This window comes from Petromyzon marinus, chromosome 27, assembly GCF_048934315.1.
Source record: "Petromyzon marinus isolate PM22_M1 ecotype Great Lakes invasive population chromosome 27, UKy_Petmar_22M1.pri1.0, whole genome shotgun sequence".
Lineage (NCBI taxonomy): Eukaryota > Metazoa > Chordata > Hyperoartia > Petromyzontiformes > Petromyzontidae > Petromyzon > Petromyzon marinus.
In genome coordinates, this window is record NC_133693.1 from 21,122 (window position 1) to 91,112 (window position 69,991).

Sequence of the window (69,991 nt, forward strand, 5' to 3'; positions counted from 1 at the left end):
TGGAAAATTCTCGCAGAAGAGCGCGCAATTTAATTCACTGCGAATGAGACAGATCACCCGTGTCTGTGCAGAGCGCATCCAACCATCTCTCATCCAATTTGGAAGGAGGTGGGACCTGCGGCGTGTCACGCACGTGTCCCGCGACTCCGGTCCCCAGCGGCACCGGGGTTGCGTGAGCGAGCACAGTTCCTTGCGGAATGACGGTTGTGGACAATCCGACATTCAAAACCTGCAAGAACGGCTCCCTGTCGGCTGCTACGAGGGTCTGTGCAGCCACCAAATCTAATCCCTTAGCAGCTGCGTTTGAAGGCCCCAGCAAAATGCCATGTGCCGAGGCCTCCGGGGCTAGCGGTTTTTTAAGTTGCAAGGGCACGAGCATTTGTGTCCCTGGCGGAATGCGGACTGTGCTCGCGACAAACGCCTGCACCGAGGCTTTAGCCATGCGCGGATGTGATGGTGTGGGCAAGAACGCCATCCGTTGACCCGACGGGAGTTCGATGCAGCCTTGATCTACAAGGATCTTAATAGGCATTTTCGCGAGAAAATCAGTGCCTAACAAACACGGCACGGCGAGGGAAGAAGAGACCAAAATAGGACCTGCCAATTTAATGTCTCCAATCGAAATTTGCGCCTGAATTTGCCCGATAATGTCCAGCAAACTGCCTTTAGCGGCGAAACATGGGATAGAAACCTGTTCCAAGGGGCGGCATCGTACGGGCAGTATATTGTAAATCAAATCCGAAATGATCATAGCCAACGCACCAGTATCGACCAACACGCGAAATTCCACACCCTCGATTGATCCGACAACCACAGACAAACCTGCCGTCGCCGCGACTACCCTATGGGCCAACTCAGACCACTGCCCAGGTCCGAGTGGCCGCGAACAAACGCCAGAATACCCCCCATCACACGCCGAATCGCGAGCCCTTCTTATTGTGCGTTGCGGTGTGTATGGTGTGAATGAGGGCCGAGCGTGAGAGGCGTCGCGACTTGCCTGATTTTGCCGCAATGCCGTGGATGTCCTGTAGTCCTGGCCCCAGGATGCGGAGGGGCGTCGTCGAGGCACACGGCAGTCGGAGGAGATGTGGCCTCGTCGGCCACAGTTGAAACACGTTATGTCGCCGCGTGGAGGAGGCCGTCCCCGCTGCTGGTCGTTACGGCGACCAGCGTGGTCGGACGATCGCCGGCCCATTGACCTGGTCGCCATGAAGGCCCGGTCGGGGGAGAACTCGGCGTCCCTGCTGGCAGGCTCCGACGTCGAAACCGAGGCAGCGATGGTCGATTCCGTGTGGAGCAGCAGATGTGCGTGGATGCACCGAGCGGCTCGTAGCGAGCACATACTGTCGTCGTCCACCGCTTGGATGACGATGCGCAGCTCACGCGCTAGCTCCAGCATCTTCTGGAGAACGATGGCGTCGATGGCCTACTGGCCATCGCCAGTAGAGCGGTCCGGAATGCCAACAGAGACTCTTTAGGGCGGCGTCGCCTGTTGTAAAATCGGCTGCGGACGTCGGATGGAGGCCCGTAGACGTCGGACATCCGTCGGAGGGCTAATTTAAGAGTCGCCCTTTGGTGCCTGGGGATGGTGAGGAGCGAGAGCATCATCGTCCAGAGTGGCCGGTAGCGCTCGGAGCGCCTGTGCGTCCGACCAGCCCACCATTTATTGGTGACTCAGGAAGCGACGCTGGAACGCCACCCAGTCGCCCTCTTCAGATGCAAATTCTCGGAAGATGGGCAGGTGTTGTTGGAGGGCGGACGTCGTCTCCTCCTCAGCTTGCACCGTCTCGAGCCGCAGATTGGTCATTTCCCAGCCGATAGAGTATACTGTACCGTGTCGGTACAGTGATGATGCGGCGTCCGCTGAGGAACTTGAATTCGCAGCATCGTGTGCTGATGACGTTGCAGGTCGTAATTGGCCCCCTACGTTCCCAGGACGCCCCTGGCTTCCGCTTCCGGTGGGATCACGTGGTTCCCCGGCGGGAAAATCAAAATGTCCGCCTTGGCCGATGGCGGGAACATCTGCCGGCGGCTGACTCGATCCGCTCGCGACCTCCGAGCTGATCTTGTCGAGGATGGAGGCCGCGGCTTGTAGGAGTTGAGCGAGACGGCCGTGTGCTGCCCTGAGTCCGTTCCCCAACCGGCTACTCAACTGGTGGCTGGGCGGCCGTCAACGCGGCAGCATTTTCAGCGGAGCTGGCGGTGCTTGCAGGTGAGACAGCGTTATCTTCGTTCTTGCTCCGCGCGTGGGCTGAACTTCTTGTTTCCATTTCCAACCACTTCTGACTCCAGTTGTAGTGTTGTAAAGACGAACAGACTTCTTAGGAGGCACACTCTGTTTATTGTATTATTTCCTTATACAATGCTTAACACAGAGGGATATACGGTCCCCTCACCCGATACCCTAGGGAGGTACAGCCTCCGGACTTGGCGGGACTCACACGTCTACCGCTAACCTCCTTGATACCTAAGGAGGTACAGCCTCCGGACTTGGAGGGACTCAAACATCTACCGCTAACCTCCTTGATACCTAAGGAGGTACAGCCTCCTGACTTGGCGGGACTCACACGTCTACCGCTAACCTCCTTGATACCTAAGGAGGTACAGCCTCCGGACTTGGCGGGACTCACACGTCAACCGCTATCCTAGTCCTCCGGCTAGGACCTAGGGGAGGCTATCTGACCCACCGCTGGCACCGGTGGGTCCTGACCACTGGGTATGCCGAGCCTTAGCCCTTAAAAGAGCTGGAAGGCTGGTCCAGGGTCCTAGCTAGGCTCCAGCCCAGTCTTCTGTCTTCGTGTAGGGAGAGGACTCCCCGAGGCCCGTTGGGACACCCGTCTTATACTCCTTCGTGGCCAGGCAGAACCAATCATACATTCCCACGTGGAACCGTCTGATTGGTTCGTACCAAACCCTGGCTACAATCCATTTCACCTCGACTGACCCCAACTGTTGTACCCAGGGGTAATGCTGCACTGCCCTGGTGGCAATGCAGGTTACGCAACAGCGCGTAGTTAACCCCTCTACAGCTCTATCAGCACTTTATGCTAATTCCTTTGTCAAAGCGTTTGGTTTCCTCCCACACAGCTTAAAGGACGCGACCTGGCCTGACTTCTTAATTCCAACGCTGTCTTCGTGACAGCACGGTCCCTTCACCTGATGAAGGCCACTTGTGTTGTGGCCAAAACGTCGTGATTTTTGTTGTTTTATTTTTTACCTACGTGACTTTACCGAATAGAACCAAAGAGTATAGTAGTGTATAGTGTAGTAGTGTATAGTGCAGTAGTGTATAGTGTAGTAGTGTACAGTGTAGTGTATAGTGTAGTAGTGTGTAGTAGTGTATAGTGTACAGTGTAGTAGTGTATAGTGTAGTAGTGTGTAGTGTAGTAGTGTATAGTGTGGTAGTGTATAGTGTAGTAGTGTACAGTGTAGTAGTGTATAGTGTTATAGTGTACCGTGTAGTGTAGTACTGTATAGTGTAGTAGTGTATAGTCTAGTAGTGTGTAGTGTAGTGTAGTAGTGTATAGTATAGTAGTGTATAGTGTTGTAGTGTAGTAGTGTATAGTGTCGTGTAGTAGTGTATAGTGTAGTAGTGTATAGTGTAGTGTGTAGTAGTGTATAGTGTAGTAGTGTATAGTGTAGTAGTGTATAGTGTAGTAATGTATAGTGTAGTCGTGTATAGTGTACAGTGTAGTAGTGTATAGTGTAGTAGTGTATAGTGTACAGTGTAGTATAGTACTGTATAGTGTAGTAGTGTATAGTGTAGTGTAGTAGTGTATAGTGTAGTAGTGTATAGAATAGTAGTGTGTAGTGTAGTAGTCTATAGTGTAGTAGTGTATAGTGTAGTAGTGTGTAGTGTAGTAGTGTGTAGTGTAGTAGTGTATAGTGTAGTAGTGTATAGTGTAGTAGTGTATAGTGTAGTAGTGTATAGTGTTGTGTAGTGGCGTAGCTACCCAAACTTGGTGGCCGACTCATCGATGACAGCGAGGAGGTTCTCCTTCAGCTTCACGTCCATGCACTGGAATTTCTGCTTCACCTGCTTCAGTGGCAGACTGGGGGCACACACGCACACACACAGTACGTACGCACACACTACGTACATACACTACACATACACACTACATACATACACTCCACACACGACATACATAGCTAAGAATATGAATTACTGCAGTCATGAAAGCTTTTAATCAAAATACATACACTACGCACACGCACATTACATACACACAGTACGTACACACACACACTACATACATACGCTGCACATACACTACACACACTACATACACACAGTACGTACGCACACATTACGTACATACACTACACATACACACTACATACATACACGCCACACACACGACATACATACACTACGCACACGCACATTACGTACACACAGTACGTATACACACACACCACATACATACACTACATATACACTATGCACACTACGTACACACACAGTACGTACACACACACTGCACACACTGCGTACACACACACTACACACACTTCGCTCACACACACTACATACACTACACACACACTATGTACACATACAGTACCTACTCAAACATACATATACTATAAACACTACGTACGTACCTACACACACACTACCTACCGGAACCGGTCATGCGCACGCTGCCCAGGTATGAGTAACGCTCCACTATCTCCACAACTACCCCATTACCAATTGGGAGTTGTGGGAGTGGAGTGTCTGTTGGCACAAAATACCCGGGCAGGTGCTTAGTTTTGGTGGGGCTTGATGGTAAGGCCCCACCTCTTAGTGGCAAGCTCCAGTTTCAGCAGCAGCGCCTCCAACTCCTCCTCTGAATGAGCAGCTATTACCAAATCATCAGCATACATAACGTGGTTGAGCAATAGGGAGCCATCCCTTGACCGCACCCGGGCATCCATCAGCCTCCCATTATATCTGTACCATATGGAGATTCCCCCGGTACAGCTATTGAAGGCTTCACGAACTACGTGGTCGAAATAGATGTTAAATAATGTGGGAGCCAGAGGACATCCCTGTCGCACCCCAAGGTGTACAGGGAAAGGCTCGGACTCCCGGCCACGTAGTTTTACCCGGGCCCACTCACCATCATGAAGGTCCTTAATGATCGTGAGCAGAGGGTCAGGTACTCCAAAAGCACGAAGAACAACCCAGAGCCCAAGCCTATTGATGGTATCATAGGCCTTGACCAGGTAAATAAAGCAGAGATGTAGGTCTTGCTGGAACTCCCTACACCTCTGCTGTAGCAGACGGACAGAAAATATGGCATCTGTGCAGGACCGCCCTTTCCTGAAACCGCATTGGGGCTCCGCAAGCCTCTCCTCAGCGTGCCTGGCAAGGCGATGTTGAATAATCCTTGACAGGACCTTTCACGGCACACTGAGGAGTGAGATGTCCCTGTAGTTGTTACAGTCTGTGCGGTCCCCCTTCTTAAAGAGGGGGACCACCAGGGCATCCTTCCAATCCTGCGGAACCCGTCCAGTGGTCCAGACTGTTGTTATGATGTCATATAGGGCAGTCTGTGCACAAACTCCACCCTCCCTCAGCATTTCGCTTGGGAGATCATCTCTGCCCGCTGCCTTTCCTGGTCTCAGACTCCGGATCACCCTCAGTACTTCCTCAACAGATGGCACTTCAGCCAGCCACTCACAGGGGGTGACTTCTTCCAATATTTGAGGCACCGCAGCCTCAGCAGGGTCATCCTCACTTTGTGCCACGATGTTTTCCTGGCTGAGGGATTATCCCTCCCCCAGGACCTCACAGAAATGCTCAGCAAATCTGCAAACCTGTTCCTGGGGGTCGGAGATTGGATGACCGTTTTTTCCCCTAATGATGGTAATAGGTGTGGAGCTGCAGGTTACTTTTTTGATGGAGGTAAATAGAGATTTTTGATCGCGGGCCACTGAGGCAGACTCCATCTCCTCAGCAACCCGCGACCACCACCCATCCTTGCAGCGCCTCACGGCTCTCCGAACCTCCGAGCGAAGGTTGCGGTAAGCCTCCTCATTCTCTGACGTGGGATTCTGTAGCCGATGACAGTGGGCCTGTCGCTTTTTCTCAACCATCCTGAACACCTCCTCTGTCAGCCAGGGTCTCTGGGGAGGTCCTGACCGCGTACCCAAAGCAGACATTGCAGCCGCATGAGTCACAGTTGTAAACCTCCCCATTTTCCCTCGACATCAGGAGGGGTGGGGGACGGTGCCAACCCCAGCCGCAGGCGATGATGAAATTCTCGCTTGCAACTTTCATCAGATAACCGAGACCAGGCCACTTTTGGTTGGAATGGGGTCCTGGGTGTACACCCACCACCGGAGCGGAAGAATGGGCGGCGCATCTTACAGATGACAAGTCGATGGTCAGAGGGCAGATCAGCTCCACGGTAGGTCCTGGTGTCAAGGACATGGGCTCACAACCGCTGGTCTGTCACTATGTAGTCCAGCAGATGTTCTTGCTTGGACCCGGCATGCATCCATGATGTTGTGTGGATGCGCCAATGCCGGAACAGCGTGTTGGTAATTACAAGTCCATGGGCTGCACAAAAATCTAGCAGCCTCCTACCGTTGTTATTAAGCTGATCCGGCCCATGCCCTCCAATCACTCCAGGCCAGGTGCCAGCATCGTGACCAACTCGGGCATTGAAATCACCCAACAAGATGACTCTATCCCGAGGGGCCACTTTAGCCAGCACCTGTGACAGGAGGTCATAGAAGGCATCTGACTCATCGACTTTGCCTGCATCCCTCCACGGATGTTCGTCTTCGGTGGGGGCATAAGTAACCACGACCACCAATCCTCGCCTCCGATTGATGGGAAGGCGAGCCCAAAGTAGCCTGGGGCTTACAGCTTCCCACACCTCACCGCCACGCTCCCAGGCCCCCTTCATTCTTTTGTTCAAAAGAAGAGCCACACCCTGTTGTTTGGCAGTCTGCTGCCCCGAGTAGAGGACTGTCCACCCCTCATGGTGGCAGGAGCCAGAACCGGTCCACCGGACCTCCTGAATGCCACAGAGATCCAGGCGGTACTGGTCCAGCTCCCGACAGAGGAGTGGTAGCCTCTCCTCCGCAGTGAGCATTCGAACATTCCACGTGGCCATCCGTAGTGGCTTTTCGTTGTTTCTGGAGGAGCCCCGAGGGTTGAGATTCAATCTCCTGGCTCCGCCAATTGGGGTTTGGCCAGGAAACGTCATAGACGCCTGTCCCACCGGGGCCTCCGGCACAAGCTTATTTGTTACATATTTAAGTTAAAGTCGTAGTTTCGTGGTAATTTTTTGAAGGTGGAGGGGTTACCAGCCCCTCGCACCCATCCAGAGCCCCCGTTTAGCCGCTGTGGTAGTCACAGACGCCATGAGGGGAGGAACCAATCGGAATTGGCCCTCCCCCCACAGCACTGTCCACGACAGAGTTGCCCGTCCGGCACTGCGAGGAGGTAGGGGGTTGTTTTGCCGGACACCACACTCACTCACACTCACTCACACATACTACCACACTCAATCACACTCACTCACACACACTACCCCTAACCCCTAACCCCTAACCCTAAACCCTTACCCTAAAACCCTAACCCTTAACCCTAAACCCTAAACCCTAACCCCTAACTCTTTGGTTTTTTCGGTAAAGTCACGTAGAAATAATAAAAATAAAATCATATAATAGCATACGACGTTTCGATTGCAACACAAGCAATCATCATCAGGTACAGAAGAGCTAAATTTAAGAGAGAAAGGAAACACATAACCGCAGATATATATACAGATCCTAAGTAGAGGGAATTAACACAGACACACCAAGGGACACAGAGAGAGATGGAGGAGCACACTAAATCAAATAGGGTTTAGCAAAATTTGGAAACTATATAAAGCAACACAGACGGTCGGTTAAAACACAATTAACGCATGGTTTGGTTGATTACGCTATTTCAAAGATTGCTAAATTGTAAGTTAAGTGTGAAATTTAAGAGAGTGATAGAACACAGACCGCAAAGAGACATATGGGGAGAGACACGCACACAGTGAAGAAGTAAAGCAGCATCTCTGTGCCGAAGCCTTAAATAGACAGAGACGGCGGGGCTGGGACTTAGAGACAATGGGACACAAATTAGCATGAAGAGAGCACATATCAAAGGACGGTGCGGGTAGAGGGCACGAGTTGTCACACAGGGGCTGTGGAGGAAGTCGCAGCGCACACTCGGAGACACCAAGGCACACACACAGGCAGAGACAACACAGCGATACAAACACCAAGTCAAGACACAAAGGCAGATACACCAGCAGAGACAACACAAAGACACAGACTTCATACCTCCCCGTAGAGGTGATTCGAACTTGATTAGGTGCTTTCGTGACTGCAGGAATTACTCTTTGGTTTTTTTAGGTAAAGTCACGTAGAAATAATAAAAAATAAAATTATATAATAGCATACGACGCTGTGTTATCTCTGTCTGTGTGTGTGCCTTGGTGTCACCGAGTGTGCGCTGCGACTTCCTCCTACGCGCACCGTCCTTTGATATGTGCTCTCTTCATGCTAATTTGTGTCCCATTGTCTCTAAGTCCCAGCCCCGCCGTCTCTGTCTATTTAAGGCTTCGGCACAGAGATGCTGCTTTACTTCTTCACTGTGTGCGTGTCTCTCCCCATGTCTCTTTGCGGTCTGTGTTCTATCACTCTCTTAAATTTCACACTTAAATTAAAATTTATTAATCTTTGAAATAGCATAATCAATCAGACCATGCGTTAATTGTGTTTTAACCGACCGTCTGTGTTGCTTTATATAGTTTCCAAATTTTGCTAAACCCTGTTTGATTTAGTGTGCTCCTCTGTCTCTCTCTGTGTCCCCTGGTGTGTCTGTGTTAATTCCTACTACTTAGGGTCTGTAAATATTTCTGCGGTTACGTGTTTCCTCTCTCTCTTAAATTTAGCTCTTCTGTACCTGATGATGATTGCTTGTGTTGCAATCGAAACGTCGTATGCTATTATATAATTTTATTTTTTATTATTTCTACATGACTTTACCGAAAAAAACAAAGAGTAATTCCTGCAGTCACGAAAGCACCGAATCAAGTTCCTAACCCCTAACCCCTAACCCTAAACCCTGACCCTCACCCTAACCCTAACCCCTAACCCTAACCTTTAACCCTAACCCTAAACCCCTAACCCCTAACCCCTAACCCAACCCTAACCCCGACCCCCGACCCTCACCCTGACCCAAACCCTAACCCTCAAGCTAACCCTAAAACTAACCCTAACCCCTAACCCATAACCCTAACCCCTAACCCCTAACCCTACCCTAACCCTAAACCCTAACCCTAACCCTAACCCTATAACCCTATAACCCTACCCCTAAACCCTAACCCTATAACCCTAACCCTAACACCCTAGCCCTAACCCTAACAGCAACCCTATAACCCTAACACTAACCCTATAACCCTAACTCTAACCCTATAACTCTAACCCTACAACCCTAACCCTAAAACCCTAACCCCTAACCGCTAACCCCTAACCCTAACCGTTAACGCTATAACCCTATAACCCTAACCCCTAACCCCTAACCCTAACCCCTAACCCTAACCCCTAACCCTAACCCCTAACCCTAACGCCTAACCCCTAACCCCAACCCCAACCCCTAACCCTAACCTCTAACACTAACCCTGACCCCTAACCGTGACCCCTAACCCTAACCCCAAACCCTAAGCCCTAACCCCTAACCCTAACCCCTAACCAACACAATCATTTTTTATTCAACCGCATTAATTGATCAAACCATACAGTTCTCGTTGAAACCTTCTGCTGCCAGGCCACAAAGATGATACGGCTTACCAAAAATACATTAAGTAGATACACCCCTTCGTCCAATCGTCTCTACTATCAACTCCCCCACCTACAAACTGGCTCGTTTTCTGTCTGAAATCCTGTGGCCTTTCACTGGAAAAACCACCTCTGCGGTACAAAATTATACTCACCTGGTATCGACAATCAAGGGTATTTCCCTGTCCCAAGACGACCTGCATGTCAGTTTGCATTTAGTTTCCTTATTCACCAAAGTTCCTGTACCTTACACCATCGCAATCATTGAAGACTTGGTTCATCAAGGACTAAACACTGAGATACCCCCCCTGGTGAGACACTGCTTAACCAATACATACTTCACTTGGAATTGAACTTTCTACAAACAAACCGAGGGCACCCCAATGGACTCCCCCCTATCTCCGGTTGTAGCCAACTTATTCATGGAGAAATTTGAGACTGACGCCATCCAGACAGCCACTCTAGACAAATTCTTCGACCACATCAATTCCATACACCCAGCCATCAGATTTACTATGAAAGTCGAAAAAGATGGCAAGCTACCTTTTTTGGATGTCCTAATAAAAAAGAGACCTGATGGTTCAATGAGCCACTGTCTACAGAAAAGCTACCCATACGGATGCTTACCTGAAACCGGATTCCCACCACCATCCATCCCAGAAGAATTCCCTCATCAAGACTCTGCACCATAGAGCCCAATGCATATCCGACCAGAAATACATAGCCAGTGAACTCAAGCACGTACACCAAGCTCTTAAGGCTAATGGTTACTCCTACAATCCGCAAAGCTATCACTCCAACCATGAAGAAGGACCCTCTTGAGGAGCCTTTCATAACCATCACTTTACCCTACATTGCGTGGATCACAAAAAAATATCTCCGAAATCTTGAATAAACACAAGATTCAGGTCCGATTCAACACATTACATAAAATCCGTGATCTGGTTTCGTCTGTAAAAGATGTGATTCCGAACATACAGTACCCTGGCGTCTACAAACTGAGTTGCCTCTGTGGTAGTAGTTACATTGGAGAAACCAAACGACATGTCTCGGACCGCATTCGTGAACACAAAGCAGACCTAAAACACGGTAGGACCAACACCTCGGCCGTGGCAGATCACTGTTATAATTCAGTAGGCTCGCATGACATTGACTTCTCCAAGACAGAGGTTCTTTGCAAGCCATCTGGCTAACATGAGAGATTCATTCATGAGGCTATCCACATATACAAACCCAGAGACAATTTCAACCGAGAAGATGGATTCTGGCTTTGCAATCTTTGGAAGGATTTGATAAACCATTTCGAGTCTTAAATGATTGTTCAAGCTTATGGTGGCTTTCAGGCCGCATCCATTATTTTCGTCTCCCCCCTCCTCTTTTCTGAACATAGATGGACTCGTCCATCTGAATAACTGCCCACTTGCTCTCCGTGGTGCTAACCTTAAAAAAACGCCACTTTTTTCAAATTTTCTCGCTGTGGTTTTCACACCTGATGATTGCTTGTGTTGCAGTCAAAACGTCGTCAGAATTTTATTGTTTTATATTTTTATTATTTTATTGTTTCCCTTCTACGCGATTTTAACGAAAGAATATGAATCCCTGCAGTCACGAAAGCTTTAAATCAAAATGCACTTAATCTTGAAAAATGAATCTGTGAAAAATTTGGCTCATTTTAGCTAAAAACGGCAAAGGTTAGGATGCCAATTAGATTTTTTTATTTGAATATTTCATCATGAAATGTCCCACTTTTAATCTATATATCATACTAACCCGAACACTATCCCTAAACTCTAACGCCTAACCCTATCCCCCTTACCCTGACCATGACCCTAAACCCTAACCCCTAACCTAACCCTAACCTAAACCCTAAACCATAACCATAACCCAACCCTAACCCCTAACCTTAACTATCCTAACGTTAACGCTAACCCTAAACCCTAACCCCTAACTCTGAACCCTAACCTAACTCTAACCCCAAACCCTAAACTGTAACCCTAACCCCCAACTATAACCCCTAACTATCCTAACCCTAACGCTAACCCTAACCCCTAACCCCCAAACCCCCCTAACCCTGACCCTTAACCCTAACCCTTAACCCTAACTAGTCCCTAACCTCTAACCCTAACCCCGAACCATACACCCTAACCCCTAACCCTAACTCAACCCTAACTCCTAACCCCTAACCCTTAACCCAAACCCTAACCTTAAACCCTAAAAGCCTAACCCTAACCCCTAAACCATAACCGTAACCCTTCCCCCAAACCCAAACCCTAACCTAAACCTAACCCTAAACCTTAACCCCTAAACCCTAACCCTAACTTTTTAACCCTAAACCCTAAGCCTAACTCTAACCCTAAAAGCCTAACCCTAAACCATAACCCTAATCCTAACTCTAGCTTTCTTACCCCAACCCTAAAACCCTTTAAGCCTCACCCTATCCCCTAACCCACAACCCTAATCCTAAACCCTTACCCTTAACCCTAACCCTCTAACCCTAACCTAACCGCAACCTTATTGCTAACTAACCCTAACCAAACCCTAAACCTAAACCTTTAACTCCAACCCCTAATCCTAACCATGAACCCTAACCCTAAACCCTTGAACTAACCCCTAACCCAAAACTTAACCCTAAACCTAAGCCTAACCTGGAGATCATTGACTGACGATGCAAAGAAGACAGCATCATTTGCAAAAAGCAGCGACGCCACCCCCATACCCCTGTACTGGATACTCTCCATACCTGGGCCTGTACCTTGATATCCTGTCCGTGAAAATCACAAACAGGATTAGAGACAAGACGCACCCATAGTGAACGACTTTGATTTAACACCAAGAATACGGACACAGCTCTCACTCTGCGAATAGAGAGACTGGATAGCGCACAAAAGCGGCATCACTACATCATACTCCCGCAGCACCTCCCACAAGACATTGCGCTGAGGAGTGCGATTCCTTTGTAGCTGGAGTACTCCCTCTGGTCTACTTTTTTAAAATGGGAACCATGACCCCAGTTTGCCAGTTCAGAGGTACTGTACCCGCCTTCTATGCAACATTAAAGAGGCGTGTTAACCACGACACTCCGCTTTCAACAACTCTGGGCGAATCTTGTCAACCCCAGCAACTTTGCCACGATGAAAGCCCTCGACCGCCGTCAGTGACTTTGGCAGCCGTCATTGATCCGACCCCCTCAGCATTTTTCGAGGACTGGCTCCTTAGAGGGCATGTCCACCGGGGTAAGGAGCTCCACAAAGTGTTCCTCCCAAATTTTCAGTGTAATTTTTCAATGAGAAGTGAATTCTTCATTGCCTTTAGTCTTACTATGCTATAATTAAAAGAAAAACTAGGGATTTTAACAAATATATTCTTTCACGTGTAAAAATCTAAATATTAACCTGTCGTTTTTCGCCAAATTTGGCCAAATTTTAAGTGTACATTTTTAACAAGAAGTTAATTAATCCATTGCCTTTAGTCATATTTTGCCATATATAAAATACAAAGAGTGTAAATAACGAAATATATTTCTTAAGGAACATTTTTCGCCAATATTGGCTAATTTTCTAGTGTCATTTTTTAATGAGAAGGGAATTCTCCAATTTCTTCTAGTCTATGCTATATATAAATTAAAAACTAGAAAATGTAACATATATTTTTTTCACGTGTAAAAATCGAAATACTAACCTGTCGTTTTTAGCCGAAATTGGCCAAATTTTCCGTGTAAATTTTGAATGAGAAATTATTTATTACACTGCCTTTAGTCATACTATGCTATATAAAAAATAAAAACTGGGAAATTTAACAAATATATTTTTGTTCGCATATAAAAATAGACACTGGCCTGTCATTTTCTGCCAAAATTGAGGGCCTTGCCTGTGGGCTTTACTTGGTAAAATAAAAGTTTTCATAGTTTATTTTTGTTAACTGCGTTCGTGCGCTGCTACCAACGCAGCTTCAATCAAATAATCTAGTCATAGATTCGTCGACGAGAGGGAATCTCGTTTCCATGAACTGCAGTGATACCGCCAAAACTTACTGGCAATTTTTTTTTAGGGCAGACCCAAAACGGTCTTTGTAACAAAGAACTGCATCCATTTAAAGTTGTATCATTTTGAGTTTCTGCACTTCAGCGGTATTTACCAGGATGATGTGTGAAGCTACTGGAAGGGATTCCCCTGTGTTGAACTACATAGATTGCATATTTGTCCACACTGAGACATGGGAGGAGCGTGTGTTGACAAAGGTACTGGATCGCCTGAGGCAACACCTCACCGCGCCCAAAATAATATCACGTAAGGTAAATCAAAACTGAATTTCTTGGCCATGTGGTCGGCGAAGGTCAGGATGAAAATCTAAAAGCACATATGGCAAATAAATCAATTTTAAGGTTGCCTGATGAAAGTAAACTTTCATTGTACGCACTGATGCATCAGCTGAAGGATTGGGAGCAGTATTGATGTTGGAACATGATGGTGAAAACCATTGTCATGTATACAAGCAAAACAATTCTTCCCAGAGAAATCAAGTACTCCACTATTGAACATGAATGTTCGGCTATGAGTTGGGCATTGAAGAAACTCCACAAGCATGTGTATGGGAGGGACGAACTCATGGGGAGAGTGACGGGAGATTCAAACAGCCAAGTGGCCAGTTGGACGAAGTGGGGAGTTCATAGTGGTGATAGAGCGACGAATGTGGAGTTATTTATTCAGTGTTACGAATCACAGTGAGAGAGGTGATATACATTATTCCTCCACTGACTTTATTATTGATGTAGTTTCATAAACCTACCATACATTGCATGAGAAGTCTTAGATGTGTTCCTGGTCATCGCAGTGGGCATTACATTTTATTCTTAGACACTATAAACATAGTAAAAATAACAACATTAAAGTACTGTGGAGTATTGACCTTCAGAATATCTCATGTATGCAAAAACACAAACTCCTTTTCTTGACAAACACTGCTTTATTTGTACAGCATCGGTGCACCAGGGTAGTCCAGTCAATTTGGCACTCATGGTGTGCATGTCTTTTATACCATGGTACCACAGGTGTCAGAATGAGATCACCAGGGAATCAATGAGAACTACTCTGAGGGCCTCCAGCACAGTGACCATATAACTCAGAAACTGGCCCAGTTTTAATGATCTCGCCCACAGCATCACTTCACCTTGGTGTTCGGCAGTGTCACTTTAGTATATTACGGAGTGCAACCAAGGCTAAACTTAAAGACACACTCTCAGTAAAACAACTCTTTAAACCCGCAAACAAGGCTCTGTGTCCCATTCTCTACAACACGAGTATGAAGTTTTACAAAAAAATTACTTTCAGGCATGTCACTGCAGTTTGGCTGTAACATCCAATCCATTACCAGATAGCAATATCGCGGGGTATCTAACATCGCTTTCAGTTCTTTATTCTCACTAATGAAGACATCGCTTCAACGTTAAAGTGGCGTGCCTGCAAACTCATGTCACACAGCTCTGAACACGCAACGAAAGTTCATATGTACAAGATAAGAACTCGATTTACTGCATCTTCCATTGATGTCAATGACTATGATTACAGTAACGTGTCGTGAATCTGCAGAGTATGAAAAAGCAAAGTGGTGGGCAATGTTAGATGTGAATCCAGCGATTGCTTCTATGTACTTGGCGAACCAGTAAGTACGAGAAGTGCAACGACCGTGATGGCCGTGGATGCTTTCCTTTGTGCCCCCTGAGCCAGACCCTCCCCCTGCACCCTGGGACCCCTGTGGTGACCCGAGACAGGAACTCCTGTGGGGCACACGATGCTGGTGTTCAGCGAAGTCCAGGGCACCTGCACCTCAGGGTTTGTGACCATGCCTTGCACCTGTACAGGAGGAACATATGGAGATGAGTGATAATGAGTTTGTGGGTTCCAGTAGGTTCCATTAACATTTGCTTACACATAGATTGCAGTGGACTGCATTGTTAAAGAAACATCCCTGAAGATAACATCACAAAATTACTTTTGCATTCTATGTAAAACTGAAATATTTAATACTCTTTGGTTCTATTGAAATATTATTTAATTCTCAGAGCTGGAATACGCTGAATTAATAAACCAAATTTTATGTTTTGTGCAGTCATTGGTGACCAACTCGCTCCTCTTGAGAACCCGACACAAAATTTGGTTTGGCATAAGAATTGGTTGGATGCAATGATTGCATGATTATGGGGTTCAGGCAGACACGGGACTGACTGGACAGGAACGGCATTCGGACGGACGGACAGAACGTTCGGGTGGACAGAATTGGTCAGACAGACACGGGGTTTGGGCAGACATGGGATTGGCTGGACAGACAAGGGGTTTGGGTGGATGGACTTGTGGTTCCGGTTGATACAGGACCGGGCAGACGTGGGCCTCAGTGAGGCAGAGAGAGCTACTCACCGACCACTCCTCCAGCTCGTATTTGGAGCATCGGATGTTAACGGGCAGTCTCAGCACGAGCTGGTTGAAGTGGCGGCGCTGGCGGCGGCCCCAGCGGAAGCGGTCCATAGCCTCCGTGAATGTCAAATTGCGGTACTGTATGGGATCCTTGATGAGGAACGGCCATGTCCTGAATTGTGGGCAGCAGAACAGGGGCCCACAGTGCATTGTGTGTGGTACAATGTTAGCCAAGAGCAAACCATTTAGAGAGTGCAGACAAAACAGTCACAGTCTTGCCCTTCCAATGTGAGATTCCCGAGTGGTGGCATGACAGGGAACAGCAATGTCACTACATGTCAGTGAGGGACAAAAGTATTTGATCTCCTGCTGATTTTGTACGTTTGCCCACTGACAAAGAAATGATCAGTCTATAATTGTAATGCTAGGTTTAATTGAACAGTGACAGACAAAATAACAACAACAAAATCAAGAAAAACGCATGTCAAAAATTTTATAAATTGATTTGCATTTTAATGAGGGAAATAAGTATTTGACCCCCTCTCAATCAGAAAGATTTCTGGCTCCCAGGTGTCTTTTATACAGGTAACGAGCTGAGATTAGGAGCACACTCTTAAAGGGAGTTCTCCTAATCTCAGCTTGTTACCTGTATAAAAGACACCTGTCCACAGAAGCAATCAATCAATCAGATTCCAAACTCTCCACCATGGCCAAGACCAAAGAGCTCTCCAAGGATGTCAGGGACAAGAGTGTAGACCTACACAAAGCTGGAATGGGCTACAAAACCATTGCCAAGCAGCTTGGTGAGAAGGTGACAACAGTTGGTGCGATTATTCACAAATGGAAGAAACACAAAAGAACTGTCAATCTCCCTCGGCCAGGGGCTCCATGCAAGATCTCACCTCGTGGAGTTGCAATAATCATGAGAACGGTGAGGAATCAGCCTAGAACTACACGGGAGGATCGTGTCAATGATCTCAATGCAGATGGGACCATAGTCACCAAGAAAACAATTGATAACACACTACGCCGTGAAGGACTGAAATCCTGCAGCGCCCACAAGGTCCCCCTGTTCAAGAAAGCACATATACATGCCCGTCTGAAGTTTTCCAATAAACATCTGAATGATTCAGAGAACAACTGGGTGAAAGTGTTGTGGTCAGATTAGACCAAAATGGAGCTCTTTGGCATCAACTCAACTCGCCGTGTTTGGAGGAGGAGGAATGCTGCCTATGACCCCAAGAACACCATCCTCACCATTAAATATGGAGGTGGAAACATGCTTTGGGGGTGTTTTTCTGCTAAGGGGACAGGACAACTTCACCGCATCAAAGCGACGATGGACGGGACCATGTACCGTCAAATCTGGGGTGAGAACCTCCTTCCCTCAGCCAGGGCATTGAAAATAGGTCGTGGATGGGTATTCCAGCATGACAATGACCCAAAACACACGGCCAAGGCAACAAAGGAGTGGCTCAAGAAGAAGCACATTAAGGTCCTGGAGTGGCCTAGCCAGTCTCCAGACCTTAATCCCATAGAAAATCTGTGGAGGGAGCTGAAGGTTCGAGTTGCCAAACGTCAGCCTCGAAACTTTAATGACTTGGAGAAGATCTGCAAAGAGGAGTGGGACAAAATCCCTCCTGAGATGTGTGCAAACCTGGTGGCCAACTACAAGAAATGTCTGACCTCTGTGATTGCCAACAAGGGTTTTGCCACCAAGTACTAAGTCATGTTTTGCAGAGGGGTCAAATACTTATTTTCCTCATTAAAATGCAAATCAATTTATAACATTTTTGAAATGCGTTTTTCTGGATTTGTTTGTTGTTATTCCGTCTCTCATTTTTCAAATAAACCTACCATTAAAATTATAGACTGATCATTTCTTTGTCAGTGGGCAAACGTACAAAATCAGCAGGGGATCAAATACTTTTTTCCCTCACTGTATCACACAATTCCATTAGTCTATAGGATGGTTGCTCGACTAAGTACTTTAGTACTTGGTGCTTTGGATATCTGCATAAGGGGCCACATGATTCTGCACTCTTTGGAAACTCTCTGGCAGTTTAATTAATGAGTCATGCATACAATAATCGTGCAGCTACCTCCAAAGCGTTTAAGTTGTTGTCCTTCCCCCCACCTCCGATTAGCAAGGTTGGCTATGTATGGCACAAAAGAAGTTCAATATTCATACAAAGGATGGAATGTGTTCACAATATGTTTTCATGATTTTAGAAAACTTCTTTCCTTGAGGTCGATGCTGATTTAAATAGGTGCATGGGCTGGGGGAGGCATTTCTAGAATAGATGTGACATGATGGCAAAGTTGAACATGGTTTGTTATTATGGCTCCATAGTTATACTTCACCAGTCCTGTAAATTTATTTTTGTCTTCTGAGAATGCTTAATAAATAAACACTGATGATGATAATGACATTGTATATAGCCCTTTAGAAGGGGGGCAGCTTTTTCACTGGTGTTATTATCAGAGAGGGTTGATAAACATGGGGGATTATACACAGTGCAGAGAAGACACTCACGTGACCGGCTTGTAGATATCAGTGACTCCAATGAATGCCAGCTGCCCATTGATTTCGGGCAGGCTCTGGCAGCGGGATAGGTTGACGCGTGGGTAGTAGAGCACATACGCGAGGCACATCTCGTTATGCGTGCTCTGACCACCCTGCGACGCACAAGAACACATTGACACACACACACCATGGAGGAATGGCATTTAAAAACATCCCAATATCGCGTAACCACATTCATTCAAGAAATCTGACTTCACTTGTTTGGCCATATTCACATATAATGATGAAATTACCCATTTCTACACTCCTATAAAGAGGGACGAGTTGATTCACAGGACAACCACTATTAACTTCCACTACAATGTGGTAGCTAAGTTACTGACCTCGAGGGATGATGGGAGTTAACCCCGACCAGAATTTGAACTTGCAACCTCCCAATTGCGAGCTGCTCACTAAACTGAGTTACTTAGCAAGCAAAAAATACATTAATATGAAATTAATGTGACCTTGTTATCATAGAATTAACTTTTATTCACAATAACAAATACATCATTAGACCTCCTTTGCCAGTACCAAAATGTAATAACAGGGTTTTTCCCCTTTTTTCTGGCAACAAAACTGAAACCTTTTTACAAGGATTCATGTCTGCATTAACCACAATACCTGCAGCAAAAATGCAAACAAAAAAATACTATGATAATATATGCATTTATCTAAGTAGGCATCACTTATTCTTAGTTTTTTTCGGTAAAGTCACGTTGAAGGGAAACAACAAAATAATAAAATATATATAAAACAATAAAAAAATTATCACGACGTTTCGACCATAACTCAAACGGTCGTCTTCAGGTGTGTTGGTTTGCATAAATTTATTTTTAAACGGCGCATTTATTTATTTATAAAAACGTTAGCGCCACGCGCAACGATTTGGCAGTTTATTTAGGACTAGTCCATCTATATTCTGAAAAGAGGAGGGGGGAGACGAAATTTTGTATAATGTATGCAGTCTGAAAGCCACTGTAAGCGTGAACAATCAATTAAGACCTGAAATGGTTTATCAAATCTTTCCAATGATTGCTAAGATAGAATCCATCTTCTCGGTTGAAATTGTCTCTGTGCTTGTATATGTGGATAGCCTCATGAACGAATCTCTCATGGAAGCCAGATGGCTTACAAAGAACCTCTGTCTTGGAAAAGTCAATGGCTTTCTGAGATAAGAACTAAGCTAGTTTTGAAAAGAATTTGTTTCGCATTAGAAGAAGTTACAGCAGCAGAGGTCAGTGTAAATGCGATTGGTATTACCCCAGAGTCGCGGCATCTCTTCAGGAAGGTGAGAGACTCGATCAGCTGAGCTTTCTTATCCCGGAGTTTGTTGAAGGATCTTAAAGTTATGTGAAAACCCTCCCCGTAGAGGCGATTAAATTTTGATTTAAAGCTTTCGTGACTGCAGTAATTCATATTCTTAGTTTTTTCGGTAAAGTCACGTTGAAGGGAAACAACAAAATAATAAAATATATATAAAACAATAAAAAAATTCTCACGACGTTTCGACCATAACTCAAACGGTCGTCTTCAGGTGTGTTGGTTTGCATAAATTTATTTTTAAACGGCGCATTTATTTATTTATAAAAACGTTAGCGCCACGCGCAACGATTTGGCAGTTTATTTAGGACTAGTCCATCTATATTCTGAAAAGAGGAGGGGGGAGACGAAATTTTTTATAATGTATGCTGTCTGAAAGCCACTGTAAGCGTCAACAACCAATTAAGACCTGAAATGGTTTATCAAATCTTTCCAATGATTGCTAAGATAGAATCCATCTTCTCGGTTGAAATTGTCTCTGTGCTTGTATATGTGGATAGCCTCATGAACGAATCTCTCATGGAAGCCAGATGGCTTACAAAGAACCTCTGTCTTGGAAAAGTCAATGGCTTTCTGAGATAAGAGCTAAGCTAGTTTTGAAAAGAATTCGTTTCGCATTAGAAGAAGTTACAGCAGCAGAGGTCAGTGTAAATGCGATTGGTATTACCCCAGAGTCGCGGCATCTCTTCAGGAAGGTGAGAGACTCGATCAGCTGAGCTTTCTTATCCCGGAGTTTGTTGAAGGATCTTAAAGTTATGTGAAAACCCTCCCCGTAGAGGCGATTAAATTTTGATTTAAAGCTTTCGTGACTGCAGTAATTCATATTCTTAGTTTTTTCGGTAAAGTCACGTTGAAGGGAAACAACAAAATAATAAAATATATATAAAACAATAAAAAATTAAATAAATGCGCCGTTTAAAAATAAATTTATGCAAACCAACACACCTGAAGACGACCGTTTGAGTTATGGTCGAAACGTCGTGAGAATTTTTTTTATTGTTTTATATATATTTTATTATTTTGTTGTTTCCCTTCAACGTGACTTTACCGAAAAAACTAAGAATATGAATTACTGCAGTCACGAAAGCTTTAAATCAAAATTTAATCGCCTCTACGGGGAGGGTTTTCACATAACTTTAAGATCCTTCAACAAACTCCGGGATAAGAAAGCTCAGCTGATCGAGTCTCTCACCTTCCTGAAGAGATGCCGCGACTCTGGGGTAATACCAATCGCATTTACACTGACCTCTGCTGCTGTAACTTCTTCTAATGCGAAACAAAATCTTTTCAAAACTAGCTTAGTTCTTATCTCAGAAAGCCATTGACTTTTCCAAGACAGAGGTTCTTTGTAAGCCATCTGGCTTCCATGAGAGATTCGTTCATGAGGCTATCCACATATACAAGCACAGAGACAATTTCAACCGAGAAGATGGATTCTATCTTAGCAATCATTGGAAAGATTTGATAAACCATTTCAGGTCTTAATTGATTGTTCACGCTTACAGTGGCTTTCAGACTGCATACATTATACAAAATTTCGTCTCCCCCCTCCTCTTTTCAGAATATAGATGGACTAGTCCTAAATAAACTGCCAAATCGTTGCGCGTGGCGCTAACGTTTTTATAAATAAATAAATGCGCTGTTTAAAAATAAATTTATGCAAACCAACACACCTGAAGACGACCGTTTGAGTTATGGTCGAAACATCGTGAGAATTTTTTTTATTGTTGTATATATTTTATTATTTTGTTGTTTCCCTTCAACGTGACTTTACTGAAAAAACTAAGAATATGAATTACTGCAGTCACGAAAGCTTTAAATCAAAATTTAATCGCCTCTACGGGGAGGGTTTTCACATAACTTTAAGATCCTTCAACAAACTCCGGGATAAGAAAGCTCAGCTGATCGAGTCTCTCACCTTCCTGAAGAGATGCCGCGACTCTGGGGTAATACCAATCGCATTTACACTGACCTCTGCTGCTGTAACTTCTTCTAATGCGAAACGAATTCTTTTCAAAACTAGCTTAGCTCTTATCTCAGAAAGCCATTGACTTTTCCAAGACAGAGGTTCTTTGTAAGCCATCTGGCTTCCATGAGAGATTCGTTCATGAGGCTATCCACATATACAAGCACAGAGACAATTTCAACCGAGAAGATGGATTCTATCTTAGCAATCATTGGAAAGATTTGATAAAACATTTCAGCTCTTAATTGATTGTTGACGCTTACAGTGGCTTTCAGACAGCATACATTATAAAAAATTTAGTCTCCCCCCTCCTCTTTTCAGAATATAGATGGACTAGTCCTAAATAAACTGCCAAATCGTTGCGCGTGGCGCTAACATTTTTATAAATAAATAAATGCGCCGTTTAAAAATACATTTATGCAAACCAACACACCTGAAGACGACCGTTTGAGTTATGGTCGAAACGTCGTGAGATTTTTTTTATTGTTTTATATATATTTTATTATTTTGTTGTTTCCCTTCAACGTGACTTTACCGAAAAAACTAAGAATATGAATTACTGCAGTCACGAAAGCTTTAAATCAAAATTTAGGCATCACTTGTTTCACAACATCTCACTTGGTTTGTTAATGTATACTACAAACTCCTAAATATAAACCATCTGCTATCGAATCTATCATACAGCTGAGCAATGTCAATGCTCTCATCTGTATATTCTGGAGGGAAAATAGCAATGAAGTACTTTCAACATAGATTGTTTTATGGAACATTATGTGTACCAGTGCAATTCACTCATAATAATGATAACCCGAGCATGTGTGTTACAAATGAGCATTTAGTATTGCACAATTCCTGTTTCCAGCCCTAAGTCAGTGGTTGAATGACACATTCCTATGTTAGAGAAACGTTATCCATAGGACAACCACTGTTCATATCCCCACCAAATGGTACTAATTTTATTGACATAGGGTGGTGATGGGCTGATACAACCTCCAACGAGGGTTTGATTTCCCAACCTTCCAAATTCGAGCTGCTCGCTTTACGGCTGACCCACCAATTAATTGTCACAATTTGAGTTGTGGTGAATGTGGTGCCTCTGGTAGCTACTGGTATGACAATAAATAATCACATGCAAACACATTATTTTTAATGCTAAATACTCTATTTGATGAATTTATTGTAAACGTAGCAATTACATTTCATAATCATTGTATGCCTAGCTTGGGTGTTAATCACAAGCACCAAATACGCATGTGCGTGTGTTCCCTGTGCACATCCTGTGCAGTCGAAGCCCCTAAGAGTGTATATTGTTGTGCTGGCTGGTTGCGACTTCCTCCTGTAAGGCAATGGTGAGGTGCGGCCACCTTACCCACGTCATGTTCACTCGCCCCTCCGTATTGTACACGCACTCCGTGGTCAGGTGATCTCCCTGGGAAACACAGCACAGTAGAATAGGGTGCAGGTGAAATGTTAGCTCACAAGAATTGTCAAAAAACCCTAGTGATCAACTCAGCATGGGTAGTCCTTCACCCAGCAGGAGAGAATTGGCAGAGCTGTTAATTATCATGGATATTCATAATATTTATATATCCACAAAAGCTTAAATGGGTTAAGAATTTTTTGCGACACTCTTATGGAAAACGTCCGCTGCTACATATCATGATGTGTAATGTAAAAGAGAGTTTAAATTTCGTGTCAAGTGTTGCATCGAGTGTTGATGGGCGTGGAGGAAAACAGGGAGACACATGCTACTTTAAAGATAGTTTGTTGAGCTTGTGTTTTAGCACTCGTGGTTGCACTTAAGATTAGGATTATGAAGTTATATTTGTTAGGAGACCATCCTCAGTAAGTTCACGACTGTTATAGTTGGTTAGGTTCCATGGAGATGAAAATAGACAACAATCCCAAAGCAACTGTGCTGCAAGATCACAGATATACCAATTACAGCAAATAGATTCTTGAATCGAAATATACAGCTTTTATTACTACCCCCTCATGTGTGTGCGTTTTCATTGAGTACACTGGTATCCTTCCACCCACCAAACACATGAATGAAATTGGCCAAATTTTCCAATGTAGGACATCAGCTGGATAGGTGATGGAGCAGGGGGTGCAAAGAATCACAGGGTACGAACAAGACACCTTCTACATTTGACCACAACTACTGTATGTACAACACACGGACTCAGTCTCGTGAATTAAACCTTGTTAAATTTGAGAGAGAATTGACAGGTATAAATTGGGCCATAGTTGGTATCAATGAAATGAGAAGGGAAGAACTCTATATTTCTGCAGAGTGGCAATCTTTCTAATTATACAGTTATTCTTTAAGAAGAACGTTGAGACTCAGCAGAGCTTTCCTGGATATATCGTTAAAATCTTCCTGCCTGATTCCGCAGCCATGCCCTCAGCCTGGGGACCACGTGGTGTGTCGAGGGTCTGGGTACCGGCAAGAGGAGCCTCTCGCTGGGCAGCATATGCAGCTCCTGGAAGTTGAAGTCATACTCCGAGTCTCGCGCCAACAGCGGTAGCTCACGGTCACCGCGCCAGTGTCGCACGAGAAGCTCGCGCCCCACTAAGTGCGCATGCAGCAGCACAGCGAACACCGACACGCCCTGCGGGCGCTCTGTGCCCAGTGCCTGCAGAAACACGTGAAGACGTGGTGTGGGGAAAACAAGTGACAAACAACCCTGACAAGGCAACACTTACCTCTTCTATTTAGATGATTACTAGTTTAGTTTTACTAGGTAAAGCCCACTAGCTCTTTTTCAGAATCGACCTGGTGACAAATGATAGCTCAACAAAGTGGCTTATTATATGGAAATGTATAGCAAGCAAATAATGCAACGCATATTTCTAAATGTCGAGGGAAAAACATTCGAAACTCCAAATATACAGCAGGCATCAAGGTTGGAATCGAACCCACAACTTCCTGCACACCAAGTGAGGGAGATAACACCTCGCCGAGATGTTTTTACAAAATTAATGTGCCTCACTGCTCAATCCATGAGGTGATCCTAACTCCAGTTAAAGCCCTGAACTAGTGGTGAAAAGTCGAGTGGCATGGCAGTCGCCAGTATATCCATGGGATAAGCGCTGCTGACACTCTGCAAAGTGGGACATATTTTAATGAGCTCTAGAGGAATGATAGGCTGTCAACGCCTGACTAGGATATGAACTCACAGCTTACAGATTGTGGGTCAGTATACTCTATTTAACCAAAATATTATATCAACCCATGGAGACACATTAAACATCATTGCCTCTTTTGCAATGGTGACCTCGCGTAAAAAAATATATAACAACATTGCCCGCTCTTAATGCTGCACAGAGAAATATTCGCTCAAGTGATATCCAAAACCATCGCCTATGTTTTAAAATCCCACTGGTATATCTGTTCACATGGGGATTAAAGTAACAATGCTTTCACAATATGTGAAAACATTACTTGTTAATTTGGTCAAATCCATTGCTGGTGTGTTCCCAACAGCATTATTTTAATGTAGTTTATTGCTAAAGTAACATCTCTTGATAATTGCGGCTATTCAGGAATTAACATTTATCCAAAAGAATCATAAAGGTGCTTTAGCTTAGTCTGGTACTCTATAGGTATTTGCTTCACTTGATGTGCATGTTGTACTTGGGAAACTTCGGGAAAGAGACAATGGCTGGCAGTTCTAATGTCCAAGGCTAGAGAGTAAGAAAGGAGGAGAAATGTTGCATCCTAAAAGATAGTAAGCGAGCCCAGTATAGATAAGAGGAAATAGTCAATGTGGTAGAAGAGTGCACCTTATTCTAATTTGGGAATTTTGACGTCGCATCATACATCCGAGGACACACGCACCAGCTTATCCACTGACCAGCTCGCCCACTTACTTACCGGCTCGCCCACTTGCTTGCCGGCTCGCCCACTTGCTTACCGGCTCGCCCACTTACTTGCCAGGAGCTCGCCCACTTACTTGCCAGCAGCTTGCCCACTTACTTGCCAGCTCGCCCACTTACTTGCCAGCTCGCCCACTTACTTACCAACAGCTCGCCCACTTACTTACCAGCTCACCCACTTGCTTACCGGCTCGCCCACTTACTTGCCAGCTGATCGCCCACTTACTTGCCAGCTCGCCCACTTACTTGCCAGCAGCTCGCCCACTTACTTGCCAGCTCGCCCACTTACTTGCCAGCAGCTTGCCCACTTACTTGCCAGCTCGCCCACTTACTTGCCAGCTCGCCCACTTACTTACCAACAGCTCGCCCACTTACTTATCAGCTCACCCACTTGCTTACCGGCTCGCCCACTTACTTGCCAGCTGATCGCCCACTTACTTGCCAGCTCGCCCACTTACTTGCCAGCAGCTCGCCCACTTACTTGCCAGCTCGCCCACTTACTTACCAGCTAATCCACTTACTTACCAGCTCGCCCACTTACTTGCCAGCAGCTCGCCCACTTACTTGCCAGCAGCTCGCCCACTTACTTGCCAGCTCGCCCACTTACTTACCAGCTCGCCCACTTACTTGCCAGCAGCTCGCCCACTTACTTGCCAGCAGCTCGCCCACTTACTTGCCAGCGCGCCCACTTACTTACCAGCTCACCCGCTTACTTGCCAGCAGCTCGCCCACTTACTTACCAGGTCGCCACTTACTTGCCAGCAGCTCGCCCACTTACTTGCCAGCTCGCCCACTTACTTGCCAGCTCGCCCACTTGCTTACCAGCTTGCCCACTTACTTGCCAGCAGCTCGCCCACTTACTTGCCAGCTCGCCCACTTACTTGCCAGCAGCTCGCCCACTTACTTGCCAGCTCACCCACTTACTTACCAGCTCGCCCACTTACTTGCCAGCTCGCCCACTTACTTGCCAGCAGCTCGCCCACTTACTTGCCAGCTCACCCACTTACTTACCAGCTCGCCCACTTACTTGCCAGCAGCTCGTCCACTTACTTACCAGCTCGCCCACTTACTTGCCAGAAGCTCGCCCACCTACTTGCCAGCTCGCCCACTTACTTGCCAGCAGCTCGCCCACTTACTTGCTAGCTCACCCACTTACCTGCCAGCTCGCCCACTTACTTGCCAGCTCGCCCACTTGCTTACCAGCTCGCTCACTTACTTGCCAGCAGCTCGCCCACTTACTTGCCAGCAGCTCGCCCACTTACTTGCCAGCTCGCCCACTTACTTACCAGCTCGCCCACTTACTTACCAGCTCGCCCGCTTACTTACCAGCAGCTCGCCCACTTACTTACCAGCTCGCCCACTTACTTGCCAGCAGCTCACCCACTTACTTGCCAGCAGCTCGCCCACTTACTTACCAGCTCGCCCACTTACTTGCCAGCAGCTCGCCCACTTACTTGCCAGCTCGCCCACTTGCTTACTAGGTCGCCCACTTACTTGCCAGCAGTTCGCCCACTTACTTGCCAGCTCGCCCACTTGCTTACCAGCTCGCCCACTTACTTGCCAGCAGCTCGCCCACTTACTTGCCAGCTCGCCCACTTACTTGCCAGCTGATCGCCCACTTACTTGCCAGCTCACCCACTTACTTACCAGCTCGCCCACTTACTTGCCAGCAGCTCGTCCACTTACTTACCAGCTCGCCCACTTACTTGCCAGCAGCTCGCCCACTTACTTGCCAGCTCGCCCGCGTACCAGCTCGTTCAGGCACCAGCTCGTTCAGGCACCAGCTTGTTCAGGCACCAGCTTACTCATGCACCAGCTTGTCCACATATCAGTTCGCCCATGCACTAGCTCACCCAGGCACCAGCTCACCCAAGCACCAGCTCATTCACGTACCAGCTACTCATGCACCAGCTCGTGCTCGCATCAGCTGCCCACGCACTAACTGACCCAGGCACCAGCTCGCCCATGCACCAGCTTATCCAGGCACCAGCTCACCCACATACCAGCTCATGCTTGCAACAGCTCACCCAGGCATCAGGTCAACCAGGTACTAGCTCATCCACACACCAGTCCACTCTTAGGCCTTCCACAGTGCAGTTTTAACAGTCACCTGTTCCAATCAGTGCTTAAATTACAAAAAAATACCATTGGAATCACATCTGACTTTCGGGCAGGTGAATCTCACCTCATTGAGGCACTCGCGTGTGCAGTGGCCCTGGGAGACCCAGTGTGGGGCGTGAGGCGGCACCATGTGATACAGGCTGACCCAGACACCCGTCTCCATGACACCCGCATCATAGGCACGCAGCTGTGCCGTGTAGTGGAGACGCAGCCCTGAATTGTCCCGTATACCTGGGCATCATGCAACACAAAACCAGAGATACGCACGCTTGTTTGCATGTGTTACAGCCATGTGCATGTGCACACACATGCAAACTCATGCGCAACTATCTGTACACAGACATGAACACTCTTACACATGTGCATATATGCAGAAGTGCACCACATACAGTGAGGGAAAAAAAGTATTTGATCCCCTGCTGATTTTGTACGTTTGCCCACTGACAAAGAAATGATCAGTCTATAATTTTAATGGTAGGTTTATTTGAACAGTGAGAGATAGAATAACAACAAAAATCCGGAAAAACGCATGGACGAAGGACGGTCCCGCCAGCAGAGGGTCGCTGGGACAGGGACGGGTATGCGTCGAGGACCAGAAGCAGCCCTCACTTAACGGAAGAGCGTGGCCCGCCCTTGCCCCACGGTGTCCCGTGTAGGGGAAATGGGCCGGCAACTGGAACTCGCTCCCGAGGACAGACTTTCCATTGACTTTGCGTGTTGCGGTTCTTGTACAAAGTTGTTGTGTTGTTTCGTTGTTATGTCCGCGGTACTCCACTACTCAGAATTCGAAGTATCGTCGTAGCCGGGACGGCTAGATTTTTTTTATCACGGGGGGGGGGGGGGTGATGTAGTGGAGTATGAAGGTGTGTTGTGGAAACTGCGTGATTGCATGATCACACGGACAGTGTGGGTTATCTGGGGTCAGCCTGTGGAGATGGCGAAAACAGTGTGGGTCGTGTTAGGACAGCCAGGTGCAAAGGCTGGGATGATGAGGTAACGGTTGGGCCAATTAAGCCAGAGGATCAGCAACGGCGGTGATTGGCTGTGGCTGTTGTCAAGGGTGAGGAGGCGTCGAGATGTCTGGAGAAAGGCAGGTGTTTGAGGACGCAAAGCGTGCGGAGGCACGCGGGCCAATTAATTAGCGATAATGAGAATGGGGATAAATTAGGGGAGACACACAGAGAGCAGGGAGTTGGAGTTGGGAGCTGGGCGAGGAAGATGTGGAGTTGGAAACAGAGTAGAAACAGAGTTTGGAAACAGAGGTTGGAAACAGAGTTTGGAGGCAGAGTGGGAAACGGAGTTGGAACAGAGTGTGAAGCAAGACGAAGTAGTTAGCAGTAGAGTGAGCGTAGCGATAGCAGAGCTGAAGACGCTGTGTGCGGAGTGTGCGAAGTCGCTGTGTGCGAAGACGCTGTGTGCGGAGGAGCTGAGGAGAATAGCCAGCAGTGGAGAGAGCGTAGCGATAGCGGAGCTGAAGACGCTGTGTGTGGAGTTGCTGAACAGGGAGTCGCTGAGTGCGAAGCAAGTGAAGTGATAGTGGGGAGACAAAGGTGGTGAGCGAGACGAGCGGAGCACGGTGAGTGAGCCGTGGTGACCAGGATACTGTGGAGTGTGGAGGACATGTTGAATGTTGTAAATAAAGCGGTGTTCGAAGAAAGACAGAAGTTGTCCACGTAAAGTCAAACACTACACATATACACATAACGCTGCGGATATTTCTTCACAGTGTGATGTCCTCTTCGCCCCCCCCCCTCCCAACATGATGCGTCCAGTTAATACTACAGAGTCCGTAGATAATAATATTATAGTGCTTAGATACCATTATTCTTGCACGGGCGGGGAGATGGGTGTGGGGGTAGCGGCCCAGCCCCCAGCCTGCCAACGCGTTACCTCCCCTGCCTCGGCAATGTAGGCCAGGACGGGGGCTCCGCACGGGACTAGGCCTCACCAAGCCTATGGTAAGTACATTTCCTTGCTTCTTACGCTACAATAACGTACGTACAAAACTGTTGTTTTATTCATCACCTTGCAAATATGATATTATTTTTGTCTCTGCGATGCATTTTTTTTTTAGATTTAAAGCTTTCGTGACTGCAAGGATCCATACTCTTTGATTCTATTCGAATAGAACCAAAGAGTATATATATTTTTTTCATAACTTGCCCATTACTTTCATCTTTTTTATTCTATCAACTCACGTTCAAATACACCTGTTTATGCAAATATCACCTTACTATTATTACATTACTTATCTTCACTTACAACTTTCGTGACTGCAGGAATTCTGATCTTTTTTGCCTGTTTCAGGTACGTCACGTAGCTACAAACATTTAAATACATTTTGCTTTTGTCACTATGCCATACACACCATACAAATCGCTCAACAAATATTTTCTGTTTATTACTTGCCCATTACTTACATCATCATTATTTTGTGTGAACTCACGTTCAAATATCAACTTTATTCTTGTGTTAACTCACGTTCTAATACACCCATTTTTACAAATATCACCTTCCTGCTATTACATTACTTCTCTTCACTTACAGCTTTCATCCCTGCAGGGTTTCATATTCTTTGACTTCTTCTGTTACGTCACGTAGCTACAAACATTTAAATAATTTCTGCATTTGTCACAATGCCATACACGCCATACAAATCGATTATTTTGGGTTTATTACTTGCCCTTTACTTTCATTTTCATTCTTGTGTGCACTCACGTTCAAATATAATCTTTATTCTTGTGTGAACTCACGTTCTAATACACATACTTTTTTAAAAATATTACCTTCCTATTCTTACATTCCTTCTCTCCACTTACAGCTTTCGTGAATGCAGGATTTCAGATTATTTGCCTCTTTCTGTTACATCACGTAACTACAAACATTTTTTACAATTTTGCATGTGTCACTATGCCATACACACCATACAAATCGTACACCTATTTTTTTGGCTTATAACTTGGCCATTGCTTTCATCTTTATTATTGTGTCAACTCACGTTAACATATCTTCTTTCTTATTGTGTCAACTCACGTTCAAATACACCAATATTTTTACATATCACCTTCCTATTCTTACATTACTTATCTTCACTTACACCTTTCGTGACTGCATTATTTCATATTCTTTGCTGCCTGGGTAAAACTACATGGCCGCGAGTCGCAGCCATTCCCTCTACACATTCGCGTGCGACAGGGATGTCCTCTGGCTCCCACATTATTTCACATCTATTTTTACCACGTACTTCATGAAGCCTTCAATCTGCTACAGATACAATGGGAGGCTGACCGATGCCTAGGTGTGCAGTCAAGGGATAGATCCCTATTGCTCAATCATGTTATGTATGCCCATTATCTGGTAATTTCTGCTCACTCAGAGGACGAGTTGGAGGCGCTGCTGCTGAACTTGGAGCTTGTCACTAAGAGGTGGGGCCTTGCCATCAGCCCCACCAAAACTAAGCACCTGCCTGGGTATTTTGTACCATCGGACACTCCACCCCCACAACTCCCAATTGGTGATGGGACGCCTGTGAGGAGAGAGTGGAGCGTTTGCCATACCTGGGCAGTGTGCTCATCACCGGCTCCGGTTTAACAGCAGAGGTCTCACTCCGAATCAATCGAGCGGCATTGTGTTTTCATCGGTTGCGTAACGCTGTGTGGAAGCTACCTGGTCTATCGCTCCACACGAAGCTTCAAGTCTTCTCGGCCATGGTCATTCCTTCCCTTCTCTACGCTTGCGAAACGTGGACCCCCCTAATGGAACATCTTCACCAGTTAGAAACATTTACGCTGGCCTGCTTAAGATCTATCCTGCTTTAACCATGCTGGATTGTGTAAGGACCTCACAAATCCTTGAAATATCTGGATAAAGTGACATCGGTAAGCTCCTCCGGCAGGCTGTGCTGGCTGGATCATGTAGCCCGCATGCCCAGTCACCGCATGCCTAAACAGCTTTTGTTCTGCCGGATTGAGGGGGCTAAACGGGTGCGGCACGGGCTGGAGAAGAGATGGCGTGATGTGGTACAGGAGGACGTGGAGCTGAGTGGACTTGCCGATGACGGGTACCAGCAGTCTCAACATCGGCCTCTGTGGAGGAGGATCGTGGAGGAGGATCGTGAAGGACTTCACTGGACAGTTGGAGGCAGTCGCCCTCCAACAACAATAGAGGGTGGAGAAGCGACACTCACAACAACGAGCGGAGCGCCGGGTGGCTAAAGCACAGCAGGTTGGCACAGTAGGGGGCACAGGTGGTGCATCAGCCAGTCATCTCAGTCAGTCGACCTGTGGCACCTGGGTCTGCCCCGTAGACCTGCCAGCGGCCGTTCTACACTTCACGTGGCCTCAAGGTGCACATAGCCTGGCACAAGCATCGTGGTGACGTCACCGCCACTTAGTGGCGAATGGCGGTTATTGTTGTCTGGCTCTATGTGCGTGTTTGAGTAGATGTGTCTTTGTGTGTGAGTCTATGTGTGTCAGTTGATGTGTGTACGGCAATGTGTGTATGTGTGTGAGAGTCCGTGTGTGTGTGCGTCGATATGTGTGTGTGTACGTCCGTGTGTGTGTGTGTGTAGGTCCATGTGTGTGTGAGTCTATCTATGTGTGTGTGTCAGTTGATGTGTGTGTGTAAGTCGATGTGTGCGCGTCGGTCCATGTGTGTGTGTGTAAGTCCATGTGTCTCTTAGTTGATATGTGTGTCTTTGTAAGTCCATATGTGTGTGTAGGTCAATGTGTGTGTGAGTCTATGTATGTGTTTGTGAGTCAATATGTGTGTGTAACTCCATGTGTGTGTCTAAACTCGATGTCTTTGTGTGTGTGGGTCAATGTCTGTGTGTAGGTCGATGTGTGTCTGTCTTTTTCGCCCGGGCAACGCCGGGTACTTACCGCTAGTAAAAAAATATTATTATGCAATTGATCCTTACCAGACAATTGGAGCGGATTGTCATAGTGCGTCTCCATGAGCACAAACACTGGGTCCCCTGGCTCACCCAGAGACAGCCCCACATGCGGTGGGTAAAGAAAGGCCTGAGAAAGAGAACGTGGAGGGGAGCACGTAACACATCAGTGAGCGGCTCGCAAACGGAAGTTGTGAGTTTCAATTCTGGTTTGCGGTTGAATCAGTCAATCATTCCTACAGGGTTCCTAAAATTGGTACCACTTTGTAGGGAAGTCAACAGTCATTGTCCAATGGAGAGACTCACCCCCGCCATAGGAATATTGAATGTCTACCTCTGGCCTAGGACTAACTATGAGATGAGCACCAACTTAATGTTCATTTGGGCAGGTAATCACTGAATGAACTAAGGGATATGGGTATCGGTTTTAGGGTACAGTGACGACCAGTAGCAGGCTTTTCCCACTTTATTTTGGCTTTAACACCACACTCCACATGATCGAATTATTTGGTACATTTGTGATGGGGACCATATCTTTTTTAAGTATTTAGCACAAGACTAAGTAATTTATTTTATTTGTAAAAACAATCCTTGTGAGTGAAACCAAGCAAAATTTGGAGGCTAAACTTTTTAAAAAGTTCAAGTTATAAGCATAGATATATAATATGCAAAATCTGCAGCCTTTCCAAAACATTGTCATAAATAAAAAAAACTATGGAAGTCACTCTCATTTTTACGTAATAGATAGTGGATAAGTGGGTGCAATGGTGAGCGGGTGTGTGGGCGTGTGTCCGGCTGAGCGGGTGAGAGGGTGGATGGGCAGGTGGGTGCACGGATGACTGAGCGTGTGGGTATGCTGGTGTGCGCATAGGTGGCTGTTCAGGTACCGAGACATGCAGGTGCTCTGGTATGAGATTTGACCGATGTCAGGGTAAGCAGATGAGCCAGGGCGCATGTGGATGCGTGAAACTATGGAAGTGTGTGGGGAGCAGTAGTGCAGCGATTAGCACGTTGCGCCACAAATCAGGCGACCCGAGTGTGATACCTGCACTGAGCCTCCCCTCGTGTGCCGTGCCAGCCTTCATTGTATGCTCGCTAACAGCACTTACCCCAAAAGCCTATTAAGGCTATAGGGGGATCTTTGTCTTTGTATGGGAGTGTGAGCAGGTGAGCAGGTGGGTAGGTCTGTGGGTGGATGTTCACGAGGTGAGATGGCTGAGTGAGTGGAGAGCGGTGTGGGTGAGTGTACGCTCGCACTCCGCCGCCGATGGCCCAAGCGAAGAGGATGCTCTCGCAGGAGCGGAACTCCTCTGGCATGTTGGCCTGGTAACAGCGGTGGCCCGACTGTAGAATGGCCTCATGTAGGCCCAGGGCGCATTGGTACAGCAGGATGTGGTGCACCATGCCCTCGTGGCCAGGCTTCACCAGAGGTTCCACCTGTTCTCCGAGCGACCACAGAATCGGCATTATCAGCATCGCTAACACTGTCAGCGCCAGCAGCAAGAAACATAAACAAGGTTTGACTGTCAAGCCTTACCAGACTGTTTGTAAAATAAAGCACCAAATCAAGTTTGGTTGTGCAAACTTGCGTCAACCACAGGAAGATGGATTCCTTGACTGATTTAGGGCCACAAAGACAGAACCACACACATTTGGCCACCTTTGTGGCCTTGTTGCCAATGGTGATCACTTTGCAGCAGTACGGATTATTTTAGGCGAACCTAACCTAGAGACTCTGCTCTGAAAGCAACTGGCACTGCCGATGAGCATGGCAAGGTATTGAACCTGGCTAATTGTGAGCATGTAGGTCTATAATTAGTTTGACCAATTCCAGATTTGAAGTTTTCATGACTGCAAGGATCCATACTCTATTATTCTTTCGGTAAAGTCACGTAGGCAATAAATAAGTAAATAAATAAATAAAACTCAATACATAAAAATTATTTTTTTTTACAACTAAATAAAATTAAAAATGTGATTTAATTTTACCTACGTGACTTTACCGAAAGAACCAAAGAGTATATTTTGACCAACTTGTTGCTGACTGGATTGTGAAAGATCTGGGGCACAGTCCCACCGGTGAGCTCCTCCTTCAGGCAAGGCTGCGTTGGATGGGTTATGTAGCCCACATGTCCAACCACCGCATGTCCAAGAAGTTTCTGTTTGGCTGATTAGTACGGTTGGCTACATACGGTATGAAAGAAGTTCAATGTACATTAATACAGGGAGCTAAACGGGTTCAGTAAGGGCTAAAAAAGAGATGTGCTGATGCAATACAGGAGGATCTGGAGCTGAGTGGACTTGGTGTAACACGTAGGCTTTCGTGACCAATATCATCCATAAGAGGTTTTTGGGTTAGATCGCGTAAATATATAAATGTGTCGTTAAAACCTGCCACCACCTGACACAGCCAACTAGGAAGGGTTGTCACGTAACCAGAACGTGCCAATTCGTCACTCGTATAGAATACCGGTGTGTTGGAGAGCCAAGCCACAACATTTACCATTTGATTACGACATTTCGCCAGTAATTACAACTAGCTTCATCAGGCAACAGCCAGATTTGTGGAGAAGTCCAACTGTTTTGTTCCTTATATAGAGGCGTAGATGTGGTGACCACACACTGGTAGTGCCCTGTTTGTTGGGCACAGATTTTTTTGTGCAGGATGCCCCTCGGGTGTATCGAGATGCCGTCGGGGCAGTGCCTGCATTTTTTGAAATCCCCCACAACATATACATTGGTTAATGCGTTTGTGCTGGTTGCAGTTAGCCAGACGGTGCATGTTCCACCAGCCACACAGATGCTTGTACCACTGCAGTTGCATAAGAGCTTGGCCCTGCTAAATCTGGAGGAGGGGATCCTCTTGACCCCCTCTACCGCGATATCGTGAACACCCTCCTTAGTGGGGGCACTTACTGTCGTGCCGGCAAACTGCAATCCCTGCCTCCAAGTGGTTAATGCGGGCCATACACCGGTAACTATCCAGGCAGGCACTGTGTTGGCACATGCGACGGCAGCTCAATGCACGGAGTGAATGGCGTGCATGTCAGGTGTTGTCGAGAATGTCTCGCCTGCCAGCGACATCGAATCTGCGTGGATGCAGAGGTTGTGTCAGAAAAACAGGGATTTATCAACAGAGCAGCAAGCGCGCCTTCGGTGACTTTTGCACGAATTCCGGGACGTTTTTAGCAACGGTAAATACGACATAGGCCGGACCACCCTGTTGCAGCACCATATTCATATGGGGAACTCGCCTCTTATTCGATTAAATTATCACAGAATGAGCCTCCATAAAAAGGAATGTGTTCATCAGGCTGTTGATGAGTTGTTGGCTGCAGACATTGTCTCTCCCTCCACCAGCCCTTGGGGGTGCCCATTGTCTTGGTCAAAAAACGTGACAGCTCTTTGCGATTTTGCGTTGACTTCCGCAAGGTCAACAAAATTTCCGTAGCAGACGCATACTCGCTTCTTCGCATGGACGATTCCTTGGTGCACTGTTCTCAACCCTCGATTTGCTGTCAGGATTTTGGCAACTGCCCTTGGATGCAGAATCTAGACCTAAAACGGCATTCCGAACACCACAGGGATTGTTTCATTTCAATTGTCTCCCGATGGGGCTTCACGTCGCGCCGGCTACCTTTCAGCGCGTCATGGAATTGGTTCTATCTGGTTTGCAATGGGAATTGTGCCTTATTTATCTAGATGACATCGTCTTCGGTCGCAATTTTGACGAGCACTTGCAGAGGATGCGCTCTGTTTTCTCTCGAGTGCATGATGCAGACTTGAAATTTAAGCCGCAAAAATGACATTTGTTGCAAGCTTCGGTGACGCATTTGGGCCATGTCGTCAGCACGTGAGGGGTCGCTACCGACCTGGATAAGACGGCCTGCGTGCGCACGTGGCCAACCCCCAAATCGGTGGCAGAGGTCCGCAGCTTTATGGGGTTTGCCTCGTACTATCGCAGGTTTGCAAATAATTTTGCGACAATTGCCAAACCGCTCCATGCTCTAACAGCCAAGGGACAGATATTTCAATGGGACAAGGTGGAGAATGATTCCTTTGTAGCGCTTCGTGACGCTCTGGCCAGTGCACCACTGTTCATTTATCCAGCTTTCGCCAAGACCTTTATCCAGGACACTGACGCCAGTAATACGGGCATAGGTGCTGTCCTGTTCCAGGTCGTCGATGGGGTAGAGAGGGTTGTGGCATACGGCAGCCGCGTTTTGTCGCCCGCTGAGCAGCGGTATTTCGTCACATGCAGGAAGCTGCTTGCCATGGTCCATTTTATGCAGTTGTACCGCCCATACTTGTACGGCAGGGACTTCCTTGTTCATACCGACCACGCAGCACTCCAATACTCCATGCATGTGGACCAACCCTCCGGTCAAATGGCCCTTTGGATTGAAATCCTCAAGGGATTCTCCTTTACTGTACTGTCTAGGAAGGGGGTGCGCCATGTGAATGCGGATGCGCTGTCCCGGCTGCCGCCGCCCAGCTCATGCAGGTGCGTGAGGGGCTCGACTTGGTGCGGACCGCCGCTGCAGAAATCACCTGAGATGGTCACCGCAGTTGACTCGGTCCCGGCCAGCCATGCGCAAGCGCCGGCCGACCGCATATTCGGCCTGAACCACAGCGAGTGGGGACGGCTCCAGGTTGAGGATGCCTCCCTGCTGAAATTGTGATGCCGTGCCTGCCAACAACCGAGTGCTGCGGGGCGCCCTTTTCTGCAGCTCAGTGAGGGGCTTCTACGATGGGATGTAGAGCTCCAACGTTTTTGTTTAGTGGTGTCCACGAGCCTACGAGGCAGACTTACGCACTCGTTGCAGGATTTTTTTTATACATTTGGGTGTCAAGAAAACGCTCTCAACCTTAAAGATTGATTTCTATTGGCCAGGGATGGACAATGATGTGTATCTGTTCGTTAAAGCTTGTTCAGAGTGGGCGCGTCGGAAGTCACCTGTACAACTGCACAGGGTGCCTCTGCAGTCCATACTGGTGTCTCGCGTGAACGAATTGGTGACATTGGACATTTTGGGACCGTTTCCCGTTACCCAGAGGGGTCACAAATATTTGCTGGTTAGAGTTGAGTATCTTACCCGATGGCCAATGGTGTGGCCTTTGTCTGATCAGTTGGCGTGGCCTTTGTCTGATCAGTTGGCTGTGTCATAACTGAGGCCTTTCTGCAGGGGTATGTGTTTGAGAAGGGTGCCCCGGAAAATCTGATCACTGACCAGGGTAAAAAAGCTACTGAAGGAGGTGTGTGACTCCCTGGGCACTAAAAAGATTCAGAATTCCCCCTACCACCCACAAACAGATGGAATGGTTGAGCAATTGCACCGGACCTTGACAACCATGTTGTGTCAGCAGGTAAACGCGGCTCAGTCTGATTGGCACATCCCGGGTGCCCTTGCCGCCTATAGGCTGGCCCCCCATGCTTCGACGGGGTTTTCGCCCTTTTATTTAATGTATGGTAGGGAACCCGAACCCCCCATGCAGGTACAATTGGGCGTGCGTCCACCGGGCAAGGGATCCACTGTGCCGGTTCCCATGCAGGTGACCCTCGACCGGCTGAGAGAGGCTCGAGAGACCGCCATAAATAACTCGGCCCAGCGGCAGGCGGCCAACGAGCGGTTGCAAGGTACACAACAGGGCATGGCTTCATTGCCCTCAGGTGCCCATGGGTACATCGCCCAAGCTATATCGCCCGTGGAAGGGTCCAGTTGAGGTCGTAGATGTTCGACGACCCCAGTGTGTTCGCATTCAAGTCGGGCGACGTCGTTGGTTCGTACACCCGTCATGCCTCAAAAGATTTGTACCGCCAGGTCTCGATGCGTCATCTCCCATCCCGAAACGGCCTGTGTTGGATGCGTCCAACAAGCTGAACACCCCGCCCCAGGGGGCTATGAATCGGGAGCATTGTCCTCTTCTGCCCACAGGATCGCGACGACTGACACCCCAGGACAAGCCAACTGGGCCACCGTCTGAGTGCGGGCCGCGGGACCCGCCGCGAGCACGCCATTCGTCATTAAAGAGACATGTATGCGGGGATGGTCTGGCCGCGTTAACCCGCTCCCGGAGGGTTACGTTCAACTCGAGAGTTGCAACAGTTACGTTCCCACGTGACCCGCCGTCGGCACACAGTTTGTCATGGAAGGGACATTGCTCCTCGTCCAGTTTTGGCCGTTCTCCTCCTTCGGCCGTGCTAGACCCGGTTCGTGAGGCTGGGACGGCCGCAGGAACCCGCTCCTGGAAAGTTACGTTCCGCTGAGGAATGTGGAATCGACGTAGCCACAGACCGCTGTGCCATGCTATCCTCAGCGGCAGAACAGACTGCACTCTTACACCCCCACAAATTGTTTTTATTATTCTACTGTTGTGGTGTTTTTTGTATTCATGGTTCTTGTTGTTACCTGTGTCACGGGTTCGCACTTTACTAAAGTTGTATGTGAGGTCAGCTGGGATGGCTGGGTTTTTCATCACGGGGGGGGGGGGGAGGGGGTAATGTAGTGGTGTGACGCGCGGGGTTAGTGATGGGTGATGTGAGGTGACACTGGTGTGGCGTGGCGCCAATTAGGAGGCGAAGGATAGATTGAGTGGGTGCATTTGGGGACAAGCAAGTGTGAGCATTGGGGCACGGGGTAGGCGCCGGAAAGGCGGGATATAGAGGTGATAATTGGGGGATAGCGCGTGGCCAGAGACGCCATGGAGGCAGTAGCTTAATGGCGGGTAAGTGAGGAGGGATATATAAGGGAGTGTACAGAGCAGCACGGGGTTGGTGATCCAGAGATGAAGAAGACAAGAGTCGGGGAGAAGACACCTGGGACCTCGCCCTCTTCAACTCGGCCTCGTCAGCAGTGTTGGCTGATCCCCTGCTGCGGCAGGAACGAGGGTGGAGGTGTGAGGGAAGCAGGACAGGCGAGGGGAGTTAGGACAGTGAGAGGGGATAGGAGAGTATAGTGGGAGAGACAGAGTGGTTACCGCGCACGGGGTGCGCGAAGGTGAATAGGGAGAGTCGGGGAGTTCGGAACAAAGGGTATTCATGTGAAGTGAGGAGCATCCACACTGGATGCAAGGTAATAAAGTGACACAGGTGGAAAGTTAAGAGTGTCCGTGTGAGTACAACACTATACATACATTTATACAAAACACACAGTGCATGCACATGGTAATATTTTTCGCAGCCATGGACATTTTAAAGGGCGAGGTAACACGAGGTTACAATGTAATTAAATAAGTGGGATGCCCCAAGTGGTTTCCTCCAGGAGATCTCCCACATCAACAGCCTCTGCCAAAAAGTATAAATAATTAAATAAAATCCACGAATGGGGGTGGCCAGGGGGCTCCAGGGGCTGATGCTGTCTGTACACCGAGCCGGCAACACGAAGATCCTGGGTTTGAATTCGAGTTTCAGCCCCTGATAATTAAACTGGGTTCTTCAGTGTAAGGAGTTGACGGTCTGAGCTTGACCACCAATAAATCATCTCATATCAAATTGAATTTAGTTTAAAACTTAACTGAAGATGTTCTAGCTCTGAGAATTAAAAAACAGTTCTGTAAGCATACGACAAACACTTATTTCTGGGTACATCAGAGCAAGCCAGTTTGTGCTTTTAGGTTGTGTCTTACTCTACTATGCATCACAATTTTTTTTTAAACAAACTTCTGAAAGATTTCTCCATTTGCAAACTAAGGCTCGCTTAGTTTCATCTTCCCCACTGCCGTTCTGCAGTAATCATCGCACCTCCGATAACCAGGGTTGAGACTATGTATGTTGTGAGAGAAGTTCAACATACATAAGATCAGCCATCATTCTAAAATTAAGGCGATGTTTCAAAGCTTGGCTTCCTCTTGCTGTGCTCTCATATCATGGGAAAAGAAAAAGCCGCACCCTGGCCTCTTTTCAAACATCTCAAAACACGGAAAATATGGGCAACCAAGGCTCTTTCACTGTTAACTATTGAAGAGGGGAAGCGAGACCAACAGCACGAAAGTGAAACAAACATCCTCCCCATGATTATGTTTCGCGACCCAGCCCGTTTCCAAAGAAAAAGCAGAGATAATGAACATTAAACAAATGCAAACAATATCCGGTCAGGCAACACTATCTGAAGAATGCTGGTCTTGGCATCAGATGGCTAAGCATTAAAACCTATTTGGGGGTTGATGCAACCCATCATCCCAGGTCTCCCTTGATAATCAGACTGCTGCATTCAATGGCCTCTTACCTGGCCACAGAAAACTCAATTATCTAGCTATTTAACCATTTTATAATTCGTATTTTAATTTGTAGGGTGTACCTTGTATGCAAACTCTATGCATATGTGACCTTAATATGAATACGGTTAATTAGGCAAAATAAAAAGTTCAAATACAAATGAGAAAGACAGAACCAGCAGACAGTACAATTGTGACAGACAATATAAACGAGATGGAAAAGAACCCTTTCTTTAATCGAACTGTGACCCTGAGTCATGAAAATTAATCAAATCACAGCAGATGTCCTATGGAATGATGGTCTGACTGCCACCATGGGACTGTGTAATTGTAACCACTAAAATATGGCCAGCAATTGAGATTGAATGACACCCAATTGCTTGTTAAGAATGGAGACACAACGACTGATATCACATGTATGTATATGCACATAGCTAACCGTGCTAATCAGAGGTGAGAAAAAGTTATTTGTGTAAGCATTTACTGATTCACTCCATTCACTCATTCACAGGTGGTGAGTCGTCTTCTTATCACTCTTCTATTATTACTACTCTAGTTACTGTTGTTGTGAACTTCGATGATATATTTATCCTCCGGTCTTGAGGACTGTTTACCATACTGTGTCATCTCATCCACAGTGTTCAACCTACAGTGAGGGAAAAAAGTATTTGATCCCCTGCTGATTTTGTACGTTTGCCCACTGACAAAGAAATGATCAGTCTATCATTTTAATGGTAGGTTTATTTGAACAGTGAGAGACAGAATAACAACAACAAAATCCAGAAAAACGCATGTAAAATATGTTATAAATTGATTTGCATTTTAATGAGGGAAATAAGTATTTGACCCCCTCTCAATCAGAAAGATTTCTGGCTCCCAGGTGTCTTTTATACAGGTAACGAGCTGAGATTAGGAGTACACGCTTAAAGGGAATGGTCCTAATCTCAGCTTGTTACCTGTATAAAAGACACCTGTCCACAGAAGCAATCAATCAATCAGATTCCAAACTCTCCACCATGGCCAAGACCAAAGAGCTCTCCAAGGATGACAGGGACAAGATTGTAGACCTCCAGAAGGCTGGAATAGGCTACAAGACCATTGCCAAGCAGCTTGGTGAGAAGGTGACAACAGTTGGTGCGATTATTCGCAAATGGAAGAAACACAAAAGAACTGTCAATCTCCCTCAGCCTGGGGCTCCATGCAAGATCTCACCTCGTGGAGTTGCAATGATCATGAGAACGGTGAGGAATCAGCCCAGAACTACACGGGAGGATCTTGTCAATGATCTCAAGGCAGTTGGGACCATAGTCACCAAGGAAACAATTGGTAACACACTACGCCGTGATGGACTGAAATCCTGCAGCGCCCGCAAGGTCCCCCTGTTCAAGAAAGCACATATACATGCCCGTCTGAAGTTTGCCAATGAATGCTGCCTATGACCCCAGTAACACCATCCCCACCATCAAACATGGAGGTGGAAGCATTATGCTTTGGGGGTGTTTTTCTGCTAAGGGGACAGGACAACTTCACCGCATCAAAGGGATAATGGACAGGGCCATGTACCGTCAAATCTTGAGTGAGAACCTCCTTCCCTCAGCCAGGGCATTGAAAATAGGTCGTGGATGGGTATTCCAGCATGACAATGACCCAAAACACACGGCCAAGGCAATAAAGGAGTCGCTCAAGAAGAAGCACATTAAGGTCCTGGAGTGGCCTAGCCAGTCTCCAGACCTTAATCCCATAGAAAATCTGTGGAGGGAGCTGAAGGTTCGAGTTGCCAAACGTCAGCCTCGAAACCTTAATGACTTGGAGAAGATCTGCAAAGAGGAGTGGGACAAAATCCCTCCTGAGATGTGTGCAAACCTGGTGGCCAACTACAAGAAACGTCTGACCTCTGTGATTGCCAACAAGGGTTTTGCCACCAAGTACTAAGTCATGTTTTGCAGAGGGGTCAACTACTTATTTTCCTCATTAAAATGCAAATCAATTTATAACATTTTTGACATGCGTTTTTCTGGATTTGTTTGTTGTTATTCTGTTTCTCACTGTTCAAATAAACCTAGCATTAAATTATAGACTGATCATTTCTTTGTCAGTGGCCAAACGTACAAAATCAGCAGGGGATCAAATACTTTTTCCCTCACTGTACTGCAGGTCACAGTGCTCCTCTATCTGCTTCTTCCCTCGCACTGCTCACTCTGTGCTCACTCTGTGCTCACTCTGTGCTCACTCTGTGCTCACTCTGTGCTCACTCTGTGCTCACTCTGTGCTCACTCTGTGCTCACTCTGTGCTCACTCTGTGCTGGTTGGGGCAGATGCTGTTACAGGAGAGACTGACCCGGATCACATGGTGCTTGGTGTGCAACTCGGGTAGCCGAAAGATCTGGCACCAGTAGGTCGTGTCACTTGATGGCACCTCCACCTGTGACACAAAAAGAAGCCAAAGATCCCCTGTATAGCCTTAACATACTGTAGGGGCAAGTGCTGTTAGCAAGCACCTATAAAGGCTGGCACAGCAACACACGGGGGTGGGTGGCCAACATCACGCCCGGGCGCCTTCGTCTCCCTAGTGGCAATGTTTACACACCGCACCAGGTACATAACAAGGTTGGTCAATAGGGAGCCATCCCTTGACCACACCCAGGCAACGATCAGCGTTCCATTGTATCTGTACCAGATGGAAATTCCTCTGGTTCAGCCATGAAAAGCTTCTCAAACCACGTGGTAAAAAAAAAATCTGTTCAATAATGATCCAAGGAACGTCCCTGTCACACCCCAAGTTGAACAGGGAATGGCTCCGATTCCCTGCCATGCAGCTTTATCTGGGCCTGCCCACCATCATGAAGGTCCTTAATGATTAAATTTAGACTTAAAGCTTTCGTGACTGCAGGAATTGATATTATTGGTTCTTTCAGTGAAGTCATGTAGATAGAAAACTAAAAACTAAATTAAAAGCAAAAAACCCACGACGTTTCAATCGCAACACAAGCGGTCGTCTTCAGGTGGATTGTGAGCAGAGGGTCAGTGAACCCAAAAGCATGAACAATATCCCAGAGCCCTGGCCTATTGATGGTCTCAAAGACCTTAACCAATAAAACAGAGATGTAGGTATACACACCTATAAATACATGTCTACACGCAGGTGTATACAGGGTAGATTTTCTCCATATACTCTGAGTTTCTCCCACACATAAAACTGCTAATAAAAATGAAATAGGCATATTAAAGCTGGTTCTGAATTGTTGTGAGTTGAGTCTTATCCTGGTTACAAACCACTGCAAAAAAACAATAATTATATATCTTTCACTTAATGTAACAAAATGTCCAGCTCTAAAATATATATATATCAGTTTTATTGCTATGTGACAATCTTCTCTACAGCAGGGCACACGGGACAGTGCAGCACCCAGAGCGTTGATAAGAGGTCACCTGAAAGGATCTCAGAAGTAGTTCTGTGATATCTCCTTCCGCAGTCTGTTCACTAGTGTACTGGTCCAATCAGCACCCTAAATCTATTTTAACGCTTCTGTAACTTATTTTACCGTGAACAATTTCAAAAAGTAATATATCTGAGCCAACTTTCTTTGTAGGAAATGTATTTTAATCAATACTTATTTATATTTATTCTGTCATGCAGTTGTTTTTTCATCGATTTATGTAAGATTTTTTGGCCTGTACTTTGTTTTGTGTTTTAATGTTTTGTCATTTTGGTGACCAAGGTCACTCTTCCAGGTCTCTTGAGTTTTCACCTGGTTAAACAAAATAAACTGAACGCTTGCAATTTGAAATCCAACATGGCATGATGTGCTGCTGAACAAACATTCTGATTGTCTCAAGTCATACCATAATAGAATTTGGAATAGATCAAGACATAACATTCTGGTTATTTGAGTGGGGATCACAGACGAGCAACCGGCCCGGTCTCCACATGGCCGAGTTGTGTGGCAGCTCACGTTATGGTTGCATAAGTCCACGGCGTCGGTGAGACCCAGGTCCCCCGGCACTTCGCTTGCCGGGTTCAGCAGGTTGAGGCTGCGGACGCCCCGTGCCGCCCCATGGTACTGGGCCCTTGCCCCAGAGGGGTCCCCCAAGGGATCCCCCGAAGAATCCTCCACATCCTCCGCGTGCACGGCCCAGAGGACGCGCACTGTGCCGCTCTGATGGGCAACAGGGGCCACGGGTGTGTTGAACCACTCAGAAAGATTATGGTGTCACAGAGAGAGACAGCCGGTCACAAGCAGATGATAAGTACAAGACCTTGAGCCTAGACCTGAATTGGGGCAGGGATTCGGCAGTGCAAATTTCCAAGGTCACGGAATTCCAAATAATCATATCAACTCCAGTCAAAGAATCAGAGCACATGTTGATGAAATGGCTAAAAACCATCACCTTAGTGATTTGACACATTTTTGGTGATGGAGCCATGGGCATGTTTTCGCAAAAAAATCAGACGAACAAAAACATTTAGCAACCTGTGAATCAGGCGAAAAGTATCTCCTTGCTCAAACAAGATCACTACTCCTCAAGTGACATCGACAGTGTCATGTTACACAGTGAAGGCCATTGCTGCCAACAACCCACACTCCCATACACCAACAGAGGAAATTGATAAAATAAAAATTAAAGAAAACAATTAAATCACGACGCTTCGGAGGCAACACAAGCTTCTGTCTGCATTAACCATAATACCTGCAGTCAAAATGCAAACAAAAAACATACTATGATAATATATGCATTGTCCTTGAAACTGATTGGTCCACACCAAGGGACGGCTTTCTTTTGAGCCTCGACACAATTGGTGCTCGACCAGATGACGCCAAAAGGCGTACAACAGCTCAAAGACAATGCACTATCAAAGTAACGAGGGCTCGGGGTTGTTGAGCTCTGTGCAGTGGAAGGAGATTTCCAAGTCTGCGACCTCATCCTACATTCTCTTAGAAGATACTGGCCATTTCCCCTTGCGCTATCGCAGTGGCACCAGAGACCCATTTAAGGCTGTAGCCTCTGTTATGTTAAGCTTCTCATTCCCCTGTAGACTGTAGGTAGAGAGAAAAAAAAGATTTCTCAAGTACATGTGATAGATGGTTACACATACACTTATGTACAGTGCATTACGAATATATAATAAATGCATCTAATTGTATTCTGTTGTGCTCTATTATAAAATATATACACAATTTGCGTACTTTTGAGGTATCCCCACATAAATGAGCTATATTCATTTCTAAATAAAAAAAGACATTATTTCAATTGCATGGCCATCACCAAACCATTTCCGCGGCCATGCGTGTCACGCTCAGCTCTGTAATTAGCAGCATCCGAAGCGAAGGAAAGTCACCAAAAGCAACCGAAATACATTTACTTTGAAATGGGACTTGCATGGACTGGAAATTGTCAAAAACTATAGTGTTGAGTTAGATTTAGTTTTGTGAGATATGCGCAAAATATCAACGGCAATACAATTGGGCAAACGATTTAAACAAAAAAAATTATCAGAATATTTTAAACTAATAAAAAGAGAACAGTAATGTATTGCCCTATATGGCAGGGGTCCCCAACCCACGGGCCGCGGACCGGTACCGGTTCGAGACCTGTTAGGAACCGGGCCGCACAGCAGGAGGTGAGGGGTGGGCGAGCGAGTGAGCGAAGCTTCATCATCATCTGTATTGACAGCCTCTCCCCATCGCTCACATTACTGTCTGAGCTCCACCTCCTGTCAGATCAGCGGCGGCATTATATTCTCATAGGAGCGCGAACCATACTGTAAACTCTGCATGCGAGGGATCTAGGTTGCACGCTCCTTATGAGAAGTCAGAATCCGACACTTATTTTAGTCCGTGCGTGGCCTGCCCATTATTTTATTTACCACTTCCGTCCTCGCCTCGTTCCCGACTGCGCACTTGTCTCAGTCACAGTTTTGGTAAGCCCACAAGCGAACAACCCCTCTAGCCAAAATGAGTAAAAAACAAACGTCGATGGGGAGCTTCTTTGAAAAGGGGGAAAGACCCAATGAAGAACCCCCCCCCCCCCGGTCCGTGAAAAAATTGTCTTCCATGAAACCGGTCCCTGGTGCCAAAAAGGTTGGGGACCGCTGCAATATTGCATGTTTTGACAATATAAATATTTCAAAAAAAGCATACCGAATCTATTGATACCATTTAAAAAACAAGACTCAACAAGCCAATTACGGCACATGAAGCACAGCCCGTCAAGCTGACAGCTCTACTCTCGTATCTCTGAAACAAACCAAGACCCCCGAGGCTCCCCACAACCCCTACCCGTCAACGCCAAGGCTCCCACGAGATGGAAAATGCACCACTACACCACTAGTATCACAGGGTCCAACAGTTCCTGCACATCCCATTCAACCCACAGACAACGTCTACACTTAGATACAAACAATGTCCTTGAGAAACTTAATAATAACTTGGACAAATGCACGATGCTGTTTTGTCAATATGTTTTGTCAATTTGTTTTTTAAATGCTCAATAAAACGAAAGTGGTGAAACACCCAATGCAGGACACTTGAAATCAATATTATTGAGACTCAGTGAGGCTCTTTTGGATAAAAGGCATTGCTACAACTTCTATTCTTAAGTGGTTTCCTTTTCAAACACGCATGCAGTGCTAATCTCCTATTTACAGTTCAGAGCCAGTAGTATAGATACCACATTCCTATGGCAGACGACAATGACACCTAAGGAATGTTGACTTGCCATGAAGTGGAATTTATTTTGTTGAGAAGTAAAGAAATGAGATCCCCCGCTGAAATTTGAACATACACACTTCGACATTTGAGTCGCACTCACAAACCAAGGCAATGCCAGCCAGCTGTGCTGCCTTGCCCCATGTAGCTGCGTGTACATATTTGATCGGATCTTTCTACATTTCATTTCACGAAAAGTGCTTTGCAAGGAATGGCCATGTTAGAACACTCTCCAAGACAGAATAGTAATCTTTACTATAAGCCTTAATAATGGAAACTGGACAACACTGCAATTTGATATCATTCCAAGATGCTTCTCTGGCACCTGCTGCTATGAGATTCAATTGCGACCAGACTTTCACGATGTCAAAAGGAAAATAACTTCCATCTTCCAAGACCTTCACAGTAAATAGTCTCTAAATGGATTCTCAAAGCTTTACATGACCACAACTTAACAAGTTATATTTTCGCAGAAATTTTACCCAAAATGTACACATTTTTAGGGCAGTAAATTATCTCTTCTAGGCTCAGCAGTCCTAATATGCACACTATGCAATGTCAAATATTAATTGCATACTAAAGCAATATGATTACACTGTAGTCAGAGCCAAAGTAGTTTCCCACACAAATGAACACACCATAAGGCGCTCCTTTGCGGTTTACAATATTCAGCCAGATGTGAAAATTGCTAATTTATCTACCCCAGAGAATGGAAAATAAAACCAACCCCCGAACAGGAATTTTACCTCATTATGTTCCGAGGGTGAGGCGCACACTCTAACTACTGTGCTACTTGGCCAGGTGTTTATCTCGCCTGGCACAATTACACAATATTCTGACCTCAGGTCACTTTCTTTATTTGAGGTTTTCGTGACTGCAGGAATCCATACTCTTTGGTTCTTTCGGTAAAGTCACGTAGGTATAAAAAAATAATAGATCACGTTTCAATCGCAACACAAGCAATTGTCATCAGGTTAGACAACCACAGCAAGAACAAACTGCTGAGGTAGGCGAGAGATCTGCCGTGGCACGAGGTTATATAGGCCTCGGCAGTAGTGGGGGAGAGAGAGGGGGGAGGAGGCGGGGCAGAAAGTGGACCCCGCAGCAGCACTCAGACCCCGCAGCAGCACTCAGGTCACTTGTAAATTAATCGCACCCTCGGCACACAGCAGCTCGACGAATGGGATGTGCAGGTTTTTAGACTGCATACATACAAAATGATTTGCATTTAATTGCGTGGTAACAATGGACATCAGCAATTTCCCTAAAGTCCCTGAGCACCCTCGGGGGATGTGCTTTGAGTGCCCCTCCGTGGAGTTCCTGGTTGCTGCCTCCATGCCAAGACAAGTGCAAATATGTAACCCCCATCATCAGCAATAAAAACACGGAGAATTATGATTTACATTTGTCAGTACGATGCCCTTTGACACTTCAAACACTAATACCCTTGCTACCCAAACATCCATGTTTCATCTTGACAAGCACTCACTTGTCAAAGTAAAACGAGAGCTGTATTTACGTACAGCCTGGGCAGGCGGCACGGTGGTCAGAGTGCAGGACTCTCAATCAGGAGGTTACAAGCTCAAATCCTGGTCAGAGATGGACTCAGAATATCTCTACTGCAGGGTAAATAAAATTAGAATAAATATATGCAAAGCCAGTAATGATTGTCCCATGAAATAATTCACCAACACCAGAAGAATGTAGAATTACACTCGACTTATAAATTAGTACTGCTCAATGCTCGTTTGAGGAAGAATCTGCTGACTCTTTAACTATAATTGCACACTGTGCAGTGGTTAATGCTAACCACGAACTATGAATCAGAGACCTGGCTACACATTTTGTATTCTGGCTCCACATTTTGCTAATTGTGACTTACTTCTTGGACCATCATGGACTTATGATGACACCCTGCTGATGAGACTTAATGAAATAAAAACTAATCCGTAGCTACATTGCTTAAACCAACACTACTGGGAGATAAACAATGAAACACTCTGAAGCTCGTCGAGTGGTGGATTTCGTGTAATTTCCTTTAACCGTAAAAACAAAACCATTGTTTACAGTGAGGGAAAAACGTATTTGATCCCCTGCTGATTTTGTACGTTTGCCCACTGACAAAGAAATGATCAGTCTATAATTTTAATGGTAGATTTATTTGAACAGTGAGAGACAGAATAACAACAAAAAAATCCAGAAAAACGCATGTCAAAAATGTTATAAATTGATTTGCATTTTTATGAGGGGAATAAGTATTTGACCCCCTCTCAATCAGAAAGATTTCTGGCTCCCAGGTGTCTTTTATACAGGTAACGAGCTGAGATTATGAGCACACTCTTAAAGGGAGTGCTCCTAATCTCAGCTTGTTACCTGTATAAAAGACACCTGTCCACAGAAGCAATCAATCAGATTCCAAACACTCCACCATGGCCAAGACCAAAGAGCTCTCCAAGGATGTCAGGGACAAGATTGTAGACCTACACAAGGCTGGTATGGGCTACAAGACCATTGCCAAGCAGCTTGGTGAGAAGGTGACAACAGTTGGTGCGATTATTCGCAAATGGAAGAAACACAAAAGAACTGTCAATAATCTCCCTCGGCCTGGGGCTCCATGCAAGATCTCACCTCGTGGAGTTTCAATGATCATGAGAACGGTGAGGAATCAGCCCAGAACTACACGGGAGGATCTTGTCAATGATCTCAAGGCAGTTGGGACCATAGTCACCAAGAAAACAATTGGTAACACACTACGCCGTGAAGGACTGAAATCCTGCAGCGCCCGCAAGGTCCCCCTGCTCAAGAAAGCACATATACATGCTCGTCTGAAGTTTGCCAAGTGTTGAGGTCAGATGAGACCAAAATGGAGCTCTTTGGCATCAACTCAACTCGCCGTGTTTGGAGGAGGAGGAATGCTGCCTATAACACCATCCCCACCGTCAAACATGGAGGTGGAAACATTATGCTTTGGGGGTGTTTTTCTGCTAAGGGGACAGGACAACTTCACGACATCAAAGGGACAATGGACGGGGCCCATGTACCGTCAAATCTTGGGTGAGAACCTCCTTCCCTCAGCCAGGGCATTGAAAATGGGTCGTGGATGGGTATTCCAGCATGACAATGACCCAAAACACACGGCCAAGGCAACAAAGGAGTGGCTCAAGAAGAAGCACATGAAGGTCCTGGAGTGGCCTAGCCAGTCTCCAGACCTTAATCCCATAGAAAATCTGTGGAGGGAGCTGAAGGTTCGAGTTGCCAAACGTCAGCCTCGAAACCTTAATGACTTGGAGATGATCTGCAAAGAGGAGTGGGACAAAATCCCTCCTGAGATGTATGCAAACATGGTGGCCAACTACAAGAAACGTCTGACCTCTGTGATTGCCAACAAGGGTTTTTGCCACCAAGTACTAAGTCATGTTTTGCAGAGGGGTCAAATACTTATTTCCCTCATTAAAATGCAAATCAATTCATAACATTTTTGACATGCGTTTTTCTGGATTTTTGTTGTTGACATTCTGTCTCTCACTGTTCAAATAAACCTACCATTAAAATTATAGACTTTGTCAGTGGGCAAACGTACAAAATCTGCAGGGGATCAAATACTTTTTCCCTCACTGTATACTGACCGCACACCAATGTAAAACAGCAAAGACGCGCACACACACTTCAATAACCGGCAATCACTAATTTAGTAAATGATCAAATGTGCATTAGCGGAAGTGACCCGTGATGACCAAAGGCTGCCGTGTGGGTGTGTTGCTGCTGCTGCATGGAAGCCACGTTGGTAGTTACTGACTGCGCTTTCATTTGTAACGTCAATGTACCAAGCAACAACAAGCAACAAGGCACCAGGAAATACCCTATGGGACACATTTCACAAAAACACAGCTAAAATATCGTACAGCACGGCCTGAATCCCGTTTGTTGTGTAAAAACATCATAATGGAGTGTGACATTTCACATTTAATCAGCACTCGACAACAAGCTGCTGATCTGTTTTTGACTCTGGAAGATGAACACGTGAGTGGATACAATATTACGTGCCTGGACCATACAGAGGCTCAGGTAGAAAGAAAAGTAAACATTTACGTGGACCATGGTACATTTTCACCACAGCAACCAAAAAAACCTTCTTTGCTTTTGTTATTACACAATGCAGTCAATGCGATATAGATTAGAGTCCTGTATTGGGGCGTTTGTCTAATTTCAATCTTGAGTGGCATATGGGAGGAAACTGGAAAATCAAGAGGAAACACCATATATATGAGGGTGTTAAATAATAAAGCTCTGTAAGTTTACATTCAAGAATCCATCCCTGCATGGTCATCGCCTGGCCACCTCACCACCCAAACCAGACACACCTGGCACTCCCAGACAGTCTCCCATTCAATTGCTAACCAGGGGTAATTTTTCTTAGCATCTGAGATCTAATTAGATGGGCACATTCAGGGTTTGCACGAGGGGGTAGAACATGTATCAGCTGTGGTGCTAGAGGCACGAACCCTCGAACTGGACGGGAGAAAACCTCCTGGGTGGCGAGACTGTGCTGGCTACTTTTACATCACTTGTCCCCGTGCCAACAGCTGATTTCTGATCAATTGCAGAGCTCTCCGCTGTTTTTGTCTTCTGCTCTGGCCTCCTGAACCCAGCTGTACTGCACCCCCCCCCCTTCCCGTGAAGCTCAGAAGAAGCAGCCCATAGCTATACGTGGTCCCGATAGCAGTGCGAGACCAATCCACACACGCAGGCTACCACTGCCTAGCCAAGGGGTGAGATAAGTATGTGGGTGATTTTTTGGGTAGACGGGTGGGTGGGTAGGTAGGTAGATAGGCAGTAGGTTTGTTGTAAGATGCATGGATGAGAGCGAAGATAGATGGGTGGATGGGTGGTGCATAGGTAGGTAGGGAGCTTAGTAGGTAGGTATGCGGACATGGACTCGCCAGGCAAGTAAGTTTTACGTCGATGGGTATAGTTGGGTGAGAAGGTAAGTAGATATGCAGGCAGACAGGACAGCTGGTAGGTTGGCTGGGAGGCAGGAAAGTATGTGCCTAGGTAGGCTGTAGGTAGGTAGGTCGTAAACAGGCAGACAGGTAATCAGGTAGACAGTTTCCTGGTTCACCACCTACCTACCACTCACCGCGATGATCTTGTCATGGGAGTCGCACGTGTCGAGCGCCCGAGAGAAAATCAGCTCGGTGTGCGTGGAGTTCTGGGATGCGCTCTCCAGGCGGTAGTCCTGCCTCTCATCCAGCAGTGGGCGCTCATTCCGTTCGGCAAAGTAATCCTGCCAAGAGGAGGTAGGACATGTGGGGAGTGACATTTGGACTTTGTAGCTCTACGTATCTACAGCAATTTAAATGCATTTGTGAAACACTCAGACACATTGGGCTGCAAAGTGGCCAAGATATGGCAGGACAGCAACGTATTCTTGAATCCATCTGTGCCGAGCATTGCACGTTATCCACTCATTTGTACGAGTTTTCTCCAGCTACACCAGTTCCCTGCCATGCATAATACACACGACCCTGAATTGAATTTGGCCAAACATTTAAATTCAGGACTCTCATGAAGGTCATGACTGAGTAAGGCTCTCCTCATACAGTATGTTTATAGTACAGTAATACTTTTCAGCCCTTTGTCATTCCACTGCCAGATGAAGGTCTTGCCATGCCGTGTTGGTCATTAGTTACTTGACCATACTTCACCATGCTAGTCAGTATGGATTTAACCACTGTGCAATCACTCACACAAAGGACATCATTGGGCATGTATTTATAACCAGGACATAACTTATATTGTGCCATGAAGTCTATTTTGCGATGCAGATCTGGGTTAATAGTTGGTGGAGCAAAATCAGCCAATTTCAAATGTTTAAAACAAAACAAAAATACAGAAAAATATTATTTTAAAAATATTAAAACCCGATAAAGAAACAATAATGATATCAAACCTTAAAAAAATAAGAAAAATCAAATTCTAGATTTGAAGCTTTCGTGACTGCAAGTAGCCATGTGGCCAAATGACGAAAGTGTCATCCACATATCTCTTCTACAGGGAAGGTCTGAGGGTGGAAGTCTGGATGGCGTCTGATTCAAATTTCTTCATGAAAACATTGGCTATCACTGGTGATAAGGGAGAACCCATGGGGGTACCCTCATTTTGTTTGTAGAAGGTGCCAATCCAAGTAACCTATAGGTTATCATCAGAGATTTGTCCACGACGCAATTCAGATTTACAAACATAGACACAATTTCAACCGAGAAGATGGTTTCAAATTAAGCAATCATTGGAAAGATGTTCTAAATCATACCAAACATTAAACTAATTTTCAATGGTACAGTATATTTATCCAAGTAGTGATACACCAAACTTTCACAGCAGCTTATTTCCCTTCAAAACAACGTTTGTAAACTCCCCTCCCCCCGTGTTAGGTGCTCTATCAGCACTTTATGCGAATTCCTTTGTCAAAGCGTTTTGTTTCCTCCCACACAGCTTAAAGGACACGACCTGGCCTGACTTTCTTAATTCTAACGCTGTCTTCGTGACAGCACGGTCCCTTCACCTGATGAAGGCCACTTGTGTTGTGGCCAAAACGTCGTGATTTTTTTTTACCTACGTGACTTTACCGAATAGAACCAAAGAGTATGAAAATCAAATTGCGTGCATTCAAATTTAATATGAAAAATAATTCATAGCCTAATAATACTACGTGCAGACTCAGCCCAGAAACATAATTCTGCTCAAACACTCTTACAAAATTGTCAGCCCTGTCCTGAAGTGACCCCCACAGACAGCATTAGGTGTGAATGTTGGCAGACGGCAGTCAGGCCATGTCAATAATAATCGCTTGAAAGCAATGTCATTTGTCTATCAGTCTGTTAGTCTATCTGTCTCTCCACTTGTCACATCATTTGAGTAATTTTCGTCAAAAGGGTCCAGTAATAACTGCTTCTGACCATTCGGTATCATTGACCTATGGTATTGCATTTGACCCATGTATGGCATTTGACCTTTGACCTACGTGATAAAAACTCACCAGTGATCGCCTGCTGAGCGCAGTGGTTGTGCCACATGCTAGACACATGCGCTCTTGCTCAGGGTGACCTAAGCTGTGGATGGTAATAGGTGAGTCCCTCTCAAATGATGAGTGGTGACTATTGAAGGTTCGCCAGGTGGTGAATGTACGGTGAGTGCCTGGTGAGTGTTAAGTGGGAGTCGGGTGCTAGAATATTTCCATGAACCCCGTCTCTAGGACAGGTTACCCTTAAGTAACTATAATAACAAATCTAAATAGTTTTAAATCTCCTGTGGCTCTTGCAGGGTTACATAAAGGACAATGAGGCATTCATTGTCAAGTAATCATTTTTGTTGGGTCCTAACAGCACAATAATCCACAATGGTAATAATAATGCTAAAAATCCTCATGGGCTTCAACGCGTAAACTAAAACATATCCGATCAGTCTGCTTGAGACGGGATCCAACTGTGAGTTTGGAGTGTGAAGCATCTTGTGAGTAGTAATCATTGAAATATAAAATTGATGCGTCTTAGCTCGGGACATGTTTGAACTTGAGCTTCAGATCTCGTGAGAAATAAAGGTGTTGTGTATTTAAATCAGCACCTGCGAGTATATTTGTCTTATTTGTATAGGAAGCAATGCACAATTTACAAGAATGTCTCACCTGCAGGGTCGGGTTTATTTGTTAAGGACTCACACACATCCAGGTATGGTTAAGTATTGAGCAGATCTCATCTGTACAATAACTCACCTACATTCATGGCGAATCGATATTGCTCACCAAAAACCATGGCTCGCTTGTAAACACAGCTCACCCGTCGGCATGACCAGCCTACATGACTCCCCAGTAAACATGGCGCTTGTGCAATATTCCTCATCTGTATGATACACCTGTTAGCATCGCTCACCTGTATAGATGGCTCACGTTTACTTATGGCTCACCTGTGAGAATCAAAGACAAAGGTGCCTCGTATAACCTGAACAGACTGTTTGGGCAAATGCTGTTAGGGAGCACCTATTAAGTCCCAGCACGGGTGCCCAGCGCCACGCCCAACCGCCTTTGTCTCCCCAGTGGCGATGTGTGCACGCCGTACTAGGTACCTATTTAAGACCGAGTCGACCTAGGGGAGGCCCAGGAACGGTTAAGATAATCCTCACTGTTGTTGGCCATGAGCCGGTATCGAACTCGGGTCGCCGGGTTTGTAGCGCAGCGCGCTTACAGCTCGACTACAGCTCCCCACACCTGAGTCTCGCCCACTTTCACACACGGCTCACCTGTAAGTAGGGTTTCCCGTTTGTCGTTACACCGCCTATCACCAGGTCTGCCCCGGCCATAGATCCCGCGGGAGAAAACCCGAGTCCGACCCATCCCGTGGTGCGCGCCTCCACCCGGAAAGCGATGGACTCCCGCCGCTGCCCTCCCGACTCATCCCCGTACCCCGCTCTCGTCGCGCTCCAGCTCAGCCGGACGCGACCTCCCTCGTCCAGCTCCGCGCTGCGCTCCCAACTCCGCGAGTCGCGGGAGCTCGGGGAGCCGAGGCCGGCGGCGAGGCAAAGCCAGAGCAGCGCCTCCAAAGCGCGCCTCGTCCAGCAGAGCATCGTCCCTCTCCCCAGGGCTTCTGAGGCGCTCGAAGCCCTGCAAAGTTTCAAAGCGTCCCGAGTTCTGAGTCTCGAGTCGGTGTTCGATTTGAGTTCCGTCTATTAACTCAAGGTGCAAACGCGACTCCTGCCTGCAGTCTGTGCACGTCGTGTGTACAACACAGCACGTGCGCGGTTTCAGGCGAAAGCACAGTTATACACACACACAAAGTTAAATACTGTACTTTGCACAGTTACACGCATACACAGCCACTTATACACATCGTTATACACACGACATTACATATATACACACATACATAGTTACATACGAACGTACCCAATCACACACAGTTACACATCTGCAATACACGCGCCATGATCGCTCGCGACCTCCACGCGTTCTCTTCTCGATGCAAGGACTCGGGCACCGAGTGGCAGCAGCAGCAGCGTCAACTCCCCCACTCACCCACCCACTCACCCACCCACTCACCCACCCACTCACCCACCCACTCACCCACCCACTCACCCACCCACTCACCCACCCACTCACCCACCCACTCACCCACCCACTCACCCACCCACTCACCCACCCACTCACCCACCCACTCACCCACCCACTCACCCACCCACCCACTCACCCACCCACTCACCCACCCACTCACCCACCCACTCACCCACCCACTCACCCACCCACTCACCCACCCACTCACCCACCCACCCACCCACTCACCCACCCACCCACCCACCCACCCACTCACCCACCCACTCACCCACCCACTCACCCACCCACTCACCCACCCACCCACCCACTCACCCACCCACCCACTCACCCACCCACCCACCCACTCACCCACCCACCCACCCACTCACCCACCCACTCACCCACCCACCCACTCACCCACCCACCCACTCACCCACCCACCCACTCACCCACCCACCCACTCACCCACCCACCCACCCACTCACCCACCCACCCACCCACTCACCCACCCACCCACTCACCCACTCACCCACCCACCCACTCACCCACTCACCCACCCACCCACTCACCCACCCACCCACCCACTCACCCACCCACCCACTCACCCACCCACCCACTCACCCACCCACCCACTCACCCACCCACCCACTCACCCACCCACCCACTCACCCACCCACCCACCCACCCACCCACTCACCCACCCACCCACTCACCCACCCACCCACTCACCCACCCACCCACTCACCCACCCACCCACTCACCCACCCACCCACTCACCCACCCACCCACTCACCCACCCACCCACTCACCCACCCACTCAACCACCCACCCACCCACTCACCCACCCACCCACCCACTCACCCACCCACTCAACCACCCACCCACCCACTCACCCACCCACCCACTCACCCACCCACCCACTCACCCATCCACTCACCCACCCACTCACCCACTCACCCACCCACCCACCCACTCACTCACCCACCCACTCACCCACCCACCCACACACCCACTCACCCACCCACACACCCACTCACCCACCCACACACCCACCCACCCACTCACCCACCCACCCACCCACTCACCCACCCACCAACCCACTCACCCACCCACCAACCCACTCACCCACCCACCAACCCACTCACCCACCCACCCACTCACCCACTCACCCACCCACCCACTCACCCACCCACTCACTTACTCACCCACTCACTCATCCACTCACCCACCCACTCACTCACCCACCCACTCACTCACCCACCCACTCACTCACCCACCCACTCACTCACCCACCCACTCACCCGCCCACTCACTCACCCACCCACTCACCCGCTCACTTACCCACTCACCCACTCACCCGCTCACTCGCTCACCCACCCACTCACCCACTCACTTACCCACTCACCCACTCATCCACTCACTTACCCACTCACTTACCCACTCACCCACTCACCCACTCACTTACCCACTCACCCACTCACTTACCCACTCACTCACCCACTCACTCACCCACCCACCCACTCACTCACCCACCCACTCACCCACCCACTCACTCACCCACTTACCCACTCACCCACTCACTTACCCACTCACCCACTCACTCACCCGCTCACTCGCTCACCCACCCACTCACCCACTCACTTACCCACTCACCCACTCACTAACCCACTCACCCACTCACTTACCCACTCACCCACTCACCCACTCACTCACCCACTCACTCACCCACTTACCCACCCACTTACTCACCCACTCACCCACCCACTCACCCACCCACCCACTCACCCACCCACCCACCCACTCACCCACCCACCCACTCACCCACCCACTCACCCACTCACCCACCCACTCACTCACCCACTCACTTACCCACTCACCCACTCACTTACCCACCCACTCACCCACTCACTTACCCACCCACTCACCCACCCACTCACCCACTCACCCACCTACTCACCCACTCACCCACCCATTCACTCACCCACCCACTCACCCACCCACTCACCCACTCACTTACCCACCCACTCACCCACTCACTTACCCACCCACTCACCCACCCACTCACTCACCCACCCACTCACCCACCCACTAACCCACTCACCCACCCATTCACTCACCCACCCACCCACTCACCCACTCACTGCTCCACCAGACCCCGGGGTGCCCGGGGCAGCGCCTCTCCCCGCCCGTGTTGCCTGCGCTCCCCTGCGCCCCCCTTGCCGATCTGCATGGCTGCCCGCCTTTGTCTCTCTGGCTATTCCTCTCTCACTCTCTCCCTACTGCATCGTGCTTTGCGCGGCAAAGCTTTGCTACTCGAATGTAGGGATCATTGCACTGGCACTGATGCTTCTAAAGTCTCGTAGCACGCACTCTACCATCCCGCCTTGAGCGTGTCCCCACAGAGCGTGGTTGTGACAGACAGAGTAATGGGTAAGTGATCTATAGAGGCACGCTAGGTCTCCCGCTCTCCCCCTTTCCTACCCTTAACCCAACCCAAGCCCCTTCCACTCCTACCCCCAACCAACTGCGCCATGCCCTCCCTTCCATCCACCCCCCATGCCTCCACAACAGCCCAACCAACCAACCCTGCCAGACAATACTCACGACAGGCCTCCCTGCTCCCTTCCCCCTACCCACTCTCATTCCATTCTTTTAAGGACATTTTTTCTTCTCCCGGGTCATCAGAAAACAGCATTGCGCAAAATTGTTTCCCGGCTTTTCGAACAAGGATCCGGCAGAGAAATGCAAATAGGTTTCCAAGCGTGAGGAGGAGTGGAAGACGTGTGTGCAAGTTCACTGCTCTTACTGAAGAACATTCCCCGTGAATACTCCAGTTGAAGCTAAACACAGCCCCGCCTGTACGTGTGTGAGTCCATGACTGCTCCATGTGTCTGTATGTGTTTTCCTGTGTGTGCATACGTATCTCTGGGTGGGTATGTCTCCGTGTATGTCTTTGTGTACAGTGTATGGGTGTGCCTGGGTTGGTGTCTGTCTTGTGTAATATGTATGTCTACTTGTGTACTGCATATGCGTGTTTCTATGTGTGAGAGGCTACACTCACACCGAAAAATGTGGATCTGTGGACGCGGGCAGGGTTGGCCAGCAGATGTCTTCTATGACCTCCTCGTCCAGAAGATGGCTAAAGTGGCCCCTCAGGAGTCATCTCATTTGCTGATTCTAATGTCCGAGTAGGTCATGACAGTAGCACTTGGGCAGGAGTAATTGAAAAACATGGACCAGATCATCTCAATAACGGTAAGAGGCTGCTACTGTCACCAACTCTATGTTCTGGCATCGGTACATCCATAGATCATGGATGCATGCCGGATCTGAGCAAGAACCTCGACTGGACTCGTGACGGAACGGCGAATGTGGGGGGCCATTTCCTTGACACCAGGACACCAGGACCTAATGTGCAGAAGATTCGTCCACTGACCGTTTGCTGCTATATGCAAGCACCGATACGCCAGGAATTAATGCACTGCGATGGTTGGCATTCACCTAAGACGCTACTCAAGTCATAATAGCCCGGTCTCCAACACAACACTCTTCCATGAGGCACATGCTTAAGAATAAAGACTGAAGTCTTGCAGAGACGGAGACAGCGCCCTGGGCTCCCACCACATTCCGCAGTGCCCTCTGGCCTCTCCCGCAGCCCATGACATCAAAGCCCTCAGGTTTTGTGCACGAATTAGATGCGCGACATGGTCCCGAATCCCATCAGATTCTACGTCCTGCCGGGCAGGCCAAGGCGTGGAGAGAGTGTAGCCTGCTCATAGCCGCACTACAAGACCGTGGCTATGAGTGAACTCATTGCCATTATCCAGTATATAAAGGCTATGTCTCCTTCACATATCTGTCTCTCGACATACAAAAATGAATAACTTCTTAGACAACCCATTGGCCCAATATATTTATGGGAGTGCATCATTTTAGCAGCATTGATTCAGCACAAGCAAACTCTGGGCCAATTTGTATAAATGTTGAACTTATATTCTTGGTTCTTTCGGTAAAGTCACGGAGAAGGGAAACAATAAAATAATAAAAATATAAAACAATAAAAATTTTATTTTATTGTTTCCCTTCTACGTGACTTTACTGAAAGAACAAAGATTATTAATCCCTGCAGTCACGAAAGCTTTAAATCACAAAGGTTGAACTTAATTCACATCGGAGGTGCGGTTTTGACATAAATAGGCTCACCAACAGTCATGCGTTCTAGACAAGAACCCTTTATTTAAGATACCATCCCAGTTTAAGCAAAATTATATAATACATAATACAAATAACCATTAGCGTCTTTGTCGAGAACATGCATCACTGAATAGATAAGCAGACAATATAAATATAGACACAGAAACAGAGAGAGAAGAGACAAAGACCCCCCGTATAGCCTTAACAGATTTTTGGGGCAAGTGCTGCTAGCAAACATATATGAAGGCCGGTACAGTACATGGTGGGGTGGGTGGCCAGGACCACATTCGGCCTACTAGCTCCACAAGGTAGTTTCGTCTTCGACCGCTTAGAAACCGCGTTATAACGGGAGCGTTCCGAGTTATAACGGACACGTTCCGGGGTACATTGGGCGCGTTGTGTGAAGTGTTACTTTCATGGAAGAACCTGCGTTATGACGAAAACGCGTTGCGTGAAGACGCATTAAGTGATGGCTAACTGCATAAGCAACGAGAACACAGAAATAAACGTTCAATAAATTATCCAGACACTGAGGTAGACTTTGCAGAAGTGGCCATTAGTGACTACTGTGCTGAGGAGTCTTATTGACAAAACCGGTCTACATTTGACTGCAAGGATTCATACTCTTTGGTTTTTTTGTTAAAGTCACGTAGGTAAAATAAAATAAATGAAAACTAAATTAAATCACGACGTTTCGGAGGCAACACAGCTATTTTGCTGAAGACGGAAGCTTGTGTTGCCTCCGAAACGTCGTGATTTAATTGAGTTGTTTTCATTTATTTCATTTTACCTACATGACTTTACCGAAAAAAACAAAGTACGGTCTACATGTGTTCATCTCTGCATCACTTCTGTCAGTCAGTCACTTTTACTTTTATTTTGATGGTGACCTAACACAACAGGACCATAATGAACTTATTCAGGAAATTATAATGGTTTTGATATTTAGAGGGGTAAACGCAAATAAAACGCAGAGCCAGCAAGAAACACAATGACTCATGTGGCGCCTCAATAAAGGTGGGGGAGGGGGGACTTGAGGGCAGCACTGTCTGTAGAAAATAAAAACCCAAACTTCACACGAATGCCTTCATAAAAGCAACGCTCTGGCATGGCTATGAGCCCACCCTAGGCCACTCAGCCATGTAGAGGCATGCTCTAATTAAGGTGAACACGCAGCCCCTACAGGGCCGCGAGTGAAAGCAGACACAGCATCTTCTCCCCCCTCACCGTGGCGTCGCTCGCATGATCAAAGCGCTCGGGAGAGTGCAGCCGTGATGTTCCCTATCCATCTCAGCGACTCTGGAACTCGGCAACCCCACAACCCTCTCAGCCTCTACCCCCCACCGGCCATGTATACCAATCAACACATGCGTGAAACGCGATACATCACGCCAGAATGCACATTTGAATTGATTGATTATATCGCGGAAGCAGAGAACGAGCAGCAATGAGCTGTAGCTTCGTTGTATTGCTGCAGTAGTGGTCCGTGTGTGTGTGACAACACAGGGGCAAGAAGAAGGCAGCTGCCGCCCCACACATTTTAGAATGGGGGAACGCCAATTGCTGTGCACTCTCAATGAATGTCAATCATGCCCCCCCCCCCCTTGTACACACGTCGTGGGCTCCCAATACATACCAGACGGTATATGCATGAGTACATTGATTCGTTACTTTATTTTCCCACTATTATGATTGCTCATTCACTTGTTCATTCATTCATTTGCATAACCCATATACGAAACCTCAATGCCACGTGTGTACTCTGTACCCATAAACTAACTCAGGTCCGACAGACTAGCTTGGGACCTATAATCTTATAATACATAGGAACCACCGACTTACAGTAGACACAAACTAACATTGGACCAATAAACGTATGCATAAAGACCGAGATTGACGCCTTTGATTAGAAGGTTGGCTACGTAGGGTGCAAAAGAAGTTCAACACACATACAACATAACACATATAGCTCAGTTGGATTAGATTGGTTAAACATTTACAAAAAAAATCGGAGCTGCGTATCAGAGGAAGGGATGCATAGACCCTCACGAAGTCTGCGATATTAGTTGTCTTCTGAAAATTGAGCTACAGAAATAAAGGCATTAAAAAAAGGAAAAAATATGAACCATACTCTTTGGTTCTTTCGGTAAAGTCACGTAGGTATAAAATAAATTAAATTTACCGAAAGAACCAAAGAGTATGGATCCCTGCAGTCACGAAAACTTCAAATATGAACCGTCTCAGATTTTGTGATGACGGTGATTATAACAAGCAATGGAGATGCACTCACGGAAATGATTAAAGATCAAAATAAATAAGACTGCCAAGCTAGACTCAATATAAATATCAATAATACAAAATTATAAGTTTGAAAGAGAATACTTGTTGGAAGAACACAAATCGAAAACACAATTGTTTTTTACTGGCGTCAGTCATTGAATGTGGAGTGCATCGCAAACCATTTACACGATCAAGTTCAACTTTCCAGAATTCCAAACTGCTCTCGTCCACCTCTTTATACCATCTTCTAGAATGCGGTACACCTTCAACAGCTGTGCCATATCGCAATTATATTGTCAGTCTTGGCCAAAAGTGCCTGTGTACCGAACTTGTTCATCTTCCGAGGTAGAAGCAACAGCCCCAACCCCCGCACCACACAAAGCACGACACAGGGGTGACACGAGTGGCACGAACGCTGCGAGCGCAGCTCCCCGGCAGGCGGGGCCATATTATTAAAAACCTCGCTGCTCAAAGCCGCCTTTGTTTGTGCTTCGGTGCGTGCAGTTTTTTTTTACCCCTGCCTGTAAATCGCATCACAGCTCTAGCTGTCAGCAAATTGGGTCGGGCCGAAGAGAGGCGAGTGCAGAATAAATGACGTGAGCTGGAAGGAGAGCAGTGGATTTCCAGGGGAGCGGTGTGGTGAGCACACCTTACTCGAAGCCATATTTTGTCACTGAATATTGAATATTTTCTAGGTGGTTAATGCATTGGAGGAAAATATGCGCCTAAATGAGGAAATAGTTCATGAAAATCAGTCCCTAATGTATGTACTTACAAATTATATTCGTAATTCATTTGCTTTCATCATGCAATCATTGTGGGAACAATCTCCGCAAATGTAGAAATATAATTTGATTTTTTTCAACCAGAGATGAAAGAGCCATTTGACCATCTGTAGCAGATTGTGCTCACACAATACTGCACACACGGTGTAAACAGAACCAAACGTGAACACAATGAAAAACTCACATGCATTCTACCACTGGACAAACCAGTCTGTCACTGCAGAAATATTCATCACGACACAAACTGTGATGGGAGCTTGTGGAGGGGGCGGGCGGTAGAGTGGTGCCCGATGCATGAAACATTTCCAATTAAGAAGCATTGCAAGTCGCCAACACTTCCGTGTAAACCCATATTCACACGATCACCGGGTTGATTGAAATATCTGCAATTCTTATCAAATACACGCAAGACAACACAGCTACACTATGATTTACTCACGCAATACCTTTATTTCAAGAGGTAAAACAGCTTTCTTTAAAGTACAGCAAGTCCTCGTTTAACGCGATAGATGTGTTCCTGAAAAGTGCTGCGTGAAGTGAAAACAATTTCCGCATAAACAATGTAACGATAACGTTTGGCGAGATACGATGTGCACACACAATAAGATGGCGGGACAAATTACTGAGGGTTCACCAACACATTACTCTATCATTCCACGTACTTTATCGCACCACTCAGCCGTGCAGCTCAACACAGTATAGTAGTTTGTCGACTGTTCAGAAACCGCGTTATAACGGGCACGTTGCATGTTGTGAAGTGTTCCCGAATGGAAGAACCGCGTTATAGCGCACGTGCATTGTGTGAACACGCGTTCTGCGAGGAATTTCCGTAAACCTACAATCGCATTCCCAGCAGTGTTTTCCAGTTGTATCCCTTAGATTTTCAAATTGTTTCACAAACTTGTGGAAATACGTTGGTGTTTATACTTAGGATACTTATTTAAGGCGGATCTGGATCACAATGATGAACTAAAGGCTGACAAGAGCAGGTGGGAGATCGTTTGTAAAACTTAATTTAATAGCAACACAACAATCTTCCTACACAACAAAGTGTTTAATCATTGTATATTTGCGATGAGATATTGCTCAGAAACAGACAGACAAGGAAAATTGATCAAAAGCTGAACGGTATAAAACAAAGCACGGACAGATTTACCGAGAGACAAGAAGAGGGACACGTGGATTTAAAACCACAGCAAGACAGAAACAGACTGAATTAAAGTGGGCTTGGGCAGGCCTTGTTAATAGAAGGAATTATTTATATCAGTATAAAAAATTACGATACTGGCAAAAAGGTTCCATAGATATAACTGCTCGACTTGACTTTTGGCGTTCTCAATATTGCGATTGCCTTTATACTGTTCGCCTTTTGGAATTCTCTGGTCTCACACTGGTGAGGCTAGGCCATAAAGAAGGCTGTATCTGGTGTAGGCCAATCCGTTTCAAAGGCAATGCCCATATATTATCAGAGCATGTTTGCCACAAGTATGTGTGGTTAAACTTGATTTAGCGCTTTCGTGACTGCAGGAATTACTCTTTGTTTTTTCGGTAAAGTCACGTAGAAATAAGAAATAAAATTTCATAATAGCGACGTTTCGATTGCAACGCAAGCAATCATCATCAGGCACAGAAGAGCTAAATTTAAGAGAGGAAACACAGAACCGCAGACATAAATACAGACACCTAAGTAGAGGAAGTTAACACAGACACAGAGAGAGACACACGTATGGGACAGAGAGAGATAGGGTCTAAGTGCCGAGGCCTTATCATGTAGGGGAGACAAAGAGAGATGGAGTACACTACATCGAACAGGATTTAGTAAAATTTGGAAACAATATAATGCAACACAGAGGGTCGGTCAAAACACAATTAACGCATGGTCTGGTTGATTGCGTTATTTCAAAGATTGCTAAATTATAAGTTAAGTGTGAAATTTGAGAGATAAGATACATATACGGCGACACAAAGACAGACATACAAGTAGAGAGAGAAGAAGCAGAGACAGAGAGGAATATAATACAATACAGCGTAGATAACCGGCCAACATAACAGTCAACACTCTACCTGGCTGATTACGTTCCTCTAAAGATTGTTAATTTTAAGAGAGTGATAGAATACAGATCGCAGACATATATAGATACATCTAAGCAGAGAGAGTTAGCACAGAGACATACAGAGACACACGTGGGACACAGTGAAACATTGCCTCTGTGCCGAAGCCTTAAATAGAGGGAGGGGCGGGGACTGAGAGATAAAGGGACAGGTGCTGTGGAGAAAGGGACCGCGGGGTAGCGTGGTACATGCTAATTTGTACCCCTCCCCACGCTACCCCGCGGTCCCTTTCTCCGCAGCACCTGTCCCTTTATCTCTCAGTCCCCGCCCCCCCACTCTCCCTCTATTTAAGGCTTCGGCACAGAGACAATGTTTCACTGTCCCACATGTGTCTCTCTCTGTATGTCTCTGTGCTAACTCTCTCTGCTTAGATGTCTCTATATGTGTCTGCGATCTGTATTCTATCACTCTCTAATTTTAGCAATCCTTAGAGGAACGTAATCAGCCAGGTAGAGTGTTGACTGTTATGTTGGCCGGTTATCTACGCTGTATTGTATTATATTCCTGTCTCTGCTTCTTCTCTCTCTACATGTATGTCTGTCTTTGTGTCGCTGTATATGTATCTTATCTCTCTCTCAAATTTCACACTTAACTTATAATTTAGCAATCTTTGAAATAACGTGATCAACCAGACCATGCATTGTGTTTTGACCGACCCTCTGTGTTGCATTATATTGTTTCCAAATTTTACTAAATCCTGTTCGATTTAGTGTACTTCTCCATCTCTCTTTGTCTCCCCTACATGATAAGGCCTCGGCACTTAGACCCTATCTCTCTGTGTCCCATACGTGTGTCTCTCTCTGTGTCTCTGTGTTAACTTCCTCTACTTAGGTGTCTGTATTTATGTCTGCGGTTCTGTGTTTCCTCTCTCTTAAATTTAGCTCTTCTGTGCCTGATGATGATTGCTTGCGTTGCAATCGAAACGTCGCTATTATGTAATTTAATTATTTCTTATTTCTACGTGACTTTACCGAAAAAAACCAAAGAGTATGTGTGGTTAATGCAGACTTGATGCCTTGCAAAAGGTATCTACGTAGTGTTTGAACATCTTAACACCTGTTTAACACGTAGGCTTTCGCGACCAATATCATCCATAAGAGGTTTTTGGGTTCAATCGCGTAAATGTTTCGTTAAAACCCACCACCACCCAACACAGCCAACGAGTAAGGGTTATCATGTAAACAGAACATGCCAATTCGTCTCTAGTACAGCACACCGGTGTGTTTGGAGAGCCAAACCACAACATTTACAATTGGAATCACCCCTTCGTCATCCTCATCAGAAGACGCCCTGGTGAGTTGCCTTCGTCTCAAAAACATTTTACCTACGCTAAGGCAACCACCTCGCTATTATTTTTCACTTGACGCCAGATGTAGTGGTTTCTACGGAGGCACACACTTGAACTTGGAGGTAATGTTTATTACTACACCCCAACAGGGTACTACATAACTTAATAATATAGGTGGTAGCTACCACGGTTAACTCAGACCCCAACGGGATAACTACTCATCCGAGTCAGGTCAGTAACGTACTGCCTGACTCACGATGCCAAACGTGATGACCGACGACCGAAGAGCGAGGAGACGTAACACCGCGAGTTGATTCCTGAAGCCTGGAACGGCTTTCGGGACCTCCCTGATATGCCCCCGAGCGTGGCCCGGCTCCACCCCCGGCCACGCCCCCTTCTGGATCCTTCTCAAAGGTTCTGGGCCACATGTCCCTCTTGCCACCCCCTTGGCCCCCCTCGCTACACTCACCTGGTCACGTGCCCTTTCGGGTTCACCCAGACTGTCACGTTCTCTCTGACCGTTACCAGAGACTCAACAGTTCCCCCTCTTGCATCAGTAGCTAGCGCTAGACGCTGTAGTGGCTCAATATACACCACTACACTTGTACACGCTATGTTTCAAGGACTTGGGTCGCCACTCTGCCTGCTCCAAACTTACACCTAGGAGCCTTAAGATTAAGCGAAAATGCTCCGATATGGACCTACAGAAGGCCTCAAACTATGGAATTAACCTGCTTTGAATACAGCAACTATGGGAACAAATCCTCCCCCATGGAAAGGATGCACTTTTGCAACTGTAATAGACAACTTATTTCTTCACCATTTTACTATCTGACTCTAGAGGAAGCAACATATGCATTCTTATTACGTTTTAAATGTATACATTAATCTTAATGTTTTATTGATTACATTATCGTGCTTACCTTACAGTGTCGTTTTTTTTTAATTCACCGGAAATGCTAAAACCTCAAATTAGCAACAATAGAATCCTTAAGGTGCAGTGGAAATGCTGAAGCCCAAGTCAGTGATTTCCTGCTGAAATAAGCAGAGGCAATGGTCATGTTTACAGCAAAGAAATTCCACATTCACATTGCATGCAAATTCCAAGTTATCCAAAGGACTGTTGACTTCCCCACAAAGTGGTACTAATTTTATCCCAGAGATGATGGGCTAAGTCAACCCCAAACCATAATTTGATTGTAAGCCGCTCGCTCTACCGCTGAGCCACCAGGACATATAAACCCGTATTAAACCAAAGTCAAAGGCAAGTGTCTAGAATCGTAAGAGCAGCAGAAGAAATATCCACACTGGCCAGTATATCTGCCTCACGACTGCTGCTGCTTACGCAGCTCGAAGCCATGAATCCGTGGGAATTACAGCAACTGCAGACGCATTCCAATCACGGGCCCCAACCAATGCGCCCTGCACAGCCACAAGAACGATCATTAACGTCACAGATTTCCCACAGTCGCATCCAAAATTGCATTATTTTCAAATATGCCAACAATGCAACAAAGTACTGTTATCGGTGATGAACGTATTCTGAACTTTGAATAACTGAATTTACTGATGAGTACTTGTAATTTCCACTCAAGGCTGCTGTATTGGGTCCAGTGATTGTGTTGTGGGTAAACAGCTCGTTAAGATTGCTGTCATTCCTCCCATTCCCAATGAAATGCATCTTCCTATAATTTATCAGCACCTCCGATGAGCACGTTTGGTTTCGTACGATACGAAATAAGTTCAACATACATACATTTATTTAGTTATCCAGGGAACCAGGAATCTCAACTTTTTCATGAGGGTCCGTCATTGATATGCAAGGTCAATTACATTGAAAGGAGCATTTTATATCTGGGAGGAAACTAGAGTACCCAAAGAGAATCCACATGGGAGACCTAAAAAGTGTGCAGATGGGTTCACAAGCATACTTGCTATATTGCAATATCCTCACCACCTTGCAGCCTCAGTCAATGTGGGAGTATAACAAACCTGTAATCCATCCTTTGCCTACAAAGCCCTGGATTACAAAATGATGTTCTCCTTCGAATGGCTTTTGAGACGCTCGTGACATTTTGAGTGTAACACCAACACTGAGACATCTTGCATTTTCAGAAGGTAAAATGTATTTTATTTTATTTCTACCTACGTGACTTTACCGAAAGATCTTCTTTGGTTCTTTCGGTAAAGTCACGTAGAATGAGAATAAAATAATAAATTGATAAAATAAAATAACACAATAATATTCTCACGACGTTTCGGCCACAACACAAGCGGCCTTCATCAGGTGAAGGGACGAGACTGTCTGGTAGGACAGCGCTGGAGTGAAAGAGCCACGTTCAGATCACGGCCTTTAA

At 46.5% G+C, this 69,991-nt stretch overlaps 1 protein-coding gene across 3 annotated transcripts; it reads right to left on the reverse strand.

The window, feature by feature from the left end:
- Positions 1-14,554: 14,554 nt before the first annotated feature.
- Positions 14,555-59,448, reverse strand: MOXD1 (monooxygenase DBH like 1). 3 transcript variants are annotated; one of them, XM_032961920.2, is made up of 13 exons: positions 59,109-59,448; positions 56,189-56,549; positions 53,034-53,180; positions 45,143-45,346; positions 43,528-43,611; positions 34,233-34,412; positions 33,003-33,105; positions 28,149-28,315; positions 24,529-24,720; positions 23,451-23,510; positions 18,763-18,905; positions 16,230-16,398; positions 14,555-15,668 (listed from the first exon to the last, which is right to left on the reverse strand). In XM_032961920.2, the coding sequence occupies exons 2-13, from the start codon at positions 56,510-56,512 to the stop codon at positions 15,459-15,461; spliced, it is 1,983 nt and encodes a 660-aa protein (XP_032817811.2). In that variant the 5' UTR covers positions 56,513-56,549; positions 59,109-59,448; the 3' UTR covers positions 14,555-15,458. The 3 variants fall into 3 exon arrangements, with proteins under 3 accessions (XP_032817811.2, XP_032817812.2, XP_032817813.2); XM_032961921.2 differs by lacking the exon at positions 59,109-59,448 and adding an exon at positions 56,832-56,949; XM_032961922.2 differs by lacking the exons at positions 43,528-43,611; positions 45,143-45,346.
- Positions 59,449-69,991: the final 10,543 nt, after the last annotated feature.

Coding starts and splice junctions, on each gene's coding strand:
- MOXD1 (XM_032961920.2), bottom strand. CDS start 56,512: ATGCTCTGCTGGACGAGGCGCGCTTTGGAGGCGCTGCTCTGGCTTTGC. Junction 45,347..53,033: donor CCCATGACAAGATCATCGCG/GTGAGTGGTAGG, acceptor GTTGCCCATCAG/AGCGGCACAGTGCGCGTCCT. Junction 15,669..16,229: donor ACGAGCTGGAGGAGTGGTCG/GTGAGTAGCTCT, acceptor CCTCCTGTACAG/GTGCAAGGCATGGTCACAAA.